The sequence below is a fragment of the Haliotis rubra genome, unplaced genomic scaffold (genome assembly GCF_003918875.1).
Source record: "Haliotis rubra isolate DU_JTF1 unplaced genomic scaffold, ASM391887v1 Scf1124, whole genome shotgun sequence".
Classification (NCBI taxonomy): domain Eukaryota; kingdom Metazoa; phylum Mollusca; class Gastropoda; order Lepetellida; family Haliotidae; genus Haliotis; species Haliotis rubra.
The window spans coordinates 83996-156084 of NW_025765031.1; the positions used below are offsets into that span (position 1 = coordinate 83996).

General features: G+C 40.9%; 2 protein-coding genes and 2 long non-coding RNA genes across 4 annotated transcripts; 1 reads left to right on the forward strand and 3 right to left on the reverse strand.

Annotated features, from left to right (window-relative positions):
- Positions 1 to 2655: 2655 nt before the first annotated feature.
- Positions 2656 to 4197, reverse strand: LOC124290483 (cytochrome P450 1A1-like). The gene has a single exon (XM_046727198.1). The coding sequence runs from the start codon at positions 4195 to 4197 to the stop codon at positions 2656 to 2658; it is 1542 nt and encodes a 513-aa protein (XP_046583154.1).
- Positions 4198 to 27110: 22913 nt separating this feature from the next.
- Positions 27111 to 42914, reverse strand: LOC124290453. The gene is made up of 3 exons (XR_006901932.1): positions 42678 to 42914; positions 34909 to 34913; positions 27111 to 27122 (listed from the first exon to the last, which is right to left on the reverse strand). It is a non-coding gene; the product is annotated as an uncharacterized LOC124290453 (long non-coding RNA).
- On the reverse strand, positions 28232 to 48429 carry LOC124290438 (cytochrome P450 1A1-like). The gene is made up of 2 exons (XM_046727144.1): positions 48266 to 48429; positions 28232 to 30275 (listed from the first exon to the last, which is right to left on the reverse strand). The coding sequence occupies exon 2, from the start codon at positions 30272 to 30274 to the stop codon at positions 28733 to 28735; it is 1542 nt and encodes a 513-aa protein (XP_046583100.1). The 5' UTR covers position 30275; positions 48266 to 48429; the 3' UTR covers positions 28232 to 28732.
- LOC124290445 lies at positions 32716 to 51746 on the forward strand. The gene is made up of 4 exons (XR_006901931.1): positions 32716 to 32839; positions 40752 to 40754; positions 44013 to 44017; positions 51737 to 51746. It is a non-coding gene; the product is annotated as an uncharacterized LOC124290445 (long non-coding RNA).
- Positions 51747 to 72089: the final 20343 nt, after the last annotated feature.

The window sequence follows — 72089 nt, forward strand, 5'->3', positions numbered from 1 at the left end:
AAAATACATTCAAATGCAGTATAATCCAAAATCGGTGACGATAACATTAAAGGCAGTGATGCCAAAAGTCACCCTACTGCAACAATGGTCAAGTTTCCAAAACAGTATTCCAGTGTTAGAATAATACTTAGGCTGGCCATCTTGTAAAATGGGATGAGAAGCAAGTATTAGCTCCCTTATTATACCTCAGTTAAAAACTGCAGAAGAATCGCTAACTTCCTGGGTCAGAATATAGAGGATATATTTGTGGTCTTCTACAGTTGCAGTTACACCCTGAATGCCACTGCCATCCCCACCTCTCTCCAAAAAACCAACAAAAAACAAAAGAAAAGAAAACAACAACAACAAAAACCCAACAAAACAAACAAAAATAAACAACCAAAACAAAAAACAACAAACAAGCAAACCATACAAACAAAAACAAAACAAGAAACAAAAACCCCCCAAAAAAGACAAGCAAAACAAAACAACAAAAAACAACCAAAAAACCCCAACAAAACAATCAACAACAAAATAAGCAAAAATAAACAACCAAAAAACCAACAAACAAGAAACCAAAACACCCCCCAAAACATTTTTTGGGTAAACTGCACTTTACGGGTCCCCGGAAGTTTCGCTACAGACATGCGCAGAAGCCATATTTACATCGAAGCGAGCACTAACGCTGACGCCATTTTTTGTTTGCTCCAGCGAATAACAAAATCGCTGTTTAGGCCTTGTTTTGGCCCATAAAATTACCCTTGGATAGTAATCGATAATCTTCTCTAGCCCTTCGTTCCTCAACAATGTTTTAGGGTTTGTATTTTTTTCTGGGTTTGTCAATTGCAATGTTTATTCATATTTTAAGAAGACGCTGACGTAAAAATACCCCACTAATGTATTGTTTCGTTGAAATGAAACATTTTAGCCCTTAGATGCTTCATTGTATCCTTCTTTTTCCATTTTCATTTACAATAAACAAAACAGGTAAGTTTACATGATATGTAGCACAGCAAGAAAACAAATATCGAAACGCTTCACTTACCTTACATTACAAGAACAAATCTGCCCCTGAATTGACTTACCTTACAAGAACAAATCTGCACTTGAATTAAATTCATCTGTGCTTTCATTTTGCATGGCATTTTCTTTATTTTCATTTTCAACCATTTTAAAATATTCATGGTTTTTGGGGGTCAAATACACGGCGGATAAAAGTAAGAAATGTAACGAAAGGATCATCAGAACAACGTAAATATTTCTTCCTCACAATGTATTCCACAAAATAACTATCATACAATCCTTTCGTAGTTCCATACCTGGGCAGGGACGCTTTCACCGCTCTCCACGTACTCTCAATTTTAAGATACACGCACCATTCTCTACATTCACAAATTCCTTACTATGATTCACTGTCACAAGTTGTGGCAGTCGTAGTAACCGACTACCTTATTCGGAACATTCGACACGTGCGTCCACAATTGACCAATCTGATAAAAGGAACGTCATCGGGATTTCCCCTTGATTACTAACGATTGGATTGATGTTTTGGAGCATTACTAAAATTCGTGTTTAAAACTATCGTCTTTCAGACGAAGTTTCAAATTAAACTTTTGCCAGTAAACACGAAAATGACCTCTAATTTCGTCTAAAATGTCTCCTAACGGAGATCAGCCCGCTCTCGCGTGCTTCTCTATATATATGACGCGCTGCGCGCGTCACTTACTGCCGAGCTATAGAGAATACATTTCTACTTCCGGGTCTGGGGACCCGTAAACTGCAGGTGTCCCCATTTTTTTACAAAAGACAAGCAAAACAAAACAAAAGCAAGAAAAAGAAACACAAACCAAAATAGCAACAACAAAAAAATAATAAAAGCAAACAAAAAACAAAAACAAAATAACAAAACAACAACAACAACAAAATCACCAAGCTCTCATTAACATCTTTGAGTGGCATTTTAGACGTTGGGAAGAACAATATTGAACATATTTTATGGATAACAATGAAGAGCACGAATAAAAGAAGTTGTTATCCATAAAGTTTGTTCAAAATCAAAACTCTCATTCATTGCTCCAATGAAAATTCTCAAAAAGACATTCTCAAAATTCAGTTGCCACAAGAAATAATTGTAAAGTTGCCTAATAAACATTTTGGTCCGAGACATTCAAGCTGATTCCCCAAAGCATACTAATATCAGTACTTTTTTGTTGTATTTGTTGTAATTCCGTTGTATTCCTAAATTCATTTCCTGGTCCACCAAACAAAGGTGTTGGGCAAATCTGGAATCATTCTGCATGATTATAAAACTGAGGGTTTAAGAATTGCGGAAACACTTTAAAAATCCATATATATATTTAACAGATTCCAACTTTTAGGTTTAGAAAATCGCTTTGTGGAGCTTAAATATTACCGTCTGAATAGTAAACGAGTCCGTGATCGACCTCAGGCTTCAGTCTTAATATGGTGACACGGTCAGGCTTGATTAAAGAATGAGGAAAACCAGAAATGAACATGTCGATCTTTGCTGACCAATCAGACCCAATATTAACTTGAAGTCAACGATATAAGGAACATGTTCGTAGTTCAACCTGGAAGTTTAGATAGGTTTCACAAAAGTACGACTCTATAGAAAACCTAAACCGATTACGAACAGCTCTATGCTTGTCAGGTATGCTAGATCCTATATCGAATCTCAACTTTGTACGGAAGAGGTTTCATGTTCAACCCAAATTTACAACCCATTGTGTACTCTTTCACATCTTTAGGTTTGACAAAGGTACATCTTTGTAGGAAACCTGAAATGATTAAGAAGAGCTCTATCCTTGCTAGGAATTCCCCCAAGCATTTTCGACGTCCTGCTGAGAACGGAAGGTACGTGTCCAGGAGACGAGTGTCGATCTGACCATCCTCCTTCAGGAAACGCTCTGGTCGGAATACATCAGGGTCCCCCCAGACCTCCGGATCATGACTCAGTGAAAATAGATTGAGAAACACAAGAGTATCCTTCTTGATGGTGTAACCAGCCAGTTCGACATCCTCAGTCGTTGCGTGGGGTAGAGAGAGTGGTGTGAGGTTGATGATTCTTAGAATTTCATGAACGGTTGCTTCGGTGTACGTCATGTTACGTCTATCAGCCAATGTTGGGTGTCTGGACATACCTACGACATTGTCAATTTCCTCCTGTATTTTCTTTTGGACTCGTGGCGTCTTTGCAAGTAGAAGGATTGTCCACATAGTCGTAGTAGCCACTGTATCGAACCCAGCAGCAAACAGATCTCCGATCGTGTCCTGAAGCCGTTCTTCACTCATACCATTTGCCTTGTCTGTTTCTGTTATCCGTTTAGACTCTTTAATTAGACTGTCTGTGACATCCCGGAGATAGTCAGCGGAGAATGTTTCCAGGTGATCCTGAATTCTCTTTCTACGGATGAGATGTCCCCTCGATAGAAGATCTTTGAACTCGTTCACCCTCTTCGTCATAAAGTGCCTAAGCCATGGGAAAATATCAACTGGATTCCCAGCAGTAACAAATGTAGAAAAGTCTTGAGTGTGTAGAATGTACTCGCAGAAGTCCTTGTCTGCTCTGACGTTGCCTTTCCTTCCGTAACATATCTGATATATCACACTGCCCATTGCAATGTAAATATGATCGTTTGGGTCAAAGGCCTGGCCGTTGTAGCCATTGAACTCCTTCAAAATATTACTGACCTCCTCGCATATAATTTCCTCAACCGGATTCTTTCTTGCATTAGCGAACGCTTGGAAGGATTTATGTGCTATACGCCTATGCAGTTTCCAGGACATGTCGAATTTTCCAAACGATAAACTTTTGCCATTTTGAACGGAAACTGACGAGAAGAACTGTGGTCGACCAGAAAAAGCATCACCCTTGGTACAAAGTGCCTCCTTGATGAGCTTCCCATGAATCACTACTGTTGGCCATGCTCCAAACTGTAATTTGATGAGATCTCCATAGATCTTTCTCATCTTCATAAAAGTCTGATATGGTGTTTTACCGAGAAAAGGCAGATGGCCTACAATAGGTAGTCCCCAGGGACCAGGGGGAGATTTGGTCCCATACATTAACCTGTGTAGAAATGTCAGTATTGACGCTGATGCCAAGAAGACAACTCCTGCTTTCCCGAGGGTGGTTGTGTCTTGAACATACTTGTAAATGTCCTGCCAGTACATCTGAAGAGCCGCCACAGTTGACATCCTGAAACTAGACACAGATTTTATAAATGATGTGTTTATCGTTTAACGTCAGAGATTCTGCAGTTCTTTAAATAATAAAGCCTAGGCATGGCGAAACTGATTGTTATTGGGATCAAAAACACACTGACTGTCAGTTATGATGACGAAATCATTGTATGGTTAATCAAGTCATGAGCCTTCCTGTTGTGCAGGACGCAGTGAGAACAGGTATCGGACAGGCCCCAGTCACCACAGGAAAGCATAAACATTCCTTTTACACTTGACATGACCTAAAAAGCCGTAATTTAACTAATATCTTCTGGGAGTGAGTGAGGTTAGTTTTAATAATCGAGTCTGGACCAGACAATCCAGTGATCATTAACATGAGCATCGATCTACGCAATTGGGAACCGATGACATGTGTCAACCAGACCAATTTTCTAACCCGGACCTTCCCGGGTACAATAGCTTCTGGACACTTTAAGGACGGCGAGCGTGTACTGGTTGCCCCACCTAGTTTCAGTCAAAGGCCCAAAACTATCAATGGTGACCCCGCTGAAAGGCTCCTGTAAGGCTGGAACGTATTTTAAAGGTGCAGCTAGAATATTTTGATTAAATTTTCCATTCATCTGACATAAGTGGAAGGTTTTGCAAACATCAGTCACATCATGGTGCAAATTAATCGAAAGGAAATGTCACAGAATGTTATCACCCTAGTTTGGTCAAATAAGTACACATTGGCCCAGTGTCCGATCTATGTAATAGTAGTCAGGTAAATTATGCATCTTATATGCATTTCCTGGCATTACTGAATTGCAAGAGTGTTACGGGTGAAGTGGTTGTAGGAGTCTCGTACGTGTTACCAATCTAAGAAGTTGATGTGTTGCTTTGTAACGACGTGACAGATGCGTGTTGTCATGTTGGCTGCTCTCCTGTGTTGCAGGTACAGATATTACCATTAGATACTTGATGAGTGATGTTAGACATTACGGTAGAGTTTTTCCCATTCCCACTACTAGGTCATTTTCTAAGGTCAGGCATTTTGATGCGCTATCCGACACAGATGTGTCAGCTGTTTGACGAGGCGGACTGTTATAGAGGTGTTATAGAGGTGACGTGGAGTCATTGTGCAGTGCTCAGAAGTCAGTTGAGTCTTTGAAGCCGACTGAGTGAGTGAGTATGGATTTACGCTGCTTTTAGCAATATTCCAGCAATATCCCGGCGGGGGACACCAGAAATGGGTCTTACACATTGTACCCATGAGGGGAATCGAACCCGGGTCTTCGCCATGACGAGCGAACGCTTTAACCACTAGGCTAAACCACCGCCCCCTTTGAAGCATTTAAAGTATGATGTTTTGTCAGAAACTCTGGACTGTGAAGAATTTCACATGGATATACTTTCGAGACGTTGGTCTTAGAAAACGTTAGTGCGGAAGTTCTGGTACCAAGGAAGTGCTGGAGTCAGATTCTGATAGTGAGTTATATTTGCTGTTAATCTCGGTAGAACTAAGTCAAGTGATATTGTGTAAGTTCTGATTTGTCTGGGCGGGGATATACAAGGATGTACTGGATTACTTTTGTTCTTGTCGTGTGTGTCAGGTATCGGGAAAGTTGAATCTCCTGGTCACCACAGAAAATATTGCCAACTGGGGGCGAGATGTTCTCCAAGTCATTATTCACGTGCTTGGTCTGTTACCTGTCAGGTATGTTCAAAGATGTATATGATTACTGTAGTTCGTTTCATCTGTGTCAGGTATCAGGAACGCCCAATCAGTTGAATTCCCTAGCCCCACAGAAAACAGTGCCAACTGTGGGCGAGATGTTCTCCAAGGTCATTATTCATGTAGATCCGTTACCGAGGCTACTCTGGGCAATGCGTTCTTGTTCATCAGTTGAATCCCCTGGCCCCATAGAAAACAGTGCCAACTGTGAGGTGTTACTTAGGTTATTAATCACGTGGTAGGGCCGGTATCTGAGAATACTCAGGGCAATAAGTTCTTTTTGACGGTAAAATGCGTTAATACTGGGTCTCCCGAGGCCACCCCGATAAGTGTTTGTTGTGATAAAGTTTCTCATGAAGAACTTCACGGTGCCAGGACTACCCAATGAAGTACATTCTGATCAGGGGTCGAATTTCATGTCTAGACTATTTCCAGTGATTGGTTGTGATGATGATGGTGCGTGAGTGAGTGAGTTTGGTTTTACGCCGCTTTAGCAATATTCCAGTAACATCACAGCGGGGGGCACCAGAAAAGAGTTTCACATATTGTACCCATGTGAGGAATCGAACCCGGGTCTTCGGTTAGGCCTAGTATTTTCTACCCTGAGTCTCAAATACCTTTATAACATCTTCATCAGAGTCTGAAAAGTTAGCTACGGTGATTTCGTTTGGAGCACGAGAGAGACTGGAACGTTGGAACCCGTGATGTCCACTGCCAGCGATGCTAAGCAGCAATCGCTGGGTTTTTGTCCTCGTTGAGTTCGTCTGTAGTCACACTACGACGTTTGCAAGGGACAAGTGGTTAAACGATAATCCGTCTGAGAATTTGCTAGGCTATGTAGCTCTTTAGACTAAAAAGAATATCCTTTTCATACAATTGGAATATTGGAATATCTATATTGTGTGAAAATATAGAACATCTATACACTCGCGTTACCTTGATTCGTGAAAAAAGGGAAGTGCGACGAAAATCATATTTTAAATGCACGATTTCATTTTGTATACTCACTGAATGATTATTTTATTAACTGATTCAGCCAATTAAAAATGCCTAATATTCCACTCGTGAATGAAATGTTTGTTAACCGAAACAATATGCAATCATCACCCATTCGTTTGCCCACAAAATGTGACGTCACCTTGTTTCGTGGATTACGTACCCGGTCACAATATATCACTATGTACGACAGTCAACTGCAGTAGGTATTGACACCTAGGAAAACAGACGACGATGTGAGAAGTTGGTGCTAACAGTATCTTTGTTACTTGACATTTTGTAAAAATAAAATTTGGTATTGGTGGCATTAGTGATCTTGGGCTATTTATCTCAGTGCTGGACAATTAGATTTAGTATATTTACGAGCTATGCAGAGATTCGGAACAGTTTTGTAGCATTGTGTGTACATCACAAGTACTGCTTCGAGACGTCATACGAGACTTAATTTACGAGATAGCATGACAATTACCGCGATCCACGAATCAAGTTTATCCACGAATTTAGGTTACGGTTCTGTAATTATTATCTCTATAATTTAATTCTTGGCCCGATGGACGCAAATGAGGACTTGGAGAAACAGTCCTCTCCTGTGACATTCGACAATAAATCAACACCGGCCTTTTGGGCGTGAAAATTTAATGTAAATGTGAATAGCTAGCTTAATATGAGTTTAGGAAATGCGAAAGAGTTGTTCTGTCGCTTCAAGCTTCTAGAATACAAAACAAAGGAAGACAGTTACCTAGTCACTCTTAAAATGGTTTTCGTCCCAGATGATACAGAATAGGTCATGAAATGATATATCGCATGATGTTGACAGAACATGACGTTCGGGTTTTATATGCTTACACAGCATTTAATTCGAGCCTTAGTATGTAGAAAATAGGATCTGTATGTTCAATCGTTGGTACAAATTAGCATTAGATATCAATAGACATTGCAATATATATACCTTTATCGCAACATATTGCAATACAGTTTATTTGCCCATATACAACCCTATAAGCCAAAGATACAATAGTATCCGATGTTTGCATGGGTATGGCGACTACCATTGCAGAAATTATCTGATAATTGCAGAATAATGGCTCTCAGCACAAACTGAAACATAAGTCTCATTAACCTATTCAGACAATGACCTACTTTTCGGGCGATCTGAATTTTCTCGTGTGGAAGTGAAAATAGACATCACAGACAACCATGGTTACACTAAATTACAATTCCTTGTTTCATAAAAAAATGGTATTTACAAATGAATTTTAATTTTAAACTTTAATTAACATTATACCTAAATGATTCACAATACATCTGGCGCACTGGTTACACCTGTTATGTGTTTTTTGCGCCTTTTCTGTGTCGTTCTGTAACACACAATGTGATTGATATAAAATCAATTCCGTACCAGGCGGCAAACTTTTCTAGCGGCAGAGCCTCGTTTTGAGATTTCCACGATTTCCAGGTTTCTGTTTGTCAGAGCACGCTGTACGACAGAGCACGCTGCACGACGTGTTTGCAAGGATTAGAAGGAGCGTAGTGTTGCAATATACAAGTGCTTAGATGTATCAAATAATACTGATTAATATGGATGTATCCAGTTAAATGAATTGGTATCAAAATTCCGGGCTGGTTATTGTACTAAGTTGCGCAATAGGACGGAACCAAGTCAAGAGGAAATGAGACTGTTGTGTGATCAATATTTTGACTAGCTAGACCCGTGAAGATCCGGGTTCGAATTGATCTTCAGTATCCCATGATTGTCGTAAGAGGCGACGAACGGGATCGGGCGGTCATTCTCGCTGACTTGGTTGACATTTATCTTCGTATCCAAATTGCGTAGATGGATGTTCATGGTGTTGATCACGGGATTGTCTTTTCCAGCCACGATTATTTAGAGTGCGGCGTTAAATACCATCCAAACCAAAGCAAACCTTACTTGTGTTCTTGCTCAAAAACAGTGCACATCTGTTTTCAGTGAGAGGAACAATGAATGTGTGTTTTGGCTGCGGCCACGAAGTGAGTGAGTGAGTGAGTGAGTTTAGGTTTACGTCGCACTCAGCATTATTCCAGCTATATGGCGTCGCGGTTATGAAGTGTTTGTTTTCATTGTTTTAACTGTCAGTACAACGAAGATGAACTGCCTTTCTGTTAGTGTGTCCCAAATATACATGTATTTCAATGCAGTTCTTGAAAGGCATACATGACACGTTTTATGCATAACGATTATTTTTATTCTTTATCCCGACAACGTCGTGATAAAAAATATCTGAAGTTATTTTTTTTACCATAAACCATGTTATGTATTCAGGTTTTTTACTACAATCAGGTCACTAATAAATATAAAAATAGACTCTAAATGACGAGTAACTGCTTCAGTTACGAAACACTCACCAACTGACATGTTACCTAAGCGAGACATATACTGACCTTGCGTTCAACTTCGACGTTCCACCTTACCCGTGTATTTCAAGAGGAAAAAGACTCTGATTCACATTCTGATTAACTTGTAATCGTTTGAAAATTGCATTATTGAACGATCTATAGCTAAACAAGATGTCGTGCAGGATGCATAATTAAGATGGGTCCCAGTTGTTGTAAGTGTCCAATGCATGAAATTATCTAAAGAACTTACCAAATAAGACGCTCGTTCCCTTTAAACCGAGTTCAGCTTGTGAAGTGTATTCCACGGGTACATGTGTGATACGGAAACAATGCTGCTCTCTAGCATGCCACTTCAACACATTACAATTTGACTGGGGGGGCCTTCATGACGCAAGCAAGTGATACTTGCCAAGCAGGATTTCAATTGGTGGAGGGCTCAGAACACAACCAATAGGAAGAGCGATTTCATGTTCCCATATTTGGACTGTGATTAATGTCAGTGAGTTATTCTTTAAAACGGGAACAAACCTGCATGTCTTAAGGAACTGTCACTCAAGGCAGTACTTCCAACATATACTTCGCTCATAAACCGTACCTACATTGCAGAGCAAGACCTAAACCACGTATGACGGCGTATGATTGAACATATCATACGGTTTTAGGTATAAGGATTCAGAATAGTTAAAGTGTAGCTTCATATGGGCTTAGGTACAAGGATTCAGAATATTTGATTGTAGTTTCATCTGATTTAGGTATATGGATTCAGCATTATTAAGTGTAGCTTCATATATTTTTAGGTATACGGATTCAGCATAAATAAGCTTAACTCCATATGATTTTAGTTGTAAGCATAATTAAGTGTAGCTTCTTATGCTTTAGGTATAAGGATCAGCATAATTAAGTGTAGCTTCATTATGGTCTTAGGTATAAGTATTCAGAATATTTGATTGTAGCTTCATCTGATTTAGGTATATGGATTCAGCATTATTAAGTGTAGCATCTTATGGTTTAGGTATAATGATTCAGCATAATTAAGTCTAGCTTCTTATGGTTTTAGGTGTACGGATTCAGCATAATTAAGTGTAGGTTCTTATGTTTTCGGTGTAAGGATTCAGCATAATTAAGTGTAGCTTCATATGGTTTTAGTTGTAAGGATTCAGCATAATTAAGTGTACCATCTTATGGTTTAGGTATAAGGATTCAGCATAATTAACTGTATCTAGGTATATTTAGATACAAGAGATATGTAAAATAAAAACATTCGTTGACCGAGATACTTAAAATCGTACGCGTATTCTGATTGGTTTGCCGATTACGTCGATAGGCAGAGGACTTTTCGGAAAGGACTTTTCGGAAAGGACTTTTCGGAAAGAGACGAGTGGTGACGAATGGAATGCACCATGTTCCCCTTACATCAACACAACCATCTGGACTTACTCAACCGAATGTAAGAAGCCGACAAAGCTATATGGGATGTGTCACAAGAGGTAAAAGTGGTAGCGAAGATGAAACAACACACACACACACCCTAACCCCCACTTAACCCCAAAACAAAACAACACAACAAAAACAAAAAACAAAACAAAACAAACCAAAAAAAAAAAAACAAAAAGAAACAAACAAACAAAAACAACAACATCTGAAGACCCAGCAGAGGTCACAAGGACAACAAGGCATCTCACGATGATACTGAACATGATCATGATATGGCATAGTAATACACGTAAGTATCGTAATTTATTCTCCTCCTGAGAGGGTACGTAAGTCCCCAAACATTCAAAGTAAATGTAAACTTACCAGATTTTTAAAACGTAGTATTTATGTGATTTTAAATTATGGCTAAATTTTCTACAATCGCCAGCGGCTGAAGGGATGGTGTAAATCCAACTAGGGTAAGTCCCCATGGACTCTAGTGTGGTGATCTACCCTCAGATGTTGGTGATCTATAGCCTGTTTTTATAATATGTTTTGTCCAAATAGTGCTTTAATTTTTTTAACTTTACATGCTAGTTTCTATTCTAACTGTGATAATATAGTTGTTTTACTGTCCTTTGACGACAGGTTTTATAATATACACATATTCTTTATCAACGTCATTTTTGTTCTCGTCACGAATTGGCTGAAACATTGCCGATGTGACGTTAAATATTCACTTACTCACTCGCTCATACACGTAAATAGAGAATGTCAGTGCCAAAGAAAAAAACAGTCTAAATAATCCTCAGAAACAAATTCCGTTTGGAGTAAAGGTAAAATAGCTGGGTAAATTATATGAATGGATCACTGAAAATCAGTGATGACACCCGCCATTCACACAATTTGGTTAAAAATAGAAATATGTTTTGCAATGTCATGCTGTGGCGGCCAGTACACAAACCAGACAAGGCAAGTGATCGATGGACTGTAAAATCTAGTTAGACAATTTAGAATTTTAAAAGTAACGCAGAAGCACTGAGTAACGTTTCGTATAAGTAAAGAAAAAGCCCGTTTGGGAAATAGGTTTGTATTAACACACTGGGCCTGTTAAAATGTCTCCACCAAGCATTTTGTGTAGTGAACATAAAGAAGATAGAAGCGACAAACCCATCCACATCCATAAGAAATCTCTGCCAAAAGCAGAGTCGATTGTACAATTGTGACTATATCATGAGTATATATTTGTTTCAGCAGTGTACATGTAACAGCTGTGTGATGCTGTTTGTAAACAAATCGGGTCTAAACCAGACAATCCAGTGATTGTCACCATGCGATACGATGATAGAGTATGTGTTTATGAATCACTATCAAATAGTGATGATACCAGATGTTCGTGCAAATGTGAGCGTATCCTGCCCCACCAGTGGCACCCGTCATAAACATATGATAAGTCTAGTCATTTGTTCACCTAAAACAATTCGGGAACGTGGTATAAGTCAAAATAGGGAATTGCATCGGGCATAATTTTTGTCACTGATGCATCACATTTGGAAAGGACAAGGTATGATAAGGGTGGTTTTTGGCCCACAAACAGAATCGGCTGATTACATGTTATTTGATTAGAGACAAGATAGCTTTGCATAAAAAAAGTTATTTTTTAAATGATCTGAGGCCGTAATTTCAATGCAAAGTGTCCCAAAATGGTTTATATCTGTTCCCACGAAAAAAAAAAACAAGAAGTCTGAAATATTTACAGACTTATTTACAACTATGAGTTTATTAACATACAAGTAACATCAGTTTTACAACAGGTATTCATGATCAAGAAACATATCAATCACAAGGTTTTAACTTCAAGAGGCCCAATTAGGGTTGCAATACATTGAGGACAGTAATTCAATTACTTGCCAAAAAAACTCATTGTTCACAACTTTCTTTGCAAATATAAACTATAGGTCAATTTTACAACATGCACTTATGATAACCAATCATGTCGCACTAAAAATCAAAGGGGCCCATTTTGGGTCTAATTACATTTTGGGCACAGCTTCATTTTAACAAGTAAGAGTTAGTCAGTATTCACAACAACCTTTAGCAAATATGCAGTAAACATCTCATTCAGAACATGTTATTACAATAACCAATCATATTGCACTAAAAATCACAAGTCTTGACCGCAAAGGGGGCGATTTTGGGTGAAATTGCATTGTTGGCACAGCTTGAGGTTAACACCATGTAAGTGTTAAACGTCAGTATTCACAAACTTTCTTGCAAATATACAGTAAACATCTCATTCACAACATATTGTTACAACAACCAATCATGCTGCACTAAACGCCACAGGTCTTGACCTCAAAGGAGCCTATTTCGGGTGAAATTAGATTCTTGGCACAGCTTGATTTTAACACCATGTAAGTGTTAAAAGTCAGTATTAAAAATCTTCAAAACGTAATTATTCACAACTCATTCACTGCAAAGATATAAAACATCCACTTTCACTCTTCATCCACATGGTCATCAATCTCAGTTTCTGAATCACTGTCAAGAACTGCAGCATTCAACAGTGTATCGCTGGAAACAGGCATCGTGTCTTGGTGTCTGCCATACCCAGATCTTCTAAACTGAAAAACAGATGACTTTATATCAATAGAAACTTCTGTTTAAAAAGTTCGATAATCTTATTCACGGGTAACATTACTTATTTTCACACCACTACTTAACAGCTCTGGGAAATTTGTAAATATTTACTTAAAGAAATTACAATGCTAACATTTTGAAACAATGCTTACCTTCTCGGACTTGAAATTGCCTGTCTTTTAAAAACTGTGATATAAAAAGAGGCACACGGCCTCTCAAACCAAAATCATGTAATTCCTTCAAAATGCCATGCTTCCAGGTCGTACCATAAGCTTTCTCAAGATCAAAGAAAATTGATACAGCATGTTGTTTATTTACTATAGCATTTTTAACAAAGGATTCTAAACTTACCAAATGATCAATGGTACTACGATTTTTCCTGAAACCACATTGAATATTTGTTATAAGCTTATTGGTTTCAAGATACCAAGTTAATCTATTATTCACCATACGTTCCATGGTTTTACAGACACAGCTAGTTAGAGATATCGGTCTGTAATTAGACGGATCTGTATGATCCCTGCCAGGTTTTGGTATTGGGACTACAATGGCATTACGCCACGAAGGAGGAAATTCTCCAGACGTCCATATTTGGTCAAATATGTCTAAAAGTGTCATCAGACTTGGTTCAGGTGGGTGTTTCAGTAGCTGGTAATGTATATTATCATCACCCGCTGCAGTGTCATGAGCTTGCTCAAGAGCAGTATGTAGCTCATGTAATGAAAACACTTCGTTATAATCTTCACCGTTGTTTGATTCGAAATTAAGTTTTGTCTTTTCCTCTTTTTTTCTGAAACTCAGGGACATAATTTGCCGATGATGAATTTTTGGCAAGAGTTTCGCCAATTTTATTTGCAATTTTAGACTTGTCAGTAATTAAATTATCACACTCTGTAAGATGGTGGACAGCAGATTTTGAACCTTTGCCTTTAATTCTTTGAACCATGTTCCATACCTTAGACATTGGCGTGCGTGAATTAATTTTTGAGGCATAATTTCTCCAAGATTGTCGTTTGTTTTGTTTAAAGGTACGACGCGCCTTTGCATTGAGTATTTTAAATTAATTTAAGTTATGGACAGTTGGATGATGGCGAAAATAACGCTCTGCATTTTTCCTCACTTTTCTGGTTTGTCTACAATCTGTATTAAACCATGGTTTTCGTACATGTGGAGTCGTAGAGGACTTTGGTATACACTCATCAGCTATTTGCTTTAAAACGTCAGCAAAATTTTGAATAGGATCAGTTATATCACTGAAACATTCAGGTCGCAGTTTCGAGTTACATATAGTTTGATATAAAGACCAGTTCGCCTTCGAAAAGTTCCATCTTGTATACGATGGAGAATCAGATGGAGTTATTTCTGAAAGGATAGTTGGGAAGTGGTCACTTCCACAAAGATCATTATGAACAGACTAATCAAATTCATTCAGGAGGTTAGAATCTGCAAGAGACAAATCCAGAGAAAAATAAGTACCAGTTGCAGGATGCAGATAGGTGCTTGAATCATCATTAAATATGCACAGGTCATTATTGGAAATGAAATCTTCAAGTATTTTGCCTTTAGTGTCAGTGTTAGTACTGCCCCAGAGTGGGTTGTGACCGTTTAGGTCACCCATAATAACACATGAGTACGATAGTAGAACCTCCAGTGGCCCTATCGCCCAGAGGGGTAAAAATAATGATAGGCTTCAAACTGACGTAAGCTAAAAGTATCTGTCCGCTTCAGATACGTCTCTTGCAGACAGAACGCTGATGATGTTAAATCCTGGATCAATAGCAGTATTTCATTAAAATTTGTCCGTAGTCCTTTAGAGTTCCACTGCACGATATGTTTAGATAGACCTATCTTTTAGGTGGATTAATGGGGGATCTAACCCGCACCGTTTTCGAGGGCGACACGCTATGTGCCCTAGAATGGACGTTTTCGGACACGTCCATGTCCTCAAGTGATCCGTATTTGTTAAATAATTTGATCTTATCATCTGACCCTTTTGGGGCTCTGCCACTTTGTTTCTTCAAAGCATCTGGCTTCGGTTTGCCTTTGTTTTTAGCTATTTGTTGAACGTTTGACGTTGATTGAGACCTTTGAGTCGACTGAAAAGATGTGTCACGGTCATAAGATGGTTCTGATTGGATTTGGGGTGTGTCAGGAAGTGTTTCTGCAGTTTGTGTAGATATTGCAGGTGACAAAATCTTCGGAGAATCTGTTTTTATCCAAGTCAATTTCGTCTGACAGCTGGCAGATGATGTAGGTACTGATGGGGTTGTGTCTGAAGATGTTTTGGCTTTGGAAGCATAAATTTCCTTAATTTCCGATCTCAAGACAAGCTTTTTGGCATCAGAAAAACTGATATTTTGAGTAAACGTTGTCTTATTTATCTCCATCTGCTGTTTCCATATGGGGCAATCTTTTGAGAACGATGAGTGATCACCTGCACAATTGGTACACTTCTTAAAAGTACTGACACAATCTTCTGTTGTATGTGTCTTCTCACCACAGTGAGCACACACAACAGACAATGTGCAAGTATTAACACCGTGTCCGTACTTCTGACATTTGAAACACCGCAGAGGACTTGGGATGTACACATCAACTTTTACATTGCAGTAACCTGCCTTCACTGATAGTGGAGGATTGGGGGCAGAGAAAGAAAAGAGATATGTATTGGTTTGCACAGTTTCATTATTTTTACGGGTTGTAAACCTTTTCACGTAAAGGACTCCTTGATCTTTCATCTCCCGTTACAATGTCAATTTTCGTCATATCTGCAAAGAGACGATCTCGGTCTCGTACAATACCCTTACTGGTGTTAAGTGTTCTGTGTGCAGAGACCATAACCGGAACTCCGACAAACAGCTCTGTGGACAGCAGGTTAGTTGCTTGCTGTTTTCTGTGACACCCGAGTAATAGAGCTCCTGTACGCAAGCGTTTAATGTTTTTAATTTCATCTGCTATGCCGTGAACACCTTTTGATATTGCAAACGGATTTAGCTTCAATGACGTTTTATCAAGAGTCTCAAGAACGAGAACACGTGGCCAGTAATCAACGGATTTTGAGGGTCGCTGTTCGTCGTCATCAGTATCGAGTGGAAGCTTCGTTTTTTTTGTTTGGGATTTCGTAAGCCATGTTGAGTTTATTTTGATTCGTCATCCGAGCTCCCCACCCACCACGGAGTATCATAAAGACAATTCTGATCGCAAGTGGATTTCCAACTTGCAGCACCAAGGATACCCGGATGATATACTCAAGCAGAATAATCAACAAGTAATTATTCCACCAGATTGGCCCATGAGCCACTGCCTTCTGGACATAGGACTCTAGGCAAAATACTAAATTTGAGTTGTACAGTCAAAATACAAATATATTATCATAAAGACACCTGACACCTGACAAAATGTTTCTAAATAAGTTATAAGGACCGAATTTATAAGCAAAATTTACATGAGGGCTTAGCATGACCAGCTGATTGATAGCGGTCCAGTTCTACTATCCGTCTAGGTGAAGTTAGAAGGACCGAAGTGCTATGTTGGGCAAAGGAACGCTGTTCCTGGAACCAGTGCCCTCAACCACCAGAATCCCGTCCTCCACCGACACAGGGGCGCAACCCAAGGCAAACGGGTTGGTGGACCAAATATACCCCCGGGTCCAGAACGGGGGGTTGGGGGTGGTTGAAGAGCGCTTAGCATTACCAAGCACCCACCACGAGGAGGTAGCTCTTCACGCGTGCCTCCTTGAGTAGTGGAATTGTAGGGAAAGAAGACATTACTTGCGATTCTGCACTTGCAATTGGAGATTCTGCTATGAAGAATATAGTTGGCAAAAGCTTTGGAGACCTGCATATTCCAAGGAAAAACAGAGTACTCCCCCTATCTGTCATGAACAACTCAATCAAAATACAGAATGAGCTTTTCATCACATCCTGATGAAAACAGATGATGACTTTTTATCCTGTTTGTACTTTGTCATTGATTCTTTGTCAGGGAAACAAAGCCTTCCACATGATGAGGAAGTGCCTCCAGATGCTATGGACATAGTTGATGGTGGATACTTGCTGAGGAAAGGGATATGGCCCCAAAGCAGACCACACAATGATGTTTATGATGCTTAGCTGACATATGTCAATAGACACCTTGGAAACAATTGCATCATTGTGTTTGATGGGTATGGCGAGTCTGTGTCCACAAAAGGTGTTGAACAGAGTCGGAGAGCTTTCAGATATCTGAGCACTGATATTGTCTTCAATTCTGAAACACCATTGACAATCAAACAGGATAAATTCCTGTCCAGTGGTAAAACAATTAGTCACATTTGATAACGGCTGTGACACAACAATTTCATGAGCTCAATATCCCAGTGAAACAAGCTAGTGCAGATGCTGACCTTCTCATTGTACAAACAAGTATTGATTGTGCTGATAATGGGCACAAAGCCACTGTTGTTGAGACTGATCCTCATCCATTTCTGTGCTTCAGGAAGATTGTACTTCCTTAAAACTGGGAGCGGAAAGACTGCTGATCGTCTATATAACATTTCGTTGCTACGGCAAGCATTGCCAGAGAGCTTCATTTCTGGGTTCCTCCTTCTCCATGCCATGACTGGTTGTGACACTACATAAGCCTTGTACAGACAGGGAAAGAAAAAAAGCTGTCATGTTGTTCACAAAACGACAGGACTTGCAACAACTTGTCAAAGCGTTCCAAAATCAATTATCCACAAAGGATATGGTTGCGTTTGCAGGAGAGCATTTCCTACTGGCATTGTATGGAGCACCTAAGTCACCTAAGTTTCACAAGAGCCAATGCCACGTGTCCCATTCACACACAAATGCAGTTATCTGCCTTGCCACCTACATCGGCAGCGGCGAGAGAACATTGTCTGAGGGTTTATCTGCAAGTGCAGCAATGGCTTGGAAGAAGTCTTCCACCAAATGAATGGGAATGGAAACTGTTTGTGGCAAGTTCAAGCCAGTAACAGACCGTGACCCCCCAGCACCACAGGCATTGATCAACACAATCAAATGCAATTGTAAAACAGGTTGTGAGTGAATGCGTGGGTGCAGAAAGGCAGGACTGAAATGTTGGCGTCTGTGTGGATATTGTCACGATAGTTGCAGCAATTCAAACACAGTATACCTTGCAGAGGAGGATGAAGGAGATCATGAACTATCATCTGATGAAACATTTCATAGATTGTCTTCCAGCGACGCTGATGAGAGTGAAGTTCAAGATCAGCCACAGCCTTCAACTTCCTCAAGACTGACAAGGAAAAGAAAATGATCTTTATAGATCTTTAATCATACGTGTTTGAAGATGCCCTGTTACATAATCTGTAAATAGTGTTTGATAGTCTTGGTATTCTGCAGAATATCAGTTATTTTTAGGTACTTAGGTCAGGTTGAGTTATGATATTTTCTTGAAATTGTGAGTATCCAAGGGCCATAACTCTTTTAAAGCATGGAAATGGATACTTAAATGTGTTTCTATGAAATTATAAAAATTCACTTGCTTGATTTTTTGGTGTAAAAGATCAAATTATTGCAATTGTTGGGCCATGTATTGTGTTTTCATTGACTTCTAAAACTGCCCCAAAATTGCAAATTTTCAATTTCAGTCAAAATGTAAAAATATGATTTTATTTAGTTATATTTGGTGGTTTGTGGTGAACAAGACATTGAACAATACACTTCAAGGTCTTTTGGACATATCAAAGCCTTTTCCATATATATAGGTCTTTGTGTCACCCAAGGGTAAAAACATATAAAATTGTTATTTTTAGCACAATAATAGGGCCACAAATCCGAAAAGTAATAGTCAACAATCTTGAGATATATTCCCTCATTTGTCAAACATGTATGTACTTATGTACAGAAATAAAGAAGTTGTGACTATTTTATCAAGCACAAAAAATATTGGTCTTCTAGGTTAGCAAAAGGTTGCATAGGGTAGCCATTTTTTCACGTGCACTATGGATTTATCTCAAGTGGGAATTTAGGGAGCTTTAAGTATGTTATGTAGGAAGGTTTGTAGAACATATCTGCCAAGTTTCATTTCTTCATCATTTTTTCCCCACCTTTTTGCTAATTTGACTTTCCTATATTTATATATGCAAAGATGTTACAATAGACTGTATTTATTGACAACCACATGAACATCATCCACAAACATACACTGTACAACATAGCATGAAAAGTCGTATGTGAAATTATATTAATTAGACATTTTTATTTTCCTGCCTTCCAATAGTACCTAAAGATATTTTCAGCCTACTGAAGTGCTTGACCAAAACTGTTATAAAAAATTACATGTTAAATGCACAGGACGTAATTGTCTCATTCTTCCTCACATCATTCTTTTTCTGGGGCGATTCTTAACATGGTTACAATGTGTGAAGTCCATTCCTGGTGTCCGCCGCCATGATATTGCTGGAATATTGCTAAAAGCGGCGTAAAACCATACTCACTCACTCACACCTCCCTGAAAACAATGACATGGAGAAAGGCGGGAGCTACCTGAGATATATCTCTCAACATGTTAGATACCTGACGGACGAATGTTAGGTACCAATTCATGGGAATAATCCTTCCATCCAACAAAATGTTTAGTCTACCAGCTGTCTTTCTTATTGTGATAATGTTGGAATATTGCTAAAGCAGCGTATATAGTATGACCTGAAATTATTGAGAATTTTAGGAATATGTTTAATTGGATTTCTAGTATAAACAACCATGACCAGCTATCAAGTACTTGGTGACCAGCTATCAAGAGACACAACTCCGTTAATCCTTTTTCATTAGTTTGTGAAGAATTATCCCCCTTTGTTTACTTGCTAGCAGACGACATTTTCAGTGATCCTCAGTATGGATGATTTAGAGAAGAGGAAGTTGATTTTAGAGTATGATAACAAGGACATCAAATTAGCTAAAGTGATTTCAAGTAGAACAGGCATCCCTTTGTCTACTGTTTATCGTGTTTTGAAATATATTGCAAATGGATATGGCATTGAGCACCAGGGAGGCGAAAGTAGGCCCAGAAAATTGACTGTCGGTGACAGGAGGCGGCTTGGTATTCTTTTGTCTAAAAAACAAACGAAAGAGTTTAGAAACCTCAAGGCTGAATATGATTGATAGAGGAACTGTGACTGTCTGTAAGAAGACAATTAGAACTGAGCTGCATGCAATGGGTTGACAGAAAAGTCGAGGAATTCCATCACCGATCATGAAACCTGAACAAAAGGAGCGAAGGTTTAACTGGTGCTTACAGCATAGAAATTTTAACTGGGACAATGTGATTTTCTCAGAAGAAAGTTTTGTGTGGCTGTTTCCTAATACACTGAAATTCTGGACCAAACAAACTGACAAACCTTTGTATCAGCGCCCAAAGTACAGTCCGAAATTTAACGTGTTGGGGGGGGGGGGGCATATCTGTTTAAGGTGCAACGCCCCTCTGTGTACTTAAAGTGAATATGAACAGTGAGCAGGACATTTACTTCAATCTGCTCACGTGTTCTATGGAAATGTTTGGATTTTCCAGCTGGACAACGACCCAAAACATCGTTCAAAGCATTCACAGGCATGGTTTCTGACTCAAAATATGACATTATTAGATTGGCCAAGCTATAGCCCTGACCTACATCCAATAGAAAATGTTTGGGGACTTATGAAGGAATGTGTCAATAAGAAAACTCTGACAAATATTGCTGAAATGAAAGAAGAGGTGGTCCGATATTGGGACAGCATGGACCACGACTTTCTAACTTCCTCGATCAGTAGTATGCCCCGTCGCATTGAAGCCTGCATTGCTGCCCATGGTGACTTGACAAAATACTAACTGTTCACCTGTCTTTGAATCTGGAGTTATGTTCTGCTAATATTCACATTTAATACGTGAGTAATGAGTGAAAAAAAATAAAAATCTTAAATTCTCAATAATTTCTCGTTGTACTGTAACTTAAGTAAACTCACTCATCCATTCTTTAATTTCTTTCCCAAAATATTCAGTTTTGACAAGCATATGCAGTCGATTTTATTATAAATACAATCAAAACTGTCAGTGTTGAGTTAATGTGAAGTACCGTTGCGCTGTCAGAAGACTCATTCTGATGTTTAGTGCCCTTATTATGCCGAACAGAAAGTGTGAAACAGTGTGAACACTATCACAAATGATACATTCACCTTTTGTGAATATTATTCAACCTTTGAACTACTTTTCTAGTTTTAATGGCGACCTCCAAAAGCTGTGTTCAGAACTGTCTTTGTTTGACGGATCATTGACGAACATAATGACAGCTGTAGTTTTGTAAATTAATGTTATCGTTAAAGGTTCCCCTATGTTATTAGCTCGTAGTATTCTAGGTAGGTTTAATGTTAATGTTTTTCACTATGTCAGCATAATCAAGTTTTGGTGAAGGTTACTGTCGCAAAATAACAATGTGATTTTGAAGCACTCCTATAATTTTCAATATCGAAAAGCTAAAAATGGCAAGTATTTAAACGTTAAATCATTATTGTTCAGTTATCGTTTTGGTGAAGTTTGGCTACAACAAGGTGTAGGAAATAGTGTTTTATTTATCTCACAGTTTAAGGAAAGGTGTATTGATAGTAAGCAGCAATGCTGGAGTGCACATTTAGAGGCTTTCGCGAAGCTGGATTTCTATAGAACTCTTAATAATCAGTTTAGCTACCCAAATATGCTCGAAACTGTAACAGTTTAAGTTTATATTACTAATTTCATCCGACTTTGTTGTTATGATCACGAGTTATTAATTTAATCGGGCAGGACGTGGAATATTCCTAGATCAGAAAGATTATGCCCATTCAGTATTATCCCAAATATTAAATCCGAGTACCACTTTTCTTTAAAGTGTCCCTTTTATCATAATTTAAGATGTACACTTCTTCCAAAATATTATTGGAAATATTCAACTTCGAACAAGATGCGAGCATTATTTCTGTCAAAAGGTATAATCTTAAGATATATCTGTAAATTTCTTTTTTTAGCAGCCAAGAAAACACAAATGTTCGTTAAAGCTGTCCCTCATTTCTCATACATATATTTTGTAAAAGCTGTTATTCATGTATAAATACATTTTGTATAGTTGTTAGCCATTATTTCAAGCTCTCTGTATGCAGCAAATATCTGTACCACAATATCTGTATCATGGGCCTCTTTACGAATATAAAGACATATCAACTCACGTTTGTAGTGAAAACTACATGAAATGCGCGTGAATCATGAAATTGTGTACCACCCCGAGCTATAGGCTTTAAAAAAACACACGAACTGAATTCCACATGCATTGCTTTAAGCCACTATAGACGACAAAAGAATGCCAAGACTATCAGAAGCTCAAAGCCATCGGCCGTTTACAAGGAGGGGGGTCACAGCATGAGTGACAAGGCACTTCGGCGTGTCCAGGCAAATCATATCAAACCTATGGACCCAATACAGCGGTACTGGGTGTGTTAATGACAGGTCCAGGTCAGCTCGACCAAGAGTTACCACAGCCGCCCATGATCGCTACATCCGGTTGAGAAATCTTCGTTCACGCACTACGACCGCAACATCCACAAGAACCCAAATCCCCGGACTGCGCAAAATCTCGGGCCAGACAGTGCGCAATCGGCTACCGGAAGCCGGACTTTTTGCCAGAAGACCAGTTCGACGTAACGTGTTGACACAAGGTCACCGGGCTGAACGTCTATAATGGTGCAGACAACGAAAGATGGCCGCGGGCAAGATGGAGGACAATTTTGTTCTCAGACGAGTCTCGGTTTCTTCTGCTGATGGACGTTTACGTGTATACCTACAGACGTCGGAACGAACGTTACGCCGATAATTGTATACAGCAGGTCGATAGATTTTGTGATGAAAGTGTCATGGTGTGGGCAGGTACCCATCATAATGTCATGTGCACGTGGCAGGTGCATTGAATGGGGTCCGCTATAGAGACGAGATTTTCAAACGTCACGCCACTCCCATCATCAACGTCAACGGTGGATCTATCCAGCATGGCAATGCTCGAACTCAAGTTGCACGCGTTCGCCAGTACTCCCTCCAGCAAAACCACGTTCAGGTGTTACCATGGCTTTCTCGATCACCTGATTTGTCCCCCATTGAACATCACAACTAGGGGATACTCTTGATCGACGCTTGCGCCAGCGTAATCCGCCCCCAGCCCTCTCCCCCCACCCTCTCCCCCTCCATAGGAAATTTGTAAAGTGATGATTTTACTGTAATTAAGCAATGATATCATGTTTGAATCAGTTATATGCTCCCGGTAAATAAACTCCAAAAACGGCATGTCAAGTTTCTTTTTTGAAAAGTATATGTGAAACATAATAAAATAAAGAATTAGTGAGTGAGTGAAGTGAGTTTTACTTTACGAGCAAACACCAGGCTACCCTACTGCCCAAAGATACCATCTGGACCAGATTCTACGATACATCTGAGAGTGTTTATATCTGCTGCCTTTTCATGTAAAACTCATCAGATGTTATTTGATTATTAGGTTAAATGTTCATGACATCACCTTTATACACAGAATAAGCAATTACTTCTTTACAAAATTAAACATAGTCGCCGTTGTTCTCAGTGTCGTAAAATGTTAGGACCTGTTTGAGATATGCAATCCACAGGCTAACACTAATAGATTTCAGTTTCACTGTCTCTCATGTGAAATTTCACTTCTGGCGAAAGGTTTTAGCATTTCCATTGTCGTTACACTTACCAATAATTTCCTTTTCTCTAAATTAATCTCTTGTACGATTAGTCTATTTGTCTGCTATGAGAGTTCTTCTGTGTGTCAACGTCTCCATCAATCCTATTCGTACTCAATAGTTCGCACTTCTTAGTTGGCAGGATACGCTCACCTTTTCGCGAACACCTGGTCTCGTCATCGTATCTCCGTCACTGGATTGTCTGATCCAGGCTCGATAATACAATCGATTCTGTTGAAAGGATTTTGTCGTTTCTTATTCATTACTGAAAATTTGTCCGCATCATAAAATGTAAATGTGTATGTGTTGAAAATTTAGGCTTAAAACCCGTGTTATAATATAAATAATGTTGCTAAAATGTCAATAACGTTATTCTAATTGTAAATATTGTTATGTCTACAGTTTTGAATTGTAACTAATGTTCTAACTTCAGAATGTGTATGCGAAACTGGCGTGTGTTTATGATGGACTTGGGGATAATGTGTGAACTTGGTCACGTCTCTATATGGCTGACATGTAGCTGATGGGTCGTCAAATGTTAACTACTTCATTCACTCGAGGTGTTTCTTTGAGGGAGCACGTGTTTACGATTTGTGATGAGGACCAGAATTGCTACAGGTACCCTGCTTACATCAATGTGTCTATCGCTTTCCTTGAAATTAACGCTGAATAAATGACGAGGTGGGGGAGTATTGTCCAGTGTTCTCCCCTTTGCTCTATCATACAACAGCACAACAAATCTCTCAAGCTGATGAATCTGTGCATCAGCGATTTCAAGTGGTGGACAAAGCGAGGGAAATAAAGGTGCCTGTAAGTTCAGGAAAAGCGTTCTTTTCATGGGATGATCTCATACTTATTTTACTGATGTAGTCTATATGGCGGCCATTTTTCAAAATGGCTGCCAACTTTCCCATTTTCGGGTAGTCATGGTATAAATTGACTTCCTTAGACCTAACCGTTAAAGATAGAAAGACATGTTTAGATGGAAAATGATCAGCAATAACTTTCCTACAACTTGATATATGACGTATGAGAATTTGAAAATTTGAAAAGAACTTATGACAAAAATAGTAGAAATGATTTTTTTCTCTTTTTTCCCAAACATAATGAAAATTATAAAAAATCTGCCAGGCCTCTCGATCTTTATTTAATACGAAGGGTATAAGCTACAATCATGCCACATTTCATGCTTGTAACACAACGTGCACGATTCAGTGAAAACACTGCACTTATCCGCTGGGCTATATAAAACGGTTTAGTGGAAACGATTAAATGACTTTTCACCTTGATCAACGTTGCACTTGAACTACTGGGGTGCGGTGTTCATTGGCTATCGCTGCACTTGAACTGATAGGGCGAGAGCTTCATTGGCTATGGCGGCACTTGAACTGGTAGGGCGAGAGCTTCATTGGCTATGGCGGCACTTGAACTGGTAGGGCGAGATCTTTATTGGCTATCGCTGCAGTTGAATGGTAGGGTTAGATCTTCATTGGCTATAGCTGCACTTACACAAATAGCTTGTGGTCTTCATGCTCCAATACTGCACTTGAAGGATAGGATGAGATCTTCATTTACTATTGCAGGACTTGCTGTTAATGGGTTGAACGTTTGTTTCATTCAGCACACAGAGCCATGTGTAATGTGCAGCTAAATGCAAGTGTGTGTGTGTGTGCAGCTAAATGTATGTGTGTGTGTGTGTGTGTGTGTGTGTGTGTGTGTGTGTGTGTGTGTGTGTGTGTGTGTGTGTGTGTGTGTGAACGAGCTTGTGTACTCGTACTTGTCCCAACTGACTTTAAAGTGTAAGTCCACTGAGTTACCGTGGTTCAACAAGGATTTCCCATTCAAACAGAGTTTTGTGACTTCAACCAGAATCATTTCACGCCCTAATTACATGATTACATAACGCCAGACAGTGCACGACAGTTACGTTCTTAATGTGTGTTGCTACGACATAGTGAGGGTAGGACCACCAGCCACCATGGCGTCTTCAGCTGACTCTTTTGAAATGTATGGATAACTATCTGTAAAAATCTGATTTTTGCTTTAAGAGTAGGCGCCATCATGAAAGGATGGGAGTCTGGTCAGCACCACAACCTATAATCATTTCAGATACTATCGAAACGCATACCAAGAAAAATGGGACAAAAGAGAAACGCAATTTGATTCAGAATGGGGCAGTCAGTGTCTGTTGCTGTCATTCGGAGAACTAACAACCCAAAAAAGAGGAACCAGGACTCGAATAAGCCATTTCTGTCTGTCTGGATGCCATCCACGTTCTGGCTGCACTACATGAAAGGTTTGTAGTTGTTCCGACCGACAGGACATCAAACCAGTATACTTATTTAAGCGTCACTTAAGTAATTGTTTGATCAAAGGACTTTCCATAAATAATATAGCAAAATATGACACATGTAAGGCCAGTATGTTAAATGAGCCTATAAATTGCATGAACTATCACATGGGGACTGTCAACTTTTAGTTTGCCGCTAAAACCTGAAGACCTGTCCATTCTACTTTGTTGTGGATTTTATAGCTCCATTACAAGACATCCAAACTGGAATACATTGCTGGATCCAGCACATGTACCACCAAACATTCTGTCTACAGATCACCAGTAAACATTAAAACTATCCAAAAAAAGATTTCCCCTAATTTAACAGAAATTGTTTTAAATAATCAGAATTAAAACCAAGTGAATACTCAGATACTCAAAGGATTTGCCACTAAAATTTGTCTGCAATCTGCAGAACGCCGAGTGCAGTTCGGACAAAACATGCGAATTTGCATCTTTGCATACCATAATCCCGCATGAAAAAATCAATGGGGCTATTGTTACAAGCCTTGGTGAGAACAGGGGCAGGTACATGTCTATCTTCTAAGTTCAGGTCAGATTGTCAACGTTGAACGCAACTGCCATCCGAGGACACTGTCAAAGCATGCTCGACTTACCACGACGAACCGAACGTCATCCGACGTTGGGTCAACAGCTGCTTGAGCAGGGTTACAACATGACGCATCAGTGATATATTCGTGATGCGATTCCATTGTGTAACCTGTCCTTTGTTTTTGTGTTCTAGTCCCTCATCAGCTAGCCCGATGAATATGGAAACACAATTAGTCGCTCTTGTGAAGATGACTCGTGTAATGAACTGAACTGTAATGAAATTACTTTTCTCTTTTGTCCCATTTTTCTTGGTATGTGCTTCGATAATATAGGTAATAATGGTTATAGGTTGTGATGCTGGGTGAGCAGATACGTCCCATTTCATTTCCCTCAATGAACTGTTGTGGCAGTTCGTTTCCAATATAGTGTGGCTTTGGTGTATGGATCTGTCTGTGTCGCTTCAGCTGCATATATATCTCAACAGTTTAACTCGTGAAGATCCGGGTTAGAATTTGTATTCAGCATCCAATGCATGACGTAAGAGGCGACTAACGGGATCGGGTGGTCAGGTTCGCTGACTTGGTTGACACATATGTCATCGGTTCCCAATTGCACAGGTCGATGCTGATCACTGGATTAAAAGGTCCAGATTCCATTATACCTGGAATATTGCTGAGTGTGGCGTTAAACCAAATCCACAAACAAACAGTCCATACCTGTTAAAGGATGATCAAAGCTAAGATGGAACATGTCCACACTAAAGTGTGTCTTTCGTGTATGCATTACATTTTATGTTTGCATGAAAGTGGCAACAGAAAAGGGGCAGATGGCTATTTTACCATGAGCAAGTAATTTGGACTTTAACATTATTTCGGTCTCTTTAAAATGTGTCAGATTAGGATGTGAAGAACACCAAAGGTTCTGCAGGCCTAAGGTTTCATCATGTTTGGTGCTCACAAAGAAGGCCTGTCAAACAATGTTATTACATTTTATTGAAACTTTGGACAAAACAAAATAATAAGAGCACATAATAGATACAGAACTAGATTTGATATAATGATTAATAAAGGCACAATTTCACGTTTTTTCGACAATAGTTTGGCCTATATTATAGATATTGGGGCATATGCCCTCACTTTAGCTTCCTATTGATGCAATAAAAGACTTATTATCTCTTACGACTTGCCTGAAATCGATAATTGAAACTTCGAGGCAAACAGCTTCCAAACAGAAAACACTTGCCATATATGGAATGTAAACGATTTCTCCGTACATCAAAAACTGTCGCACGCGGTGTTGTCGGTGTTTGCCGAACTGGTTATGTTATGCGTAGGATATTCGTAAAGAGCGCTCCAAAGGACATAACTCCATGGGTTTCGCTTGAAATAGTGTTCGTCCGGCAGAGGGCGCGAGAGTCGATTAATGCAATGTTGCATTAATTCATTCGAACTTTTTTATTTAATAGTGAACGAAATATTTGTGTTAATAAATTATATGGTAGCTTGCCTGAGGGCTGATAGTTAGCATTATTAAGAGAAATGCATTATGTATTTTTAGAGAAATGTGGTATGACATTGCACCTTTAAAGACAATTCGATAAGCGAGGATGTCAAGCTAACTCGATATGATAACAGATACTAATGATTACTTTGACACACCTATGTACAGGACTGGAACTCGACGTGTGACGACGATGAATCTGGATCAACTCGATGACGTTATTGTGGACATGACTCAGGCTTGAGTGAAATTTTTGGACAAAACCTCCATGATCAGTAAGACTGCTATATTCGCTAGAAAGGTATTTTACATCCTAAATTGGACCTCTACTGTGTAAGGAAAAGGTTTCTGGTTCAACCCATAGGTACAATCCATGGTGTACTCTTTCACATCTTTAGGCTTGACAAAGGTACATCTCTGAAGGAAACCTGAAATGATTAGGAAGAGCTCTATCCTTGCTAGGAATTCCCCCAAGCATCGTCGACGTCCTGCTGAGAAAGGAAGGTACGTGTCCAGGAGACGAGTGTCGATCTGACCATCCTCCTTCAGGAAACGCTCTGGTCGGAATACTTCAGGGTCCCCCCAGACCTCCGGATCATGACTCAATGAAAATAGATTGAGAAACACAAGAGTATCCTTCTTGATGGTGTAACCAGCCAGTTCGACATCCTCAGTCGTTGCGTGGGGTGTGGACAATGGTGTGAGGTTGATGATTCTCAGAATCTCATGAATGGTTGCTTCGGTGTACACCATGTTACGTCTATCAGCCAATGTTGGGCGTCTGGACATACCTACGACATTGTCAATTTCCTCCTGAATTTTCTTTTGGACTCGTGGTGTCTTTGCAAGTAGAAGCATTGTCCACATAGTCGTAGTAGCCACTGTATCGAACCCAGCAGCAAACAGATCTCCGATCGTGTCCTGAAGCCGTTCTTCACTCATACCATTTGCCTTGTCCGTTTCTGTAAGCTGTTTTGACTCATTGATAAGACTGTCTGTGACATCCCGGAGATTATCAGAGGAGAATGTTTCCAGGTGGTCCCGAATTCTCTTTCTGCGGATGAGATGTCCCTTGGATAGAAGATCTTTAAACTGCTTTACTCTCTTCTTCATAAAGTGCCTCAACCATGGGAAAATATCAACTGGATTCCCAGCAGTAACAAATGTAGAGAAGTCTTGAGTGTGTAGAATGTACTCGCAAAAGTCCTTGTCTGCTCTGACGTTGCCTTTCCTTCCGTAACATATCTGATATATCACACTGCCCATTGCAATGTAAATGTGATCGTGTGGATCAAAGGCCTGGCCGTTGTATCCTTCGAACTCCTCCAAAATATTACTGACCTCCTCGCATATAATTTCTTCAACAGGATTCTTTCTTGCGTTTGCAAATTCTTGGAAGGATTTATTTGCTATACGCCTATGCAGTTTCCAGGACATGTCGAATTTTCCAAAAGATAAACTTTTGCCATTTTGAACGGAAACTGACGAGAAGAACTGTGGTCGACCAGAAAAAGCATCACCCTTGGTACAAAGTGCCTCCTTGATGAGCTTCCCGTGAATCACTACTGTTGGCCATGCTCCAAACTGTAATTTGATGAGATCTCCATAGATCTTTCTCATCTTCATAAAAGTCTGATATGGTGTTTTACCGAGAAAAGGCAGATGGCCTACAATAGGTAGTCCCCAGGGACCAGGGGGAGATTTGGTCCCATACATTAACCTGTGTAGAAATGTCAGTATTGACGCGGATGCCAAGAAGACAACTCCGGCATATCCAAGGGTAGATATTTCACGGACATACTTGCAAATGTCGCCCACATACATCTGAAGAACAGCAACGGTTGACATCCTGAAAGTAGACAAAGATTCATTTTAATGATTTGTTCGATGTTAAGCGTTCATTCTTAACCTCATTCCACCTGTATTGCAGTGGACCAGACAAACCAGTGATCTTTTATTGGAGCAACGTCCAACTCTAACGGTGGACGCTTACACGCGACTAACCGAACCAGACTACCCAATCCACTCTGTCAATTTTTGCACGACAAGAATAGGTTTTGTTTTTCAGTCCGAACCCCCACTGAACGGGATGTTCTAACATATTCAGCTGTATGTGGTTGGTTTGATGCTGGTTTGATCAAACAACATGCTATCATGGTTTCTTAGTTATTATCATAAATTATTAGCTGAATATGAAAGTGGATGTTGAAGTTATGTGTGTCATCATGGTGTCCAACACGCCATCTGGTGTCCGAGCAACATGTTCACATGTTCACCAAACAACATGCCATCATGGTTACCAAACAACATGCCACCATGGATACCAAACACGCTACCATGCTGACCAAACAAGATTCCACCATGGTGTTCAAACAATATGCCATCAAGTTGACAAAACGCCATGCTTTCATGGTGTCCAAACAACACGCCATCGTGGTGTCCAAACAGAACCCCATCATGGTGACCAAACAACATGCAATCATGGTGACCAAACAACATGTCATCATGGTGACTAAACAACATGCCACAATGATGACCAAACAACATGCCACAATGGTGACCAAACACCACGCCATCATGGTGACCAAACACCACACCATTATGGTGACCAAACACCACACCATTATGGTGACCAAACACCACACCATTATGATGACCAAACACCATGCCACCATCATGGTGACCAAACAACATGCCACAATGGTGACCAAACACCACGCCATAATGGTGACCAAACACCACACCATCATGTGACCAAAAACCATGCCACAATGGTGACCAAACACCATGCCATAATGGTGACCAAACACCACGCCATTATGGTGACCAAACACCACACCATTATGGTGACCAAACACCACGCCATCATGTGACCAAACACCACGCCATCATGGTGACCAAACACCACGCCATCATGGTGACCAAACACCACACCATTATGGTAACCAAACACCACGCCATCATGGTGACCAAACAGCATGCCATCATGGTGACCAAACACCACACCATCATGGTGACCAAACACCACACCATTATGGTGACCAAACACCACGCCATCATGGTGACCAAACTCCACGCCATCATGGTGGCCAAACACCACACCATTACGCCGACCAAACACCACGCCATTATGGTGACCAAACACCACACCATTATGGTGACCAAACACCACGCCATCATGGTGACCAAACACCACGCCATCATGGTGACCAAACACCACGCCATCATGGTGACCAAACACCACACCATTATGGTAACCAAACACCACGCCATCATGGTGACCAAACACCACACCATCATGGTGACCAAACAGCATGCCACAATTGTGACCAAACACCACGCCATTATGGTGACAAAACACCACGCCATCATGGTGACCAAACAGCATGCCATCATGGTGACCAAACACCACACCATCATGGTGACCAAACACCACACCATTATGGTGACCAAACACCACGCCATCATGGTGACCAAACACCACGCCATCATGGTGGCCAAACACCACACCATTACGCCGACCAAACACCACGCCATTATGGTGACCAAACACCACACCATTATGGTGACCAAACACCACGCCATCATGGTGACCAAACACCACGCCATCATGGTGACCAAACACCACGCCATCATGGTGACCAAACACCACACCATTATGGTAACCAAACACCACGCCATCATGGTGACCAAACACCACACCATCATGGTGACCAAACAGCATGCCACAATTGTGACCAAACACCACGCCATTATGGTGACAAAACACCACACCATCATGGTGACCAAACAGCATGCTATCATGGTGACCAAACACCACACCATTATGGTGACCAAACACCACACCATTATGGTGACCAAACACCACGCCATAATGAAGACCAAACACCACGCCATCATGGTGACCAAGCACCATGCCATCATGGTGACCAAACACCACGCCATCATGGTGACCAAACACCACGCCATCATGGTGACCAAACAGCATGCTATCATGGTGACTAACCACCACGCCAGCATTATTACCGAACACCATAGTATCATACAACACATAATCACAAAATTCAAGCACAATGAACTGTCGAGACGATGTTTCATATATATGTTTAAATATATATGCTGGGCAGATGAGTCTTACATAGCTTCAAAAGATTTTAAGTAAAAGGCTTGTTGTCGGCAAACAATATGTTTTCAAGATATAGGTGAAACCACACAATACCCGACTGTCTCTATCGCTGTAAAGCGGCCTTCACGCGGCAAACTAAAGTTTGACAACACATGTTGAGTTTGAGAGCGTAAATATTCCAACAACTCGCCACCAACACCAATTTCAGAGTTGTCAAAGTGTTGTCGAGAAACAGAATCGGTCTCTATTCTCGCCAAATTTTCCATCAAACTTTCGGTGGTGTCAAAGTCGAGTTTGTCGTGTGAAGTGTTGTCACCCTCGTGTTGTTCAGAAACAACCAATCGCATTCAACGAAATTGTCATGTGACCGCACCGATAGAGACATGGCGCTCAAAATGACATGAAAGTTTGACAACATGTGTTTGACAGGTGAAAACGCGAGTTTGACAACTTTAAAAATTTCAACAACATGTGTTGTCAAACTTTAGTTTGCTGTGTGAAGGCCGCTTAACATTAAGTAAACTAATAAGTCGGTCTCATTCCGCAGTTCATGATGGAAAGATGAGGATGCTTTTCAAACTGAGCTATGAGACAACAGCGTTGGACAAGTAAGTATATACTTCGTGACTATTTCAAAATCGCTTTAACAATTCGTTGGGAAAGCGCGATGCGTTTTGTTTTCGCTACCTTAACTGATGCTGACTCGGACTCCATTAAATGAAATATTCTCAAATAAACAAAGAACTAAGACGACATAGAAACATGCAATAACTTCAGGTCTTTCTATACTGAATACAGTAAAACATTCAGAGAAGAGGCGTGCTATCAATGAGATAGTTAATGATTGCTTGTCATTGATGAGAACATAACTACTATCACACTGCTTTGTGGTACTTCTATTCGTCATGGATCTGCACCTTAGGTATAACTATAAATCAATAATTCAATAATTTATATTCAATGCCAATTATGAAAGATGAAATTAAGGGAAACAGGTAATAGCCCCCGGGTAATAAGGTTGCTTAATATAAACTGGATGCTATATTGATCTGCACCTTAGTGATTACTTCAATTCAATAATTAAAAAAAATGTATTACGTTCCAGTAAGTAAATAGGTAATAGACAAGGTAATAAGGTAGCTCAATATAAACGGGAAGCTACAACACTGACTGACTGACTGAGTTTAGTTTTACGCCGCTTTTAGCAATATTCCAGCAATATCACAGCGAGGGACACCAGAAATGGGCTTCACACATTGTGCCCATGTGGGGAATCGAACCCGGGTCTTCGGCTTTAACCACTAGGCTACCCCACCGCCCACGGAAGCTACAACAGGTAATGTTGAGCACACAAAGTATACTTCGTGATCGAAACATCTGAACTATCAGAATGTACAGGGCCAATGGCAAGGTACTGTGAAATACAAAGAATAGTCTACCCAATTATCCTTGTGTGGGGTAAAACGAAAAAACGAAACGAAAATTTGTCTGATGTGTTGTGCAGACGCCAGACCAAATGCTGTATTGCCGAAGGCTGAAGGTGTATCCAGTGCTAAGTAGATTGTGACGAATAAAAAGAACCTTCCATTATCAGTGGTGCGTAAACACGAGGGAGTGCGATCGTACATGATAAGATTTGGGCTGGTTGGGCTAGTTAAACTAGACATCACCTTTTCTGCGTCAAATAATCACGTTACTCTGTTACCTAACCATCAACAATATGTGTATTTATAATGCGCTGAATTCAATGGAGGGAGACATTTTGAGTTCAGTCGGGAGTTGATTCCACAACTGTGGAGCACCATAGCTGAAGCAGCGAAACCCGAATGCCCGGAGTTTCTGTCTGGGAATGGTGAGACGGTGTCTATCTGCCGATCTTAACATTCTGGAAGGATTGTGCTTGGGGACTAGCTCAACAAGGTAGTCTGGAGCCGTAAGATGGTAACACTGGTAGGCAAGACTCAGGACCTTGAATTCAATTCTGGCTCTGATTGGTAGCCAGTGAAGAGACTTAAGAACAGGCATCATGATGACAATTTACATTAAATAGCTGACATTTTCCTGAAGTTGGTCAAATGAGTACAAGATGTCAGATATGAATACACAATTACATTTGAAAAGTGGTCAAATGTAACACATATATATATTTGGGATTACGCATTCACGTACTTGTTCAGTCCCATCCGGAATTCGACCTTACACTCTCAGAGCCAGGCACCAAATCGCCAGCACACAAAGTCAGCCATCTACCCTTTTCAGTCACTGTAGCTTCCACAAAAATGGAAGTCTAGACCACCTACTTTGTGTGGCTAGACTTGCACGGCCCAAAAAAGTGTGTTCGAAGCCAGGATAGGACTCAACCTAACTAAAGTACTAGAATCTGTAATTTACTGAGAAAGGGTAATCCCAAATATAACATATGTAACATCTCATCATGTTGCCTTGTAAACCTTACCTGACATTAAGCCTTATATCGTTTCGCTTAAGAAAATGAAAAATATTGAGGAAGCTTCAAATAATAAGTAAGACCCTAGCCAGTCCTAGTGAGTGAGTTTTGGTTGGTGCCGCTTAAAGCAATATTCCAGTAATATCACAGTGGCTAACACAAGACATCGACATCACTTACTGTACATATTTGAGGAATCGAACCCGGGTCTTCAGCGTGATAAGCGAACGCCTTGGATTAAGAGCAACAAAAATGACGTCTCCACAAGGCTGTATCACAAACATACTCCACTTTCTACTTTCCAGTCGTCAACTTAAATTCACGTCGGGCAATATTCCAGCAGCTTACATTTCACACGTTTTGAGGTACATTCGAGCATGCTTTTTCACCATAACTTCAAAAAGCGTCTTACGTCTCCTACTCAGAAGTTGTGACAACATGCAAGGCCTGAGTAAAGCTTTCAAAAGGTTTTATGGTAGATACGTGCAGCACATTTCAACATGTGATGCATTAGTGACAAAAATGATGTCCGATGCAATTCCTTATTTTGACTTATTCCATACGTTCCCGAACTGGCTCAGGTGAACAACTGGCTAGACTTTGCATATGTTAATGACGGGCGCCACCGTCGGGGCAGGATACGCTCATCGTTTCGAAAACACCTGGTATCATCACTCCGTGACAGTGATTCGTAAACACATGTTCTGTCATCGTACCACAATCACTGGATTGTCTTGTCCAGACTTGATTGATTACAGACCGCGTTTAAAGCTGCAATACTGCTGAATAAGGCGTCACACAAACGCATCCTCATGATATAATCGGAATTGAACAATCGAATCTGCCTTCAACAGAGATTTCGCATGCTTGTGGATATGGTTTTGTTGTTTCTGTGAACCTCTTTGCTACCTTACCACCCACTAGCCAAAAGAGAACGTGCTTTGGTGCCTTTGGCTCGAGATGGTGTTCACTCAGGCGTGACGAATACTTTCTGGATCACGATATATTGTCTTCACCAGAAATGGGACTACCTGACGGATGCTATCAAGGAGGTTCATGACCGGGAAGGCTAAAATCGCGACGTTTTCATAGATACATTAAATATATTTACTTAGCTCATAAATAATTGTGTAATTTCTTTCCGTAACTTTACAGAGGAGCCAATTCTTAGTAATACAATTTGGATTATAGTATTATACCAGATACATGACAAACCACAATCATCTAAAGTAGTTTTAACATAATGTGGCCAAGCTGGCTGGTATCAGTACAATTGTTAACTGCTACTAATTCAGCGCACATTTTACATGTAAGTTTATTTTGGTTTTCATTCTTTAATTTTTTTCACCAATAGGATAAGACTCTTTTTTAAATAATCATACTGAGTAACACAAAGGCTGGCGTCCCGTCTCGCCGTATTAATACATGTAAGCCGAGGTATGTTTACGTAAATGAAAAACCTTTTTAATAAATAACCTATGAACTAAAGCTAACTTTCAAACTTACTAGGGCCCCATACCTCACACGTATATAATAATAGTAAGTGGTAAGTCTACATTTGTTGCTTTAGCTAGCAAGCAAAACATTGCATTCAGGCCTTGTTCTCTTGGAGATGTAATGGCAGTGTTATATTTCCGATTCTTATGCATCAAATACAAATATTTTAGTCTATTCAATATTTAATCTTTTAACTTCCACTTTATACAACATTCACTAAAGCAATGTTCTGGAAAAAGATTATCCCGAGATTAACTCCGGATACTTTGAAGATGTTCCCCTACTTTTGTGAAGAGTATATAGTTAATCCTAGTATATAGTAAATCCTAGTATATAGTAAATCCTAGTATAAAGTAAATCCTAGTATATAGTAAATCCTAGTATAAAGTAAATCCTAATATATAGTAAATCCTAGTATATAGTAAAGCTTGGTATATAGTAAATCCTAGTATAAAGTAAAGCCTGGTATATAGTAAATCCTAGTATATAGTAAATCCTAGTATAAAGTACATCCTAGTATATAGTAAATCCTAGTATATAGTAAATCCTAGTTTTCCCGTTGAATATTGCCCATAAAAGTCGATTAAGGACAGTTTCGAACAACTCTCTCACGACTTCACTACTTCGTTGTAACTAACATGTGCTTTGGAATGAAGCGTCAGACGTGTAGATGCCTTCAGGGAACATAGTGTCTAAGGAGTATGGCTCAGCTGAAGACGAATATCTCTCCCTATATGTACATTCAATTAATATGGGCGGTGAGGTAGCCTTGTGGGTAAAACGATGGCTCGTCACGCCGAAGACCTTGGTTCGATTCCCCACAGGGATACAATATGTGAAGCCCAATTCTGGTGTGCCCCGCCGTGATATTGCTGGAATATTGCTAAAAGCGGCGTAAAACTAGACTCACCCACTCACTTCAACTTACAGTGGTATTAGAAAAATGCAATAATGTATCTTTCAATCACAATAAAAATGGTGAAACATATTTGGTAAAAAGTGTTATGCCATAACAGTGTGCCAGTACTATTAGGAATGCATGTAAGGACATCTTAAATGCAATGAATTTGAGAAATGTAACATTGAAATAAATTAGTAGCACAGCTGAGATAATATACTATAGGCCTATAGCCTCATCAGCCTTGAATGATTAATGTTGACAGACCGAAAGGCGTGATAACATGTTACTCCATCTACGCTAGATCTTTTAAGAAAAAGGTTAAAAAGTGTCATGACAATCCCATCCATTTTGCCGAACCCTTACGAACTTACACATATGACCCGGATGTCTCAACTAGGATTGATGTCAAGTTGTTTTTTTATGATGAGGAACACAACGCTGTGGAATGTATGCTTACTCCACCAACAGGTGAATGAACCCCTGAATGCAGGGACCTGGCATATACGTTCATTAAGAACAAAACAAGATCTGAGATCGGATAGGAGGGACACTGGCACGGGAAGCGACTGACTGACTGAGTTTGGTTTTACGCCGCTTTTAGCAATATTCCAGCAACATCACGGCGGGGGACACCAGAAATGGGCTTCACACATTGTACCTATGTGGGGATTCGAACCCGGGTCTTCGACGTGACGAGCCAACGCTTTAACCATTAGGCTACCCCACCGCCCCGCGACGGGAAGCGAACATTTACCTACAGTAGATGACCATAAGTGAGTCACCATAAGTGAAATTCCCACAGACTTGCATGCTAATTAAAACTTGCACGAATAGTTTTCATAAATTTAGTTTCGCTCGAATTGTTTTCAATACTTATCTACCAGCTGGGAAATCATCTCAGCTACATACACATGATTTCCATTCAATTTTCCGATGGTTATAAAGAAAACTGTAACTATTTAAACAACATATATTAGACATACCAATCAGGTTTAACATGGCTGTCTATGGGATAGATTAAAATTAAGTTGTACTTATGGTGCTTAATCAGGTTTCATTCGATAACTAATCAACGGAAAGATGAAAGAAAAATTATGTACACGTAGCTGAAGATGATTTCCAAGATGTTTGGAAAATATCAAACTAAAATGACTCAGTTTATGAAAGTCATTCTTGCAACAGTTAATTAACATGTAAGTCTCTGGAAATTTCACTAATGATGACTCACTTATGGCTAATCACTGTACGCAGGTTGGTGATTAGCAATAGGCATATAGAAGCCAGTGTTTTTATAAACACTGACTGTTAATTAGTAGTGAGGGAGTTTAATATTACGCAGGTTTAGCAATATTCCAGCAATATCACGCCGGGTGAGACCAGTCACGGGCTTCACACATTGTACTCATGTAGAGATTCGAACCACGACCACGTGGGGACTGGCATAACTTGTCACCACTTACGTTTTGTTGGCACATTTGAATGTATCAGGGGCGGCCGGGTAGCCTAGTGGTTAAAGCGTTGGCTCGTCACGCCGAAGACCCGGGTTCGAATCCCCACATGGGTACAATGTGTGAAGCCCATTTCTGGTGTCCCCCGCCGTGATGTTGCTGGAATATTGCTAAAAGCGGCGTAAAACCAAACTCAGTCAGTCAGTCAGTTGAATGTATCAACACATAAAACGCTAAACAAGCTGAATGCCAGTGAAGGAGTGATGCGGTCAGTCAGTACTGGACAGAAATAGTAACAGGTCAAATATTAGTGCAGGGCCTTATGTAGCAAAAATGCTTCCCGTGGGAAGTGCATGTTAATTTTTGGAACCACTGATAATTGTGATCAGTATTGCAGATGGATTCAGAAAAAAACATGGTTCCATTTTTTCTGATGATTATAAGCGTCATTTTGGGGGTAACTGAACATCTGTACCCATAATCGAGCTGCAACACCAATGTGAGAAAAACATATTTTTATAAACCTAGCACAACATAAGCATGTAGTATGTCAAAATGTACCTTGTGATCGGTGTTTTACAACTGCCATTATATATCATGAATCTCAATAATATATGTATACATAATAATCACTATGATCATAAGTGCTTCTGCCAAAGCCGAAGGTTTGTTGCAGAGGGTATGCATTCAACGCTGTTTGTGTGTGTGAGTATTTATGTGTTAGCATCTTTACTCAAATACTACTAGATGGATTTAAATGAAACTTTCTGGTTCTCTTGGGTATGTCCCCAGGACAAATCAATTAGATGTTGAAAATGTACACTCTTCAAGAAAAGAAACTCAAAAGCAAAATATTGAAAACAAAAATTGGTCTTATTCAATTATGTAAATCAACAAAATAATAAACGGTACAGCATTGAAATGATCTAGCAATACATCGGTATCTTGTGCACATTTCACAAGAATGACAGTCATCATAGTCATTACTGCTGTCCACGAGCTGACGTTGGCGTTACTGCCTTGTATGGCCACCTCTTACTGCTAGAATTGCACGACACCTCCTTGACACAGATTGAATCAGTTGTTGGATTTTTCGTTGTGGAATATTCCATTCCTCCTGCAGTATGTTGAACTGTTAAAGCCTCAATGACGTACGTTGACGTACACATTTATCTATCTGATCCCACATGTAATCAATTGGTTTTAGATCCGGGGATCTGGAGGGCCAGGGGAGGACATTGATGTTGTTATTGTCCAGGTAGTCCACTGTAGCACATGCTGTGTCAGGTCTGGCGTTGTCCTGGTGGTACAGCTCCCTGTGGCGGTCGACAAGACGAGGCACGTGAGGACAGAGAATCTGGTCGGTATATCCCGCGGCCGTAAGATTGCCTTGGATGAGCACCAATTCCGATCTGCAGGTGTATGAAATGGCTCCCCACATCATCACACCATCTTCACCTGCCTGATGCAGTTGGATGCAAAACGTTCATTGCGTGGTCTGTAGACACGTTGTCTTCTGTCACGTCGCTTGAGGGGATACCACGATTCATCATTGAACCATATGTGCCTCCAGTTTCTAAGGATCCGTGGCTGCACCCGCGTTACACCACCTGACTCACGGACGTTGATGTAATCGTGTCAGAGAGGGGCAACTTGCGGACGTCTGGCACGCATACCTACCTCTCGGAGACGGTTCCTGATTGTCTGGTCGGACATTCTCCGGGCTCCAAACCGTTTTTGTGCTGTGTCCCGGGCGGAATGATGGCAGTCACGTATGTGCGTTACCCGGTGACTCACGGTCTTCCTGGTCTTGGATGGAATGGAATGCACAAAACGATCCCACAAACGAGTTATTGTGCTGGGATGAATGCTGAAGGTCCTCGCCACGTCACTGTTGGATTCGCCAGCTTGTCATCGTCCAATGGCAATATTTCGGTTGGCACCGTTGAGACGTCCCATTTTCTCATCCAATATTTGCAAGGGTCTTGGATGAATTTGCGAGATGCATTTGGGTCTTTCATAGTTATAGTTTGCACGCGAAAAGGAATTATTGCGGCTTTTGGTTGTGTCCCGTGCCAGTCAAGCTCATCATGACAATCATGATCGATAAAGCCATTCAAAATCGTTTATGGTTGCATTCGTTGACGCATGTTCTTCTAAACCATACCAACAACAATATTCAACCCTCAAAACATGCTTAATGTGACATTTGCGTACCAACTTTCTTTTTTTCAAATTTTGTTTTGCGTTTCTTTTTTGTTTTGAAGAGTGTATGTTAAAGTACATGTACACAGAGGTACTTCGAAAATAATTGCTATGTTAAATAAATGTAGAATATGAATAATGACTAAAAAAGTTATGGATGGATTTGAATGAATCTTGGTGGTTATGTTAGGTATGATACAAGAGCTATCTGCGTACGGTTTGGTGAAAGTACATTAAAGTACAAGTACACAGTAGTACTTTAAATATGTAACAGTGAAAGGAAATTGCTGTGCAAGGCGGAGGCATGTTCTCTCTAGTTTCCAAAATAGGAAAACCAAAGAATTCATACTTGTGTTTGTATGACAAATAATGTCGAAGCTTGTATTTCAACAGCATATTTTGTTCTTGCAGGTTAATGACGGATTGATTGACTATGCATGTTACTTAAAGGTCATATGCAACGTAAAACACCGCTTAGCAGATTCTGATATGGACTTACGGTAACAAATGATCAAAAATGCAAATTCAACTTATAAAGTTGAAAAATAACGCGATGAAAAAAAACCCGCGAAATCGGAGTTCAAACGAATGACTAAATTCACCCCAGCTGGGGTGAAAAGTGGTTTCAACAGCGCATGCTCATTGAATACGTTCGCGCGGCTTGAACCGGGATGCCAAAACACACAAAGAGCCCTGAGGGTTTCGGCAGTTAAACCAGCCAATGAAAGACTTCGTTACACTTGAGTGCACACCCAACCGCTCTGCCTGGGTTCGGTATGCCTGGTGATTCGTTTCGAGGGAAGTAAACCTAAGTTCACAATATGACACTTTTGGTTTGCGATTGTACGCTTATAATTTTGTTTATTAGTTTTTTCATAATCAGCAATGTATATTATATGTCATGAATAAGTGATAATTGTGTTTTAGTTATGTTTGTTTTTTTGGTTGTATGTGACCTTTAACAATGTAAAAGTTAAAATAAATATATTAGTGCACATTATACATTGTACTTGCATACCCCACTTATAATATGTAGTTATCTGTTTACTGCGATATAATTTGTCACTCATGTAATAATACATTCAGTTTGTATTGACAGCAGATTTGTAACAAAGTAAGGAACCACAAAGAGGTAGAGATGGATTAATTCTTGTTTAATTCGTCACATCAGCAGCGGCTTGGCAGTCGGGCGGCTGGGACAGTCCTGGCCTGTTTGCTGAGATCAGCTGGTGTTGTTGCTGTCTCTGCTGCTGTCTCGTTCCCTCTGCTGCTGCCGTCCAGATCTCTCTCTGTCTCCTCTCTGCTTTCTGTCTGGCCGCCTTCCCTTATATACCCCCTTGGTCAAGATTAATGGTTCATCCATCTGTATCCCAAAGGCTGTGCAACCAGATGTCAGAAACGTCAGTGTTAATTCCTCATGGATTATTTTTATCACCGGTCACAGGTAGTGTCCAAGCATTAAAGTGTCATTGCCATTGTGGTGGACCACTTCATATTGATTTGTTGACACCCTCAGGGGCTGACCATGGATTGACCTGGGGCTAACCGAGGGAGGCGGCCATCAACTATGTTACATTCGCCCCAATGTAACTAAGAACGTTTCCTCGAAAATTTCGTCCGTTTATTACTTGTGTCGTCTAGTCTTCTACTTGTGTCGACTAGTCTTCTGCTTGTACTTGCGTTTTGTCTTCACATGGCGTCACTACTGGTTAATAACGAGTTCCAGTCTTACCACTGTCTATTTACACTGAGTAGACAATGTCCGTCTACTCGTTGGTCGATTTTGACCGCTAGCGTGGATCAAGTCTGCTGGTGTCCAGGCTTGGCTAGAGGATCTTCACAGCTGGGGCCGCTGTAGGTGTTGTCACTGCACCATACGAGTCAGGAGGAGGGACGGAGGGTGCAGTGACACACACCTCCCGATAGGATAGGCACATACTCAAAGTCTGGAGCAACCCGGGTGTTTCTTGCTCGCTTGAACATTTTGGCTAGCCAGGGTTTAAACTTAATGTACATAATGTTCCTGTTATAACTAAAATAACCCCTACTATTCCCACTACTATAATTGTTTTCTTGTAAGCCTTTCTGCCCTCTTTCAACTTAGTATACCAGAGTTTCCAATTGATTAATCAAACTATCCATGGGGATCGGATTGATATTATCAAGATGCTTGGGTAATTCACTTAATGTCACCAAATTGAAACAAGGAGCATATTATGTGGTTATCTCTATGTCATACATCATAAGCTGCATTTTGACATGCTACATGACTATGTTGTGATAGGTTTATGAAAACATGTTTTTCTCGAAATGGTGTCGCAAGCAATTTTGGGAACTCATATTCCATCACCCAACAATGACACTTATAGCAAACAGAATAAATGGAACCATGTTTTTCCTGAATCCATACACAACAGTGATTACAATTAGTATTGGTTCCAAAAATTAACACGAAATTACACAAGCCCCTGCACTATATATGGCACTTCATTGAAGAATTAAGTTACGTTTCTTAAGATTTATGTTGATTACAGGGTTTTGCCCACAGATAATAATGCATGTTCTGCCTGCTATTGTGATGTAAAGGGAAAACAAAATGTAGTGGACAGAATCTTTGCACTGCTGACAACTGAGACAGTTGACAATAGATGCCGGGCAAACTTGCTTCAACTTACATCACACCTGAGGCAAGCGATCTGACAAAAGTTCCAAAATAAACATCAAAGTAGAAGCTTTATTAAGACTTTATGTTTTAAAACGCGTTTAGTAATTGCTATTTTCGTCCGGTAACAAGTTCCATTGTCTTTAAGAAGAAATAAAGGGCTCAGTATAACATAGCATAACATGTCGTCTTGCAGGTGATTGGTTCTTCATGTGCAATATTGAACAAACTTTAAGGATAACAATTTCCTGCTTGACAACGGTATAAAGAATCTGTATCGAAACGGCGCACTCACGAAAAGAAGTTGTTATCCATAAAGTTTGTTTAACATTGTACGTCCATACTTCTAAAATGCCACTCAAAGCAATTCATAATTTTCGTCTTTCCCAGTCATGAAATTTTCATGCTATTGCACTAGGTTATTCTCCCACAAGGTTTCAAATCCCTTCACCCACGTGCTTTAAATACACAACGAATTGAGTGAGTATGGGCTTTATCGTTACATTTGCCATTAACACGCAGTTTAATTATAAGCGTTTGGCTATTTTATAATATTCAGCAATAATCAAGCTATATGTCGACGGTCTCCAGATGTTCGAGTCTGGACCAAACATATATCCAGTGATCAGCAGAATGAGCATCGATCTACGAAAATGGACCAAACATATGTCAACCAAGTCAGCGAGCCTGACCACCCGATCCCGTTAGTCGCCACCTACGACAAGCACATTTTGCTAAGACTAATTCTAACGGGATCTTTAGGGGCACAGTTTATAATTAGGTGTTACAATGACACAGAACAAGTCATGTGGAATGTTCAGAAATTACGGGGTCGCTCTCACACCGACAGGTTGACCGGCATGATGTTTTCTACATGAAGAAGCAAATGGGTAAAACTCACACTTGATGAAATCTTTGGATAATTTAGCCGATTGCACACCAGGCAGAAGCGATCATAAGGAAGGATTATTGAAGAATTTGGAGGCCTTCTTCAGTTAGTTCTCAGCCCAAGTGTTTCCCAAATTTTACCATGGGAACCGTTCATCCAGTCTGTGTGAAACGTGGGTCATACGAAATTTCAATACAAATGGAGAGCATTACCATGAGACACCTGATCGAACAATTATCTATTCCGAAAAACATAAAACTTGCTGATGAGACAGTAAAGTGGAAGTATTTTGTGGGATTCATTGTTGTTATTATCGTAACTATACTATGCACGGTTTTATATACAAAAGATTAATGAAACCCTGGCTGGCGAAATAGAAAAGCGATAAGAACATTGATTCGGTGACTACTAAGAGTGAGTGAGTGAGCTTAGTTTTACGCCGCTTTTAGCATTATTCCCGTAATATGACGTCGAGGGACACCAGAAATGGGCTTCACATATTGTACCCATGTGGGGAATCGAACCCGGGTCTTCGGTGTGGCGGTCAAATGCTTTAGCCACTAGGCTACCCTTCCGCCCCTGTGACGACTAAGAACCTACACCGAAACGTCGAATCATAATATGATAAAGAAGCTGTCATCGATAAGTATCTTATATTCTTATAATATTTCCTCCCTGAGACGGGCGGTGGGGTAGCCAAGCTAAGGGTTAAAGCGACCGCTCGTCACGATGAGGCCCAGGTTCGATTAACCACATGGGCTCTGTGTGAAGCCCATTTTTGCTGTCCCCAGCCTCAATATTGCTGCAATATTGCTAAAAGCGGCGTAAAACCATACTCACTCACACACTCCTCCCTGAGAACAATGACATGGAGAGAGACAGGAGCCACCCGAGATATATCCCAACAGCTTCCCAGGTTATATATCCCAACAGCTTCCCAGGTTAGCTATCTGACGGCATCCACTCACGGGAATAATCCATCCATCCAACAAAAGGTTTATTCTACCAGCTGTCTTTCTTATGGTGAAGATTTACTACACTCGCTGATACAGTTGTCAAACACGGCTACTAAAAACATCTATTTTCATACAAAGGCCTTGAACTGGAAGCATTCTGTCACGGTTGCGGTTCCGTATTTTCTATCACTTTTTATTATGCTACGTGACTGGATTATAAGACCGTGTGCCTTATAGTTTTGTACATGTAAACCTAGTTATTGAACTGAAACAGAAAAGTAATATCTCGAATTTTCAGCATATAACACTGAATTCTCAGCGTATGATTTTAACATGTGGTTCTTCAATACACAAACATTATTTTTAATTAAACCACTTAAGTCACAGTTAGGGTACAGCGTTCTGCAACAAGGCTGGGTGGGGGTGGAGAAGGACTGGGGGGTACATTCAAGGTACAAAGATACCACTATATATGTGATTCCATAAACAATTTGCGTTTGTTAATCCCAGATAGACGATATTTCAATTTTGTTTTAAACACGTGGCCAAATGAGCTTACGAAACGATAACAGGGTCAGATATTGTGTCGCATCTATCCGCTATTATCTGATGATGCACCACTATGTATGTCTGTGTTACGGGATGGAAACCAGTATGATCACTGAGGTCGGAAAACAGGATTCTGTTGAAAGTTCCATCTTTGAAGTCCGTGAACTATGGCTGCTATCTTCTGCTTAGCTTTTATGCAGGTTCAGAGTACAACAGGCTCTCTTTGGCTTACATCTTAGACAAGTTTCGATTTCTTCAAATTTCGTCTCCACATCTAACTATTGCAAACACCGTTTTCCGGCTGTCTTTTCAACTAAACTACATTGCATGGTTAGAACACACATTGGGCATGAATTATTGTGCTTTATAAATTGACTATTTTTCTGTTTTACAGATTAAGATGAAAAATGCAACAGAGAGGCACAATCAGGCTGGTAAGGCTCAACTTTAGCTCAGGGCCCTTCAACACGCAGCAAAGACAGCGAATGGGACTTCTCGAACACACCATGAACTTTCCGGAGAACATGAAGACTGCCCAACACTGCAGCCTTCTGCATTACCCAGAGTGTCAAAAGGGTTTTGCTCCAGGAAGAAAACCCGGGTACTCTCCTGATCTGCGCCAAGACATCAGGAGGTACTAAACCAAGGGCACCGAGAACAATGGGGAGTCGGACGACAGTGTACTTTGGAGAAATTGCAAAGTCGAGGTCCACATATTCAACATGCTGTTTCTCAAATTTGTCTATCACACTGCTGTGAAAAGGGACAATAACATAAATAAATTAATAGGCTTTATTAGAAAAGACACGATCAGGTTTATGGGCTGGAATTCTTCTAAGGCTGTTATAGGCCTATTCCATAGAACTTTAAAGGCATGACTTTCCATGAAGCCCTAGACAGGTGCAAGGTCGTACCATGGATGGACCTCGGAGTCAAAGCTTCAGGTATGACGAAGACGGTCGTACCATGGATGGACCTCGGAGTCAAAGCTTCAGGTATGACGAAGACGGTAATAGCAACGAGCCATGCCATCATGTCAGTTAAGGTTTACTGTTTGTGCCAAAGACGGGCATCCGCTGACAAAGTGTTGGACAGTATCTGTTAATGCGTTATTATTATGTTTTACAGATTTAGATGAACAAATGAAGCAGAGAGGGTTCGGGTGACCCTGGAACAGTCCGGCTGGTAAAGCTCATCACCAGCTCAGGGCCATTATCCCCTCCACGCGCAGCCCAGATAGCGAATGGGACTTCTCCCAGGAAACACTGCCTAGTCGAATCCACCAAGAACTTTCCGGAGAATATGTGGACTCCCCAACACTGCAGCCTTCGGCATTATCCAGAGTGTTAGAAGGGCTGTGCTCCCGGTGGAGAACCTGGGCACTATTGTTTTTAGAGTGAGTGAGTTAGTTTTACACCGTTTTTAGAAATATTCCAGCAATATCAGGACGGGAGACACCAGAAATGGGCTTCACATATTGTACCCATGTGGGGAATAACCCGGGTCTTCGGCGTGATGAGCGAACGCTTTAACCACTAGGCCACCCCACCGACCCAATATTATAATTAGACGTAGTAGTAGAAGTAGTAGTAGTTGTAGTAGGAATAGTCGTAGTATTAGTAGTAGTAGACTGACTGAGTTTGGTTTTACGCCGCTTTTAGCAATATACCAGCAATATCACGGCGGGGGACACCAGAAATGGGCTTCACACATTGTGCCCATGTGAGGATTCGAACCTGGGTCTTCGGCGTGACGAGCCAACGCTTTAACCATTAGGCTACCCCACCGCCCCGAGTAGTAGAGGTAGTAATAGTAGCAGCAGTAGTAGAAGTAGCATCAGTAGTAGTAGTAGTAGCAGTAGTAGTAGTAGTAGTAGTAGTAGTAGTAGTAGTAGTAGTAGTAGTAGTAGTAGTAGTAGTAGTAGTAGTAGTAGTTTGACGCTGCTTTAGCAATATTCCATCAATATCAGGGCGGGGGATACCAGAAATGCATTTCACATATTGTACCCATGTGGGGAATCGACGACGACGAACGCTGTAACCTCTAGGTTATAACACAAATATAACACAAATATAACACAAATATAACACAAATATAACACAAATGCTCAAAACACTAAAGAAGAATCAGGAGCTAAGAATGCTTGTGTCGAGCACGTACCTTAATTAACGAGTACCTCTACTCAGTCGTGCAGACTGCTGAGATGTGTATTTCCACCAAGAAACTGACGAACTGTCGATGCGGAAACGCCGCAATGTCGCTGATACATCAAATCTCAAAGATGCCACTTACTCACACCACGATAACACTGGTGGCTACAAACCCATGGCATGGGAAGATATACATTCCAATCAAGGTTTACCATTGGATGGCGCTGAATACTCAACCAATCGGACCCGCCTGTGCGTATGTCAATCATTCTCCAAACCAGCTCGTTGTCGCATTCATGGTTGCTGAGGCGCTGAACCGGTTTTAGATGTCTAGTTTAAAAAGAAATTGCAAAGCTGCAATTTCATAGCCTATCTATATTGAATAGTGTTTACTTTCAACTTGTGCACTTGCGTGATATGTCCTACATATATTTATCGTGTTAGTTGGATGATGATGGTGATGATGATGATGGCTTGATTCACGTTATGTAAGACCTGACTGCCATAAGTTGACATCTTTTATACCGCATCACCGCCTCCGCGGTGTAGTGGTTAGAGCGTCCGCCCGGAGAGCGGAAGGTCGCGGGTTCGATCCCCGGCCATATTAAAAGACTACAATTATGATACTTGTCACTGCCTGGCGCTCGGCATTAATGGGTACAACAAGGACTGGTCGGCTCGGAGTCAGTATAATGTGTCGGAGTAGGGTATTCATGCTTCGCTGCGGCATGGTATCTCAGTGGGCTAGCACTATAAAACCAGCTTAAGTCTGGGCTAGTACAAGCCACCACACATACCCACACATGCACGTCGTCATATGAGCGAAATATTCTTAAGTACGACGTTAAACCCAATTTCACCTCACCTCACCTTTTATACTGTGTATTGCTGTGTGTGTAACAGGTGGCAGATTGATGTTCTGGGAAGCGCCCGTCCAATAACATATGATCGGATGTTCGAATCTCAGATCGAACTGATTATGTGTCTTGAAGCATCTTGTAGGTTTCAACAAAGTGCTAGAGGTGGAGACTAGAATAAATCCTGTTAGATGTTGAGGTAAGCTCACTCACTCGGCGTGACGAGCGAACGTTTTATCCACTAGGCTACCCCACCCGCAACTACTACTATCTTGTTGTATTTGTCCGTAACGTTATGGACGGCTGATAAGAATACACACATACTTCACATAACACGAAGTCTTACACCGGGATTTCAGTAAATCCACTTTGATAAATGGCAGTTACGGGCAGACAGATGTACTGCTGAGAAGGGCAAATGTACTCAGCTAGAAAGTTCCATGTCTACCCATATCTTCATTTGACAGATGGCGCCTGTCATCCATTTAGCTTCTTCCAGGTTGATATACGTCAAGGCTTAGAATGTGTGTGTTGCAACTCATCAAGTAACGAATACGAATGGGTTCTGAGTGAGTGAGTTAGATTTACACCGCTTTTAACAATATTCCAGCAATATCACGGAGGGGGACACAGAAATGGGTTTCACACATTGTACCCATGTGGAGAATCGAACCCGGGCCTTCGGCGTTACGAGCGAACGCTTTAACCACTAGGCTACCCACCATACCAAACGAATAAGAAGGAACGTATCTGACCATGACCATTACAATACGTTTCTTGTGCAGCGCGTGCCTCGTCACATTCTGCAGGTGCATCACGTTGAGGTTAACACATCAGCTTTTTGAAGAGATCGGGCGGCGGGGTAGCCTAGTGGTTAAAGCGTTCGCTCGTCACGCCGAAGACCCGAGTTCGATTCCCCACATGGGTACAACGTGTGAAGACTATTTCTGGCGTGGCCCGCCGGGATGTTGCTGGAACATTGCTAAAACCGGCGTAAAACCATACTCTCTCACTCATTGAAGAGACAGCGCAATGCACATCTGTTTCATCCAGCTTATTTTCCTGATGCCTTCACTTGTGCCGGATTTGCCCCATTACTTTCTGTGTTGAGTATAACAGATGTGTTTGTTTTAGTTGGAATCGTACCGATTGCCGTCAGTGTCGGACTGAAAATCACAGACCTACGGAAATAGTCGGTATTAATGCACACACTCCATGACAATTTGCAATGCCTAGTTAATGTTTGTTTGAGTGAGAACGGACCAAGTCAGGGAGAAATAGTTCTCACTTTGGTCTAGGTTTTGGAGGTGAGGTGAGGTGAAATTGTGTTTAACGTCGCGCTAGAGAATATTCCGCTCATATGACGACGTGCATGCGTGTGTATGTGTATGTGCGGATGCTTGTACTAGCCCAGACTGAAGCTGGTTTTATAGTGCTAGCCCACTGAGATACCATGCCGCAGTGAGGCATGAATACCCCACTCAGACATATACTGACTCTGAGCCGACCAGTCCTTGTTGTACCCATTAATGCCGAGCGCCAGGCAGGGACCAACAAGTACCATATTTTAACGTCTTTTGGTATGACGCGGTCGGGGATCGAACCCGCGACCTTCCTCACTCCGGGCGGACACTCTAACCACTACACCACGGAGGCGGTCAGTTTTTGGAGGGGGCGGTATCACAGTCTAATGGCTAAAGTTAATTCACTCACTCATTCACTCGGGCGGTGGGATAGCCAAGTGGTTAAAGCGTTCTTTCGTCATGCCAAAGGGTATGTGTGAATTGCTGGAATATTGCTAAAAGCGGCGTAAAGCTTAACTCACCCACTCACTCATTCACTCCCCCCACTCACTATATTTGGATGGCTAATATCCTATATTACGAATAAAGATTGTATTGAGTCAGCCTTGTCCTTACGAGTTTATTAACTAAACATATACTTTGACTTTGAGTGAGTGAGTATGGCTTTATGCCGCTTTTAGCAATATTCCTGCAATATCACGATGGGGGGCACCCTCAACACAGTTTCACAGCTGCAAAGGTGATGGTGATGATGATGATACCACCCATAGCTATTGTGCTGCTCTGTACATTTTTCCCATACCAATTGTTATATAACTCTGTTTTTTAAATAGTGTTGACAATGTTGCTCACTGTTTTTAAATTGTAGAACATTTATCAATGTTAAAACCACATAGAAACTTGCATAACAGACATCTGTGTGAAACGTGTGATCGCGCGTAGCCTACTTCTTTTATATAACATCGTCATGTTTCTCACTAACATATTATATTGCCCAAAAATGGAAAACCAGTATGGTGCTTGTTTATGTATGTGTGCCTGTATAATTGACACCCACTGTGTGTTTGGTTATCTAACAAACGTTCCACGTCACTGCACACATAATAAAATAGACAAACAGTGGGTTTATTTGTAGTCAAATGTTATGTAAAATATTTACATAACGTTCTGATTGTATTACAGATTTCAAAATTGTGTTACATAATTTTGGCGATTTTATTTACATTTCTTCTCCGCTCTCTTGTTCTGTGAAGATGTTGAGCTAAAATTTCTCACCGAAATACCAAAATATATAGTAAGCATAAAATGCCGTAGTCAAAGGTGCTGAAACGTGACTGTGCCAAATAAATAGGGCTCGCAAAAGTTGGCAATCAAAAAGGCTGGTACAGACAGATGGAATGATGAGATCCACATGGTACAGGCAGGTAGACATATTGTGATCCATGTGGTAAAGGCAGATGGACATAATGTGATCCATATGGTACAGGCAGGTGGACATAATGTGATCTATATGGTACAGGCAGGTCGACATAATGTGATCCATATCGTGCAGGCAGGTCAACATAATGTGATCCATATGGTGCAGGCAGGTCGACATAATGTGATCTATATGGTGCAGGCAGGTCGACATAAAGTGATCCATATGGTTCAGGCAGGTGGACATAATGTGATCTATATGGTACAGGCAGGTGGACATATTGTGATCCATATGGTAAAGGCAGTTGGACATAATGTGATCCATATGGTGCAGGCAGGTCGACATAATGTGATCTATATGGTGCAGGCAGGTCGACATAATCCGATCTATATGGTACAGGTCAACGTATACGAGCAAATGACACCCCGGACTACTTCCATAAGGGTGATGGATTATTGTTATTTTCACGACCCTCTCAAGGTGAGCACATGCGTTGTTATCGAAAAGATGAAACGCTGCCCAATATGTGGTGCAAATAGCAACACGAGTGGTTAAATCACGCTGTCACGATAGAATTAAGCCTCCATAAACCTCGGCTTATGGTATCGAGTTATAAATATTTAATTCTACCAGGAGCTAGAGTTTTAGTTACTGGTACTGGTCCGATAACGGAAGGTGGGTACCAGTATTCACCAGATAACGGAGGATGGGTACCGGTATTGACTAGATAACGGATGATGGGTACCAGTATTAATCAGATAACGGAGGATGGGTACCGGTATTGACCAGATAAGGCAAGATGGGTACCAGTATTGACTAGATAACGGAGGATGTGACGCATTGACCAGATGACGGAGGATGTGATGTATTGACCAGATAACGGAGGATGTGATATATTGACCAGATGACGGAGGATGCGATATATTGACCAGATGACGGAGGATGTGATGTATTGACCAGATAACGGAGGAGGTGATGTATTGACCAGATAACGGAGGATGTGATGTATTGACCAGATAACAGAGTGTGTGACGCATTGACCAGATAACGGACGATGTGATGTATTGACCAGATAACGGAGGATGTGATGTATTGACCAGAGAACGGAGGGTGTGATGTATTGACCAGATGACGGAGGATGTGATGTATTGACCAGATGACGGAGGATGTGATGTATTGACCAGATGACGGAGGGTGTGATGTATTGACCAGATAACGGAGGATGTGATGTATTGACCAGATGACGGAGGATGTGATATATTGACCAGATGACGGAGGATGTGATGTATTGACCAGATGACGGAGGGCGTGATGTATTGACCATATGACGGAGTGTGTAATGTGTAGACCATGTGACGGAGGGAATGACGTATTGACCAGATGACGGAGGGTGTGATGTATTGACCAGATGACGGAGGGTGTGATGTATTGACCAGATGACGGAGGATGTGATGTATTGACCAGATGACGGAGGATGTGATGTATTGATCAGATGACGGAGGATGTGATGTATTGATCAGATGACGGAGGGTGTGAAGCATTGATCAGAGAACGGAGGATGTGATGTATTGTACAGATGACGGAGGATGTGATGTATTGACCAGATGACGGAGGGTGTGATGTATTGACCAGGTGACGGAGGATGTGATATATTGATCAGATGACGGAGGATGTGAACCATTGATCAGATAACGGTGGATGTGATGTATTGACCAGATGACGGAGGATGTGATGTATTGATCAGATGACGGGGATGTTATGTGTTGACCAGATGACGGAGGATGTGATATATTGATCTGATGACGGAGGATGTGAACCATTGATCAGATAACGGTGGATGTGATGTATTGACCAGATGACGGAGGATATGATGTTTTGACCAGATAACGGATGATGTGGACTTATTTATCAGATAGCGGAGGGTGTAATGTATTGATCAAATAACGGAAGATGTGATGTTTTGATCAGATGACAGAGAATGTGGTGTATTGATCAGATGACAGATGAGTATGTGGTGTGTTTATCAGATTACGGAGGATGTGATGTATTGACCAGATAGCGGAGTATGTGATGTATTGACCAGATGACGGAGGATGTGATGTATTGACCAGATGACGGAGGAGGTGATGTATTGACCAGATAACGGAGGATGTGATGTATTGACCAGATGACGGAGGATGTGATGTATTGACCAGATGACGGAGGATGTGATGTATTGACCAGATAACGGAGGATGTGATGTATTGACCAGATGACGGAGGGTGTGATGTATTTAGCAGATGACGGAGGAGGTGATGTATTGTGCAGATGACGGAGGAGGTGATGTATTGACCAGATGACGGAGGATGTGATGTATTGACCAGATGACGGAGGATGTGATGTATTGACCAGATGACGGAGGATGTGATGTATTGACCAGATGACAGAGGATGTGATGTATTGACCAGATGACGGAGGATGTGATGTATTGATCAGATAATGGAGGATGTGATGTATTGACCAGATGACGGAGTATGTGATGTATTGACCAGATGACGGAGGATGTGATGTATTGACCAGATAACGGAGGATGTGATGTATTGACCAGATGACGGAGGATGTGATGTATTGACCAGATGACGGAGGATGTGATGTATTGACCAGATGACGCAGGGAGGTGATGTATTGACCAGATGACGGAGGATGTGATGTATTGACCAGATAACGGAGGAGGTGATGTTTTACCAGATGACAGAGGAGGTGATGTATTGACCAGATGACGGAGGATGTGATGTATTGATCAGATAATGGAGGATGTGATGTATTGACCAGATGACGGAGGATGTGATGTATTGACCAGATAACGGAGGGTGTGATGTATTGACCAGATAACGGAGGATGTTATGTATTGACCAGATAACGGAGGATGTGACGTTTTGACCAGATAACGGATGATGTGATGTGTTTTCCAGACAACGGAGGGTATGATGTATTGACCAGATAACGGAGGATGTGATGTGTTTTCCAGATAACGGAGTATTGGTACCAGGGTGGACCAGATAACGGAGTATTGGTACCAGTATTGGCCAAATATCGGATGATGGTACGGGCACTGACTAGATATCTGTGGATGGGTACCGGTACAAACCATACATATGTCTAGGGTTATAACACAATGCCCTTTGGGTTCCATTCTCCTGAAAGCCATTTTTCAATTCAAAGTTACACTTTTTTACCACTGGTATCCCTCATTAACACTGATTACCTCGTGACGGCCATTTTGAAAATGCCATAAGGCATGATAGCAATATATTTAGACTCCCTGTGAGGTGAGCTTTCATTTGATATATCGCATGGCATAATTATTGACAAAATGATTTTGCGATCATCTTGAAATTGGCGGCCATTTTGAAAAAGCCACGAGGTTGAATTTGCAGAACCTTGTATTTTGCACATGGCAATGATGTTCTGAAGCTATCCTGAAAAAAATCAGCTTTTCACTATTTTTTTGCAATGTTACCTATTGTTTGTGTCTAATGCTCCTGGCTTACTAGTCGATCCTGGTTGCTTGTAGTAAGGGGCGACTAACGAGATGGTGTGGTCAGGCTAGCTGATGTGGTTGTATCCCAACAGCATAGCATCCCAAATGTTAAGAAAGTAAGAAAGTTTATGGATAACAACTTCTTTATTATATATGATGCGACGTTTCGGTATGGATTCTTATACCGCTGTCAAGCAAGAGTGAAGTACTACAGCACAGAACAGACTTATATACATGAACAGGGATTAAGTAATAACAACATGTAGGACTGAATAAGGGGATTAACAATAACAACAAGGCACGGTGGCAATAATGTAGTGACAATAGGAAGCCAGTGGTGGTGGAGGTAAAACAAAATATACATGCTGATGAGATTAATTAACAATGATGGCTGAGGTGCTCTAATCTGTTGTTTTATGAGATCATTGTATGCAGAAGGGATGAGATATCCCTGGTCTCTGTTGATTGAGGGTTTGTGTCTCCGGATTTGAACTGCTTCTGCAAGTTTCCTTCCTTTGGTGAAGTCCTGGTGGTTTTTGGATAATATCTCCACATTGTCCCAAATTATGTTGTGATTGGGGCAGTTGATGATGTGGTCTGATATTGCTGATTTTCTATCAGATTTAGTGGTAGATGATAAGTGTTCTTTGATTCTAATATTTATGGGCCGGGAGGTTTCGCCTACATAGGCCTCGCCACAGTCACAGTTGATTTTATAGACAACACCTTTGGGTTGATGTTGTCGTTTAGAGGTGTTCCTGCCATTCGCTTTCAGTAGGGTTTTTAGTGGTGTAGAGCTGGTAAAGTAGGTTTCGATGCCTGCTCAGACCACATCATCAACTGCCCCAATCACAACATAATTTGGGACAATGTGGAGATATTATCCAAAAACCACCAGGACTTCACCAAAAGGAAACTTGCAGAAGCAGTTCAAATCCGGAGACACAAACCCTCAATCAACAGAGACCAGGGATATCTCATCCCTTCTGCATACAATGATCTCATAAAAACAACAGATTAGAGCACCTCAGCCATCATTGTTAATTAATCTCATCAGCATGTATATTTTGTTTTTTACCTCCACCACCATTGGCTTCCTATTGTCACTACATTATTGCCACCGTGCCTTGTTGTTATTGTTAATCCCCTCATTCAGTCCTACATGTTGTTATTACTTAATCCCTGTTCATGTATATAAGTCTGTTCTGTGCTGTAGTACTTCACTCTTGCTTGACAACGGTATAAGAATCCATACCGAAACGTCGCATCATATATAATAAAGAAGTTGTTATCCATAAAATTTCTTACTTTTCTTATTAGTCACCAACTTCTAAATGCCAATCAAACAGATCATCGCAAATGTTGATGATTATCTGGTCCCCATTTGATTAATTACAGACCACCGGCATAGAATATTGTTGGGTGCGGAGTTAAACAACTCACGAACAATTAAGAAATGCGTACCCTGTATGTCAATCCTTTACAACAAAACAAACCTTGTGTAATCACCGATTTTCAATGACCAATACGCAATTAAAGGCTATATTGTACGCTGGATGAATATGTAGATAATCGAGACTTGCCATTCTCCTGTGTGGACGTTTTATATTTAAAGAGAACAGCTGCATCATTGTGAAAGTGTTCTGATCCAGTTACCCATAAAGTGACCTCTTTGTACATTGTTCTGGCAGCTAGCTGCCAGCAGCCTACGATACCCCTCAAGTACGAATCCATTATAGATGTCAAAAACATTATTATATAAAATAAATATTGTTTGTGGAGTTGCCGAATCGAGACGAAATTTTGGGTCATGAGAAAAAAATAGCATCTGTGGTTGTCATTCACACCTGAGTGACCATTGAGTTTTACATAAGCTGTGCAAGAAATATGCCTAACAGCCGCGGAAACTGGAGCAAGCAAGAACACCAAGAACAAGAAAGGTATTGACATAATTCAGTCTAGTCTGTCGTACAGACCCTGAAGCAAATATATCCAAGAAAGCCCACGCAAGTCTAGAAAATGTGGCAAGTCTAGATTTTCTCAGCTTCTGAAAATGAAGAAGTCTCAGGGCTTCTTTTCATTATATATATATATATATGTTTATATATATATATGTTTATATATATATATTACTATATAATTTTTTCAGTAAAATATGTTCATTTCAGAGACTAGTTGTTAGTCTAACTTCAGGATTATTGAGGATCTTGAAGGCTTGGTTTATGTTACTGTTTACGTTATATAACGCAATATAATATCATACTGATGACATTCAAGGACAATCAACGTGAAATGAGTTATATATCATCAGACCTTACACTGCCTGAATGTTGGACGCATCTGTAGATTGCCCGTTACGCGAAAAATGTAGCCGAATTTCGTCTTTAGACTGACTGTGGCCGTATAATGACGGCAGACTGAATGCAGACTTTGTGTAGAGAATGAGTGTCTGTAGACACGCTGTAGACTTCCATAAGACTGAGGGGACATTGTAGACTGACTGCAGACACGCTGTAGACTTCCATAACCCTGAGGGGACACTGTAGACTGCCTGCAGACACGCTGTAGACTTCCATAAGACTGAAGGGACACTGTAGACTGCCTGCAGACACGCTGTAGACTTCCTTAAGAATGAGGGGACACTGTAGACTGCCGGCAGACACGCTGTAGACTTCCATAAGACTGCGGGGACACTGTAGACTGCCTGCAGACACGCTGTAGACTTCCATAACACTGAGGGGACACTGTAGACTGACTGCAGACACGCTGTAGACTTCCATAACCCTGAGCGGACACTGTAGACTGCCTGTAGACACGCTGTAGACTTCCATAAGACTGAAGGGACACTGTAGACTGCCTGCAGACACGCTGTAGACTTCCATAACCCTGAGCGGACACTGTAGACTGCCTGTAGACACGCTGTAGACTTCCATAAGACTGAGGGGACACTGTAGACTGCCTGCAGACACGCTGTAGACTTCCATAACCCTGAGGGGACACTGTAGACTGACTGCAGACACGCTGTAGACTTCCACAACACTGCGGTACACTGTAAACTGCCTGCAGACACGCTGTAGACTTCCATAAGACTGAGGGGACACTGTAAACTGCCTGCAGACACGCTGTAGACTTCCATTACACTGAGGGCACACTGTAAACTGCCTGCAGACACGCTGTAGACTTCCATAACACTGAGGGGACACTGTAGACTGCCTGCAGACACGCTGTAGACTTCCATAACCCTGAGCGGACACTGTAGACTGCCTGTAGACACGCTGTAGACTTCCATAAGACTGAAGGGACACTGTAGACTGCCTGCAGACACGCTGTAGACTTCCATAACCCTGAGCGGACACTGTAGACTGCCTGTAGACACGCTGTAGACTTCCATAAGACTGAGGGGACACTGTAGACTGCCTGCAGACACGCTGTAGACTTCCATAACACTGAGGGGACACTGTAGACTGACTGCAGACACGCTGTAGACTTCCATAACCCTGAGCGGACACTGTAGACTACCTGTAGACACGCTGTAGACTTCCATAAGACTGAAGGGACACTGTAGACTGCCTGCAGACACGCTGTAGACTCTTATAACACTGAGGGGACACTGTAGACTGCCTGCAGACACGCTGTAGACTTCCATAAGACTGAAGGGACACTGTAGACTGCCTGTAGACACGCTGTAGACTTCCATAAGACTGAAGGGACACTGTAGACTGCCGGCATACACGCTGTAGACTTCCATAAGACTGAAGGGACACTGTAGACTGCCTGCAGACACGCTGTAGACTTCCTTAAGAATGAAGGGACACTGTAGACTGACTGCATACACGCCGTAGACTTCCATAGACTGAAGGGACACTGTAGACTGCCTGCATACACGCTGTAGACTTCCATAACCCTTAGGGTACACTGTAGACTGCCTGTAGACACGCTGTAGACTTCCATAAGACTGAAGGGACACTGTAGACTGCCTGCATACACGCTGTAGACTTCCATAACCCTGAGGGGACACTGTAGACTGCCTGCATACATGCTGTAGACTTCCATAACCCTGAGGGGACACTGTAGACTGCCTGCAGACACGCTGTAGACTTCCATAAGACTGAAGAGACACTGTAGGCTGACTGCAGACTGACGATAAACTGTATGTTGAGTTTCTGTAGACATTTTTCAGACTGATGTGTATTTGGTGTAAACCGTCAGTATACTACCACTGGACTGCCTGTAGACAAACTGCAGACTGTTTGACTTAAGTCTGACTGCAGACTGGCCATTTGCTGACAGCCAACTTCAAGACTGAGGACAACCTTTCAGTGTACAACCTGAAGACAGACTGTAGTTAGCCTCTACGGCTACAGAAACCCTAATAGGGCCCGTAGGTCTCGTGAAGCGCTACTTCCGTTACTATATTTCCGGTGACAAGCGTGTATTCACGAACAAGTTCTATTTCCAAAATGCGCAAACGCCAAATATGATTTTACTAGACTGGACCAAGAGTACTACCACGCGTGGCCGTCACAGCTGTTGGTAGTCGCTGGCCAACATGGGAATAAGATCGGATATTTGTTATTCCTGCAAATATTATCGGATCCTTACTTACAACTGACAACCATGACGCCATTCGAAAAAGTTTGAGTACTTTTCTTTACCTTTAAAATAATTTTGACAACCTGTGCTGTTTTCCATCAATAAGATATCTTTAGTTTCAATATGCCAAACGGAGTTTATCATAGAGTGTACTTTGGGAAATCAATGCCATGTATTTGTAAACGTGAATTTTTTTGTAAATTGTATTTATTTAAATTGTGTTATCATATTACAAAAAAGCCGTTTGTAACAAACTTTATCATATAGGTGTTTTCATACTGGGCCATATTGACACTGTCATACCACACCCATTTTAAACCAAAGCATGTCTTTTAAAATTAGAAGTTGTTCTTCACATTTGTTACAAATGTTCTAAATATATACTATCCATAAAAACTTTAGATTCACTAGTGTAAATATAGCCACTCACTTCAGTCAACTGTTCTAAACTAGATTTTGCTAAATATTCCATAGTGTTTAAAGGTACCGTTTACACATGAACTGATGTATTGTAAAACAAATTTGTAACGTTGAAAAGATTATTGTCATGAGTTCAATAAATAATGAAATTCAGTGAAAATTGGCGAATTCATAACAGATCTTTACACCAAAACGCAGCTGTTCACATGCACGATATTTGCACATGCATTTCATCTGCATAAGGTTTGCAGTTACTTCCCCCAAGTAAGTGGAGAAATTCGTCTTCGATGTAACCATATAATATATGCATAACATATAGTGAGTGCATATAGTGATGGGTGGTATACTTATTAGTTTTCAGTGGTCAGAGGTCGTGTAGACGGACGGGCTTGGTTTTCACACAAGAATTCATTTGCAGACCAGATAATATGGGGTGTTTGGGGGGAGGGGGGGGAGGCCCACCTGTCACGCATCAGGAAACATTCGGGGGCTGTTTGTACGAGATGGGGGTCACAAAAAAATGGCTCTCTGGCGATTTAGTTGCTGACCAAACGTTTCTGGCGATGAACCCATTAATCCCTAGCTTATAAATATAGCCTATTTTCTAATATAGTTCTGCCATTTGGTTATTATGAACATAATTTGGTGTTTTTTCCATGTATTGGTTTATTTTTAGAAATTGCAAAATATGTTACCTGACCCCAATAGAGTGCATGGGGGCGAACGTCTCCGGGTTTCATCGGGTAGATTTTTAGAAGATTAGTAACATCTTCCTTGGAAGGGGCGGTGGGGTACCCCAGTGGTTAAGGCGTTCGCTCGTCACGCCGAATAATGCTGGTAACATAATATACACAACTAAGTCTGCCAAAATATTAATAATATAATTAATAAATATTAATATTAATCATAGTGTTTCACAATAATACTGTGTTCAAGTTGTTTATTTTACAACTTTAGTACCACTAAGCTGTCTGACATTAATCTTTTAGGACGAAATTATAACATTTTTGCATTTTAGGTCATGTAATCACTAAACAACTAAACAACTCTGACTTGATATCTCTGTTTGAAAACCCTGGGGACATTCAGTGCAATGCACCCTACTGGGATGCGCTTGAGAATGATTGTAAAATCAGACATGTTAATCATCCTTAAAAAAATAAGGTATTGTTCAAATAAATTACACAAAAGAGAGTGAGTGAGTTTAGTTTTACGCCGCACTCAGCAATATTTCAGCTATATGGCGGCGGTCTGTAAATAATCGAGTCTGGACCAGACAATCCAGTGAATAACAGCATGAACATCGATCTGCGCAAGTGGGAACCGATGACATGTGTCAACCAAGTCAGCGAGTCTAATCACCCGATCCCGGACATAAACTGCGTGTAGCCTTGACGACGGGGAATGTTGTACAAGTTGTGCACCCACCCAGGCGTCTGGTGTAATAACTGGACCGAAGTCTCTATACAGCGGGTATCATCTGGGTTCAGTAGCATTTATAAATGTTGTTGAGTCGACTAAATGTGAACACAAAAACTGCCTCACAAAGCACACATATTTCTTATATGTTTTTCTTCGCTTGCATTTTTTAACTGCAGAAGTAATTCAAGGTATTTAGCTTAAAAAAAGTAAATGTTAGGTTCAACAAAAAGTAAAGGCGCTATTAGATGCGCTTGTTTGCATGACGGGAGTCATGATAGGTGTGTACCTGGACAACAATTGTCCGTTTTTTTCTACTTTTTCACTTTTTTTTTTAGGGTGGGGTCACCGGCAGAGTTGGACATCCTTACCCTCCGTGACGCCGGGTGCCCTGTAATTATAATAATGATAAATAAATAATGAGGGTATTTGTATAACGGTACACCCAGTTATTCCCGTTCATGGCACTACATCAGTATAGGAGAAGATAGTTAAAACTATATACAGCAGACAAGAGACAAAGCGAGACCAATGAACATGGCAAGTCTAATAATATGCAAGACGGAAAGAGTGTTTTTAGAGAAGGTTTAAATGCGTCCAGAATTCTTAATGTGAGTGGGCTTGTTGTTCCAGAGACTGGCGGCTGCGTTTTACAATAATCTATTAGCATAGGTTGAGAGCCTAACTTTATGGATGAAAAGTAGCTGGTGATTCTCGGATCGTAATGGTCGGATTGGGATGTACTGACACAGAACAGAAGACTGGAGAGGTATTCAGGTGTGTGTCCATGTAGAGCTTTGAAAGTGATACATAGAATTTTGAAGTCAATGAAGAATGAAAACCCACCCAGGCGTCTGGTGTAATAACTGGACCGAAGTCTCTATACAGCGGGTATCATCTGGGTTCAGTAGCATTTATAAATGTTGTTGAGTCGACTAAATGTGAACACAAAAACTGCCTCACAAAGCACACATATTTCTTATATGTTTTTCTTCGCTTGCATTTTTTAACTGCAGAAGTAATTCAAGGTATTTAGCTTAAAAAATGTAAATGTTAGGTTCAACAAAAAGTAAAGGCGCTATTAGATGCGCTTGTTTTGCATGATGGGAGTCATGATAGGTGTGTACCTGGACAACAATTGTCCGTTTTTTCTACTTTTTCACTTTTTTTTTTAGGGTGGGGTCACCGGCAGAGTTGGACATCCTTACCCTCCGTGACACCAGGTGCCCTGTAATTATAATAATGATAAATAAATAATGAGGGTATTTGTATAACGGTACACCCAGTTATTCCCGTTCATGGCACTACATCAGTATAGGAGAAGATAGTTAAAACTATATACAGCAGACAAAAGACAAAGCGAGACCAATGAACATGGCAAGTCCAATAATATGCAAGACGGAAAGAGTGTTTTTAGAGAAGGTTTAAATGCGTCCAGAATTCTTGATGTGAGTGGGCTTGTTGTTCCAGAGACTGGCGGCTGCGTTTTACAATAATCTATTAGCATAGGTTGAGAGCCTAACTTTATGGATGAAAAGTAGCTGGTGATTCTCGGATCGTAATGGTCGGATTGGGATGTACTGACACAGAACAGAAGACTGGAGAGGTATTCAGGTGTGTGTCCATGTAGAGCTTTGAAAGTGATACATAGAATTTTGAAGTCAATACGAAATTGACAAACAACCCGTGTAGAGACATCAGTGATATGATCTTTCTTGGTCTTGAAGCAGACGATGCAAGCTACTGAGTTCTGTAGTTTTTGAAGTTTCTGAAGATGAGATGAGCTGATGCCAAGGTGCAGAATGTTACAATAGTCGACTCGAGAGAGTATAAAGGATTGCATCAAAGAATGAGCACATTCTCTTGTGATAAGGTTTCTAGTGGATCTGATGGTTCGGATATAATAGTGACAGTTCTTGTAAAGATGGTTGACTTGGGATTCCAAAGACAAACTGTCATCAAGATATACAGCAAGATCCTTGGTGACAGGGGATGGTTGAATGTGAGATAAGGAAATATTCACATTTCAGATGGATGTTTTCTGCAGCTGTTTGGGATTTCCAAGGACGAACATCTCCGTTTTGTCATCATTCAGTTCAAGCTTCCTTGTGTTCATCCAGGTCTTTATCTCGGAAACGCAACTATCAACGATCTGTAGATCACTGACTGGAGATTGCAGATAAGAATCTTGGTAACCAGATTGTCATCAGCATAGCACAGTAATGAGAGTCAATAACCGCGGGGAGAGAGTTTACATACAGCAAGAAGAGAATAGGACCAAGAACCGAGCCCTGGGGCACGCCACATGTTAACTCAACTTTGTCAGATGTATGGTTCTGAACTTTTACAACCTGTGTTCTCTGATCCAAATATGAGGAGAACCAGCTGAGTCCTTTGACACCAACTTGATGTTCCAATGTGTGTAACAGGCACTTGTGGTCAACCGTGTCAAACGCAGCACTTACAGTCCGTTTCGCTCAAAAGCGGACCGATGAATTGCAATCTTACTCGAAAACTAATAAACATATAATACTCAATGAAACGCTGATCATAATCAAAACATCATACCCACTCTGTGAGGTTTTTGCAGAATTTTTGTCCTAAAAATGATAAAGTTGTTTAACAAACTATCATTAAAATATTGACACAGTTCACTGTTTGTTACGAGAGAGGAGTGCAGAGAAAGGGACAGCCAGGTGTCATTAAGGCCGAGATATGTATATATGGGGCAAATTATTCAGCTCCTCACAGCGAGTGACGTGTTTATGGGGCAGGTAATTAGCAGTTTCTCACAGCGAGAGCCCCATACAGTCGTCAACAGAAAGCACCGCTTATTCAGCGAGAGACGCACATGTGTGTTGTACTTTTAAAAATCGCACTGTACATATTATTTCAACCAATTTAGCAGTACTGAGCAAATGTTAGCTTTTCTTACGAGAGATCCCACCTTTAGTATCAATCAGAAGAAGTATTTAAAGTGTTTTGATAACAATTGCTAATCATTATCATAGGCTTGTACAGCGTTTAGCAAATGAACGCATGTCGGCGAGAAAGAGGATTATGATGATTTTACAGAGGTAAGTGCCTGGTACTCATCCTTGGGAATGGATACTAAAATACTTCGTATGCACCTTGATTGAATTAGACGTAATGGTTTAGAGGTTACTAAAAATTATATTTCCTTCAACTACCTAATAAATAGGAAACAATATGCGAAATTTCAAGGACATACAAAGAATTCAAACAAAATAGAATAGTTTGAATTTACTTTTTAGACATCATTACGTTTTCATGTTTCATATACTGAAACATAATGTATAAACACAAGTAATTATACATCCAAGCTCGAATAGATTAAACATAATTGAACTTACTAATTTGAAGTTTACTGAATTTTAACTAGTTGTTTTCCATAATCTAAAGTTCGTAATGTTACCTAAGCGAATATAAAGTGATAAGTCGCGCCTTTGCATCGAATACATATATACATGTCAGTGTTATTACAACAATGAAATGTTTTACTACGTTTGTTACAAAAGACAGTAAGTTGGTAATTCAAAACATTGTCACACATGGACAGAAGTAATATCATAAGTTATTACATGTAAGCCATACAAAGGTATTTCAAGCATTTTTGAATTGAATTGATTTGAATTGTCAGTTTTCTATGCAATTTACATGAGCATTCTGTAAAACGTTTCTATTTGATCTGTGTAATTATCAAATCCGGTGCAATTATCACGTGTATCAATGAACTCAGTCTCTATTGATCCATCGTCAATAAAAGCTGGATAGTAATCAGTTACGGTATCGATACACATGCGTATAATCATTCAAGCAGATTACAGTAATGAGATAATTGAAAGCCTCTTTCGACCTTGAAATAACAGCCTCCGGTAGAATGCATATGTAGTTACGTCCTTGTTGAAAGGTTTGTCCCGTGACAAGTGTAAAATAAACAGATGCGCTGTTATATCATTGGACATCTTGCTTTATGGAGTCACACCCCTCTCTGTGATGTTTATACATGCATTCACATCTGTAATCTTATGAACCTCGTTTGCATTCAGTAAAGATATAGGCACGCCCACGCCCACCTTCGTGAATTCTGTAATGCGTGTACTCTAGTTTGGATAGTCATTCGTATCAGGGTGAAGATTATATTTACATGTACAGCAAACCATTATGTTTTATGTACTAGTTGTGTGCATAAAATGTATATGAAAATAAATACTACCTCTACTCAGTGGTTGGATTTCAAAAGCTTTGTTTTACTTATCGAAAAACACTAAAATGAGGACAAATAAACTCGCCAAAGTGACTATCTACTCCTATTTGTCTTATGTGTATATTTCATACATCGTTACCAGTGTGTATGTTTACAATACACAAACTGTTACATGATAGCTTGAGTTGATAAAGCCGAAACCCAGCATATCGACTGGTCAAGGATATAGCCAATAACCAATCTCTATCCAAGCTGCTGAGTGACCAAACGTGCTCTTCAGAAATTTCGCCCACGCCCCATCACCTGTCCTTTCCTCTGTGACAGGTATCTCATGATACGATTGGTCGCAGATAACATATGACCAGCCACTATACTGAACAGTTGAGATACCAGTGTGTATGTTTACAATACACAAACTGTTACATGATAGCTTGAGTTGATAAAGCCGAAACCCAGCATATCGACTGGTCAAGGATATAGCCAATAACCAATCTCTATCCAAGCTGCTGAGTGACCAAACGTGCTCTTCGGAAATTTCGCCCACGCCCCATCACCTGTCCTTTCCTCTGTGACAGGTATCTCATGATACGATTGGTCGCAGATAACATATGACCAGCCACTACATTGAACAGTTGAGATACCGAACGTTCTATTGGGGAAATTTGATGACGCCCTATCACGTGACTCTTTGTTTTATGTCTATGCAAGGGATATGTAGTATACATTTTGCATATGTATGTTTGTATGGTCACGTATGTTTTCTGCATTAAATCTGTATGAAATAAAGTGCAATGCTATGAATGTGCTTTGTGCTAGTCACAGACTAGCGTTATAGTACTTTCATTAAAATAATTTGTAAACACTAGAAATGTATCGGCAAAACCGCTATTTTCGTCGAAGATTATAAAGTATGAAAGTAAATTCTTCTTTACAGTATGTCATTGTCAAAGATGTTTTGTAAATTTAAACCTCACACAATGATATAAGAGTGAGAATTTGTTAACGTGTGTCTCATCTGTTACATACAAAGAATACATGTGTATGCATATTGTGATAAAATATAAATGTACAAGCCGACAAAAGGTCTACAAGAGAAACTTGCAATACAATTACATAAAGCTTGCAATACACGACATGTATTCACACCTGATTTCTTTCAACATATATCCTTACGACACAATTAAACAATCAGGACTTGTTTGTACGACTAGACAGTTTCCTGTGATCCCCGAAACCTGCCAGGGAAATCAGGTGTGACCAGCACTAATTAGTCACTCGGCACAGAGAGTGGGGAATCAGCGAGGGCTTCTAGGTGTTGAGTAGTGAAAGGGCTCTCGGGCTTAATGAGTTAACCTGTGATGTGCCGTCTCCATCCGTTCTCGAACACCTGACAAAAATTCTGCAAAAACCTCACAGAGTGGGTATGATGTTTTGATTATGATCAGCGTTTCATTGAGTATTTTATGTTATGTTAATTAGTCACTCGGCACAGAGAGTGGGGAATCAGCGAGGGCTTCCAGGTGTTGAGTAGTGATGGGGCTCTCGGGCTTAATGAGTTAACCTGTGATGTGCCGTCTCCATCCGTTCTCGAACACCTGACAAAAATTCTGCAAAAACCTCTCAGAGTGGGTATGATGTTTTGATTATGATCAGCGTTTCATTGAGTATTTTATGTTAATTAGTTTTCGAGTTAGATTGCAATTCATCGGTCCGCTTTTGAGCCAAACGGACTGTAGGTCGAGTAGGACTAATGCTGCCACATAACCACTGTCCACGATCATTCTGAGATCATTCACTGAACGAAGGAGAATGGTGTCGGTAGAGTGGAATGGTCTGTATGCAGACTGGAATGGGTCAAGGATATTGTTGGATGAAATGTGATCCTTTAATCTCTTAGACACTGCTCGCTCTATGACTTTAGACAAGAAATTTAGATTCAGGACCAGTCTATAGCTGTTTAAGAGTGAACTATCCATAGTTTTGTCTTTGGTGATAGTATCATCCTATGCTCTTTTGAAATGGAGTCTGTTTGGTAATTAACTATGACTAATTATTCACTTACCTGTTATTATTGACGGGACGCGTCATTTCACATTCATAAAGATAAAGGACAACCCTAGTTTTTCCCACGAGTCAGGACGTGAATGAGTCCAATAACTCGAGAGGCGATAGCACCAGACTGGAAAACAAAAATACGAGAAGCGATAGTACCAGACTGGAAAGCAATAACACGAGAAGTGATAGCACCAGACGGGAAAGCAATAACACGAGATGTGATAGCACCAGACGGGAAAGCAATAACACGAGACGTGATAGCACCAGACGGGAAAGCAATAACCCGAGATGTGATAGCATCAGACGGGAAAGCAATAAATCAAAAAGCGATAGCACCAGACGAGAAAGCAATAACACGAGAAGTGATAGCATCAGACGGGAAAGCAATAACACGAGAAGCGATAGCACCAGACGGGAAAGCAATAATTCGAGAAGAGATAGCACCAGACGGGAAAGCAATAAATAAAAAAAGCGATAGCACCAGACGAAAAAGCAATAACACGAGAAGTGATAGCACCAGACCGGAAAGCAATAACACGAGAAGTGATAGCACCAGACGAGAAAGCAATAACACGAGAAGCGATAGCACCAGACCGGAAAGCAATAACACAAGAAGCGATAGCACCAGACGGGAAAGCAATAACACGAGAAGTGATAGCACCAGACGGGAAAGCAATAACACGAGAAGCGATAGCACCAGACGGGAAAGCAATAAAACGAGAAAATAAGACACCAGACGGGAAAGCAATAAATCAAAAGGCAATAGCACCAGACGGGAAAGCAATAACACGAGAAGTGATAGCACCAGACGAGAAAGCAATAACACGAGAAGTGATAGCACCAGACGAGAAAGCAATAACACGAGAAACGATAGCACCAGACGGGAAAGCAATAAATCAAAAAGCGATAGCATCAGACCGGAAAGCAAGAACACGAGATGTGATAGCATCAGACGGGAAAGCAATAAATCAAAAAGCGATAGCACCAGACGAGAAAGCAATAACACGAGAAGTGATAGCATCAGACGGGAAAGCGATAACACGAGAAGCGATAGCACCAGACGGGAAAGCAATAAATAAAAAAACGATAGCACCAGACGAAAAAGCAATAACCCGAGAAGTGATAGCACCAGACGGGAAAGCAATAAATCAAAAAGCGATAGCATCAGACCGGAAAGCAAGAACACGAGACGTGATAGCACCAGACGGGAAAGCAATAACACGAGAAGCGGTAGCACCAGACGGGAAAGCAATAACACGAGAAGAGATAGCACCAGACGGGAAAGCAATAAATCAAAAGGCGATAGCACCAGACGGGAAAGCAATAACACGAGAAGCGATAGCATCAGACGGGAAAGCAATAACACGAGAAGCGATAGCACCAGACGGGAAAGCAATAACACGAGAAGCGATAGCACCAGACGGGAAATCAATAATACGAGAAGTGATAACACCAGACGGGAAAGCAATAACACGAGAAAATAAGACACCAGACGGGAAGCAATAAATCAAAAGGCGATAGCACCAGACGGGAAAGCAATAACACGAGAAGTGATAGCACCAGACGGGAAATCAATAATACGAGAAGTGATAGCACCAGACGGGCAAAAGCAATAACACGAGAAGCGATAGCAATAACCAGACAGACGGGAAAGCAATAAAACACAAGAAGCGATAGCACCAGACGGGAAAGCAATAACACGAAAGAAGTGATAGCACCAGATAGCACCAGACGGAAAGCAATAACTCAGACGGAAAAAGCGATAGACGGGGCACCAGACGGGAAAGCAATAACACGAGAAGCGATAGCACCAGACGGGAAAGCAATAACACGAGAAGTGATAGCACCAGACGGGAAAGCAATAACACGAGAAGCGATAGCACCAGACGGGAAAGCAATAACACGAGAAACGATAGCACCAGACGGGAAAGAAATAACACGAGAAGCGATAGCACCAGACGGGAAAGCAATAGCAATAACGATAGCACCAGACGAGACCAGACGAGTGATAGCACCAGACGGGAAAGCAATAACACGAGAAGTGATAGTACCAGACGGGAAATAAATCAAAAGCGATATGACACGAGAAGTGATATCACCAGACGGGAAAGCAATAACACGAGAAGCGATAGCACCAGACGGGAAAGCAATGACACGAGAAACGATAGCACCAGACGGGAAAGAAATAACACGAGAAGCGATAGCACCAGACGGGAAAGCAATAACACGAGAAGTGATAGCACCAGACGGGAAAGCAATAACACGAGAAGTGATAGTACCAGACGGGAAAGCAAAAGATAATAACACGAGAAGTGATAGCACCAGACGGGAAAGCAATAACACGAGAAGTGATAGCACCAGACGGGAAAGCAATAACACGAGAAGTGATAGTACCAGACGGGAAAGCAATAACACGAGAAGTGGTAGCACCAGACGGCAGAAGTCCAATTACAACCCCGTTTTGCAAAAGTAAAGTGCTGCGTAACATAATGACGGAAAGAAAAAGGTGCATAAAGAATGTGCGAAGCAGGTATGTCATTAAAACTCCCATAAAAATGACAAACTCCAAAACAGATAAAAAAAAAAGCAATTCGGTGTTTACGTGGCTATCGTAAAATTCGTTTTTAATTGCCCGGTGCATAAAGCGTTCTCTATCTTACGAGGTATCGTAACTAAATAGTTTGTCAGAGGCTTACGAATCACATGGTGCTGGGGATGCTTTGTGGTGTATGGTTTGATATGTTCGCTTCTTTTTACCGGATCTCAAGTCAACCGAATCGACTTTGTCCTCTATAAGCATGACGTCAAGAACATGCTTCAATGGTCTCCCATACCAATTTTCAAAATGTCCACCTCCTTGATATTAATTACATGTTAGTGTGAGGATAAGTGCTCAAACTTACGGAAAATATCATGGTAGGGGGTAGGTAAACGTATATATTCTTCTCAAGGGTCATGATGCTTATCAATAAAACGTACTGAAGGTCATGGACTAATGGCGTTTTACAAATGCACTGTAGACGAGGTGGGGTCACCTGTCTCGGTAGGTTTACCCAAAGATCTCAATACACCCTTAATAAAGGGCTACCTTTGAAAGAACCTACTGTGTGCAATTAATGTATTGAATACAGAGATGAAACCAAGTACAAAGATAATCACCTGTTTTGCAGATACGACAAACCGATGGTCCTGTCACACAACTACTGTTCTTACTGTCTGGAACGGCCTGAGTACGTCTAGGGATTCTGTACTTTTAAATTCGCCTCCTTTTATACTGCCACGCGTTGGGTAGTTTGCCTGTGTATGTGATGTACACGATCAACGGGCTCATCCAATAGGTGGCTTATCTGATTCAGTAGTTATTTAACGCCGCACTCAGCAATATTCCAGCTATATGGCGGCGGTCTGTAAATAATTGAGTCTGGACCAGACAATCTAGTGATCAACAGCATGAGCATCGATCTACAGATTGTCTGGTCCAGGCTCGATTATTTACAGACCGCCACCATATAGCTGGATTTTATGCAATATTCCAGCAATATCACGGCGGGGGACACCAGAAATGAGCTCCACACATTACACCCATATGGTGGAATCAAACCCGGGTCTTAGGCGTGACGAACGCTGTAACCACTAGGCTACACCACCGCCCAACTTCACGTTGATTTATTACCCTTTAATAAGTGCGTGACAGCCTGACCAAAACGTGTGTGAGGGACTGTTTAAACATAAAAAACGACAATAGACAAACTTCCAATGTAAATGAATCAACACGCGTCTCTATATTTATGGAAAACATTGTTAATTGGCGTATAGAACTACAGACCCGGGCTCCGTCTAGTCTGACGCATGTTTTTTGAAAGAAATTCTAAAAGAAAAACAGAAAACATCTTGCACTTTGAACAAAAAGGCTCCTAGTGTTTATAGCAGTGTAATTCATTGTAAAACAGAGCTGTTCTTTTACATTGTTCCTGTGAAAGTTATGTAGAGGGTAGTGGCACAAAGCATAAATGCATGCAAA

Bases quoted from the DNA above. Each gene is read 5' to 3' on its own strand.
- LOC124290483 (XM_046727198.1), bottom strand. From the start codon at position 4,197: ATGTCAACTGTGGCGGCTCTTCAGATGTACTGGCAGGACATTTACAAG.
- LOC124290438 (XM_046727144.1), bottom strand. From the start codon at position 30,274: ATGTCAACCGTTGCTGTTCTTCAGATGTATGTGGGCGACATTTGCAAG.